This window comes from Vicia villosa, linkage group LG6, assembly GCF_029867415.1.
Source record: "Vicia villosa cultivar HV-30 ecotype Madison, WI linkage group LG6, Vvil1.0, whole genome shotgun sequence".
Classification (NCBI taxonomy): domain Eukaryota; kingdom Viridiplantae; phylum Streptophyta; class Magnoliopsida; order Fabales; family Fabaceae; genus Vicia; species Vicia villosa.
Window position 1 is genome coordinate 149,176,117 of NC_081185.1, and position 62,750 is coordinate 149,238,866.

The 62,750-nt window shown below is 36.8% G+C and overlaps 1 protein-coding gene, 2 long non-coding RNA genes and 1 pseudogene across 5 annotated transcripts; 3 read left to right on the forward strand and 1 right to left on the reverse strand.

Moving 5' to 3' along the window:
- Window positions 1-15,044: 15,044 nt before the first annotated feature.
- On the forward strand, window positions 15,045-16,580 carry LOC131610446 (uncharacterized). 2 transcript variants are annotated; one of them, XR_009286487.1, is made up of 3 exons: window positions 15,104-15,690; window positions 15,775-16,127; window positions 16,253-16,580. It is a non-coding gene; the product is annotated as an uncharacterized LOC131610446 (long non-coding RNA). The 2 variants fall into 2 exon arrangements; XR_009286486.1 differs by having other exon boundaries at window positions 15,045-15,690; window positions 15,775-16,580.
- Window positions 16,581-26,217: 9,637 nt separating this feature from the next.
- On the forward strand, window positions 26,218-27,753 carry LOC131610447 (uncharacterized). 2 transcript variants are annotated; one of them, XR_009286489.1, is made up of 3 exons: window positions 26,277-26,863; window positions 26,948-27,300; window positions 27,426-27,753. It is a non-coding gene; the product is annotated as an uncharacterized LOC131610447 (long non-coding RNA). The 2 variants fall into 2 exon arrangements; XR_009286488.1 differs by having other exon boundaries at window positions 26,218-26,863; window positions 26,948-27,753.
- A 566-nt stretch (window positions 27,754-28,319) lies between these two features.
- LOC131614973 (uncharacterized) lies at window positions 28,320-29,860 on the forward strand (annotated as a pseudogene).
- A 22,156-nt stretch (window positions 29,861-52,016) lies between these two features.
- On the reverse strand, window positions 52,017-52,549 carry LOC131612726 (uncharacterized). Its single transcript, XM_058884482.1, has 2 exons — window positions 52,403-52,549; window positions 52,017-52,329 (listed from the first exon to the last, which is right to left on the reverse strand). Exons 1-2 carry the CDS (start codon window positions 52,469-52,471, stop codon window positions 52,087-52,089), a joined length of 312 nt encoding a protein of 103 aa, XP_058740465.1. The 5' UTR covers window positions 52,472-52,549; the 3' UTR covers window positions 52,017-52,086.
- Window positions 52,550-62,750: the final 10,201 nt, after the last annotated feature.

Sequence of the window (62,750 nt, forward strand, 5' to 3'; positions counted from 1 at the left end):
ATGGACCCTCTGATTTCATTTAATGAATCATCCAATGATCCAGATCACGCGTGCACACCATGCTCCCTCACAAATTACCACACAGGATCAGTATCCTTTATTTTCTATTTTATTTTCTATTTTATTTTGATTTCTTTGTTAAATTAATTAAAAATAGTTTTAAAAATCCAAAAAATACACAAAAAATATTTTTAAACTTCTAAAATAATATATTATTTTCTGAAATAAAAATATTTTATTTTTCTTCAAAATTTAAATATTTTGCATAATTAATTAGTATATATTTATATATTTGCTTTTTAATTATTCTAACCAATCAAAAAATCATAAAAAAAAATTGTTCTTTGTGTTAAATATTGTTTATATATTATAAACTAATTTTGTACATATTTTGAATAATTTTATCTTTAAGTTTTAATTATTTATAATTATTTGTATAATTATGTTTTAATTAGCTTAAATCAATTTCAAATCAATTCCAAAAATTCCAAAAAAATTAGTTTTGTTTTAAAATTAATTAGCAAATATTTTGTAAATAGATTTAAACTTATTTTTAGGTTTAAATCTATTTTCATCCTTTTTCTTCATTTTAATTTAATTAATCTTGCATTAATTATAATTAAAACCAATCATAAAAAATCCAAAAACATGCCTTTTATTTTTCTTGCAATTTACATTCCTAGATAAATGTATAGGATGTCAAATTCATGTAAATAGGCTAGTTTACAATTTCCTGCACAATCGATGTAATAGCGTAGATTTACTTTCCGCACTTTACATTTCCGCATTTTAATTTCCAGCAAATATAAACTGCGTGTATGTCAAAGATAAAATTGAACCGTTAGATCACTAACTTCAAAGATAAATATCTGAATCCAATCACAATCACATTTGCACCTCTTCAGGTAATCCTTTTTCACATTCTTTCAAAATCAAAGTCAAATTCTACTGTTTTGAGTACAAAATCGAACCTTGCTTTTATATCCAGTGAAAGGATAGATTTTTAAAGGAAACAGGATAAAGACCTTACAACTCAGGGTAGACCTCCTAGTTTGCTTGCTCAAATCAAAACAAACAAAATTCTCATACACTGTTGTTTTTCAAAACTTTCAAAAAGACAATACTTTGTATACATCCAAACACGGGTTATTACAAAGTTAACGTTCTTTTCAAAAAACATCTTTCGAAAGATAAACAAGCATTTTGTATACATCCACACACGGATCATTACAAAATTCAAATTACAAAGGTATTTGAAACCACATATGAGCAATTTCAGAGCAATCGAAAAGTCATCGAAAAACAAGTGAGCTAAGCAAACTTAAGAGCCCATGGATAACCATGGATACAAAGGGTGCTAACACCTTCCCTTTGTATAACCTACCCCCTTACCCAGAATTTCTTAAAGGTCTTTTTTCTGTTTCTTTTATAAACCTTTCCTTAATTGGATAAAATAAAAGGTCGGTGGCGACTCTGTGATATTTTCAAAAATGCGAAAGCATTAAGCGACAAAAAAGAGTCAGTTCACGTATCACTACAGAACAGAGGTATGGCCCGGTATTAAAAAAAATCGGAGGTCCACAGCTGTGGAGAAGCCATGACAGCAGATCTTGGTATCTCAGCATTCTGTTGTGCGAAACCCATTGCCGTTGCTCTTGGAACTTCAATTTCCAGAGGTTTGTAACCCTCCGGTGGACGCATATCCATGGTGACTTTTGGAGCTTCAGAAGCTGGAGGTATGTACCCTTCTGGAGTAAAGTTATACGGCATGCCCCAAGGTCGATCAGGCGGCATGGTATACTGAGGAATAGGAGTAGAAACAATCTCGGAAACCACAGTCCTTTGTGGTTCTTCTGGCGTTGGTCGATTCTGCGCAACTACCAGGGCTTCTACCATACTATTGAGCCTTTCAACAGTACCTTTGAGAGTATTAATCTCTTCTCTGAGTTCTTCATTCTCTTGCTCAAAGTCTTCCATTTTTTTCTTGCGACTTGAACGAGTGTTGTATGGATGAGACAGCTTGAAAGTCTTGGTTCACCTCCTTCTCCTCCTCTCTTTCTGGAGAAAGGAAAGTAACTCTTAGATCCGCGACAATTCTTGTGTCAGTGCGTACAACTAAAGCGATGTATGATATGCAATTAAGTTATTATTTTTCAAGGAAACACCATAATTATGTTATGAAACATCAAACTTTTATTAATTAAGCGAAAACGCCGTTTTTACACACTTTGAAAATGGAAATACAGAGAAACTGAGAGAAAGGACTCTAAAACTTTGATGAAGAGCCGACTTCACGTTCTAACATCTTCTTTTGTTTCTTGAGCCGAGCGTTCTCTGACGTGAGCTGATCGATGATCCAGGAAGCAGGAGGGATATGATGAGAAAGTGATGATTGTGTCACTTGTCGATCGAGTACTTCAAGTAACTCATCCTTCCTTCTTAGGATGTTTTGAATTTCAACATTTTCCATGTTGACAATTCGATACTTGTTCCTCCAAGCATTCCTTTCTTGGCATACCTTGTTTAATGCCGCTTGCAGTTTTTCAACATCGGTGGAGAAAAGGTAAATTGGTTCCCTTGGGGGAATAGGTTCTTGATGTTGATATGGCATCCTGAGCTTGAATGCTCTGACGCGTACCCATTGAAGGTAAGGATCCAGGGAGATGCAAAGATGTTTTCCTAACAATCTTCTCCCTTTACTGTGAACAAGACGCCAGGCTTGGACAATTTCCTTCTTCAGCATGTTGCCATGATCGTCAATGTTCTTGAAGAACAGACCCTCCAATTGGATGTTACTTGGAATGTTTTTCATGGGATAGCCGTATTGACGACGGGCTAAAGCTGGATTGTAACTGATTCCTCCCTTAGTTCCAATAAGGGGTACGTTGGGGAAACTTCCGCAACTGAAGATGATCTTGGTTTCGTCGTTGTCAGGACTACACCAATCAATGTCTGTATGAGTGAGAGACATGATTTTCTGTGACCAGTAAAGGCCATCCCTCATATTCCAGAAAGTGCTAGACTTCGGCAGGTGTGAAACGAACCATTCGTATAACAACGGTACGCAGCATGTGATTAATCCTCCTCGCTGCAGGTTTCTTGAATGCACAGAGTGATAAGCATCCGCAAGCAAGGTCGGAACTGGATTTCCAATTAAGAAGATCTTAATTGCATTGATGTCGACGAAATCGTTAATGTTAGGGAACAAAAACAATCCGTAGATAAGCAAAGCCAAGACTTCCTCAAAAGCGCTCATATCTTGGATGCTGACGAAGTACCGAGCTTGATCAAACAGGAATTTGGAAGGCAATCCTTGAATTCCTCCTCTACTCACCATATGAGTTCTGATGTCGACTACGTTCAAAGGAGTAGTTGCAGCAATGATAATGTCGTCAGGATTCTTTTCCAAACCGGAGTACGGATCTTGCGCGTACACGGGTATTCCAATCAGACGAGAGTACTCCTCTAACGTAGGCATGAGCTGATAATCTGGAAAGGTGAAGCAGTGATACGTCGGATCGTAAAACTGTACCAAGGTGGGAAGGATCCCATCCACAATGTTGGTATTGAGCAAAGGCAGAAGTTTTCCATACTTCTCCTTGAAAGCCTGGGGGTTGACCACCAGTTTTCCGAGCTTTCCCAGTTCCTCGACCTGGGGAATCTTGAAGGTGCATTTCCTAGCTCTCTTTCTCCCATAATCCATGGTATAGATCCTTAAGTCCTTTCTCCGTTTCTCTCTTTCTATGAAGTTCAAAACGTTCGTTATTTAGTTTCCTTGAAAAACGACTCGAAAAAGACTCTTCTTGTTTTTAGTTGTTTATTAATGAATGATGCATGAATGCATGAATGCACACACAAGAGTTTTAAACAAACATGGCGTTGAAGGGTATAGTGGTCATGAAGTCAAAACGCAGTCTCCCGCCCCAATGGTAAACTAAGGTTAAGGATTTTTGTACCTGTAGAACGGGTTCTAGGGGTCTCAGAGTTTTTGCTCAACCTTAAAGATACGTTGATTGGTATCTATAAGAGAGTTTTCTCAGAGTGTAGTATCTGCGTGACAATTACTTCCGTAATCACCGCTCTACGTCCTAAAAAAAAGGCTTTAAGTGGGGTTAATGTGTTTCTAGGTCCTCCTGGTACAAATCAGTCTCGGAATGCAGTGGCGCAGTTAATCACAACCAGCCAGGCAAATCCCAAGAGTAGACTTGGAAACCAAGATTAGAGGGCCTTCACCGGGAAGACATCCTCCATCCTATCTTATGTTGCACTCAAATCCGGGTATAGGATTTCTCACCACAAGGGGGAATCAAGCCCTTTCCCGATACAGAATAAACAAAATAAACAAATATATATGCAACAAACACATGATATGACACAGAGGTTAGGCAGGACCTCTCTTGTTTGAGGGGGAATTTGGCATCCCTAATTCCTCATTGGGGCTGGACCAGCAACAGGTCAACCATTGGTTTGGATGAAAAACCAAGGTTTTTAACACTTATATCCCCAGTGGAGTCGCCATTTTTCTGTGGTGGTCGTTTTCTTTACCTCCCCGTTTCACTTGGGAGGACGGCACGCTAAACCCTTCACGCGAAATTTGGAAGGAGAATGCGCCCGTGGTGGGATGAATTTTGTTTCAGTTCTTCCTACGATATCACACGAACTTTCTTATTTGTCCTACGAGTAGGAAAGGGAAAAAAAGATCTCAACTAAACCCTAGGAGTTTGCTAAGTGTGGGGATTTACACCTAGACTAGAAATTCTGGAGTCCGGGAGGTCGGTTATACATAGGGAAGTGTTTAAACACCCTACATATCTGTAGTACTCTACAGGAACCTTCTCTGTGTCATTGTGTTTGTGTTTATTGCTAATGATTGGGAAAGTTTCTCCTTTGTATTAGGAGAGAGAATTGAATTGATTTTAAAAGACAGACAGACAGACAAACTGACTATTTTTGGTATTTTATTAGCTCGCTGAGATTCCTTGTGAACCTCATGCCTACATATCCCTAGTGGAAGTCAGAGCTTAATGTAGTTCGGGGAACTAACTAGGGAAATTAATTGTTTTTGGTGCCTTGCTTGAAGCTCAAGGTTGAAGCTTGGAATTAAATCTCTGTTTACAGTAAAGAGACATGAAATCATCTCTACAGAGAGGTATTTGTACTATTCTACCACAAACATTTAAAGGAGTGACAGAATAACTGAATTCATTTCATTCAAGAGGGGGACCTTACTTGTGTATGTGCAAGTATACCAGTCAAATGCCTCTTAAATGAAAGAAAGATGTTCATCCAAATTAGGGAAAGTTACCACATGTCTGGGTTTTACTGCCAGCTCATGCCTTTCAAAATCCTAAATGGGAGACTTGATTGAAATTGAAATTGAAATGTAATGTTTGTTTGTTTGAATGTGGTAGAGTAGTAAAAATGTCTCTCTATGGAGATAAGCTATGTCTATCTACTGTATAAAAGATTTGACTTTAGCTGGCTTGTATGAGGCCCAAGCTTGAGGCTTTTTTTTGATTGATTAATTAATATTATTGACTTTGGGAGATGACTCCACTGGGGATTAATTACAGGATATTTTTTGGTGTTCTGTACAAAGCCCAGAATTGAGGCTGACTCTACTTAGGGAGACTCTATTTATGTGCCTTGTACAAAGCCCAAGGTTGTGGCTGGCTGTAGCTAGGGAAAACATTATTTTCTGCCTCGTACAAAGCCCAAGGTTGTGGCGGACTCTTAAATGAATTAAGTATGGATGACTATACGGGGAAAGATCCTAAGTGTTAGGAATCTTTGACACATGAAAGATATGGTTTATCTGCCTTGTACAAAGCCCAAGGTTGTGGCTACTGGATGATGAAGAACTCACTGGGGAGACTCTATTATCTGCCTTGTACAATGCCCAAGGTTGAGGCTGACTCTTGACAGGGGAGTTTTATTGTTTGGGTGCCTTGTATGAAGCCCAAGGTTGAGGCTAACTGTTTTTGTGTTGGTTTTGACTCTACTGAGGAGGTTTTATTTATTAAAAGACTATTTTTCTTTGGAAGCTAACCCTTTCCAGGGATTTTGACTCAGCTGGTGAATTTGTCTGTTAAAAGACTGACTTTATCATGTTTTTTTTGGAGGCTGACCCTTTCCAGGGATTTTGACTCTTTTGGGGAATATATATCTCCTAAGAGAAATGAATCTTTATTAATTAATTTTGGAGGCTAACCCTTTCCAGGGGTTTTTATTAAAATGAAAGAATGTGTGGAAGCTAACCCTTTCCAGGGATCTTGACATTTTAGACAGATGTTGGAGGCTAACCCTTTCCAGGGGTTTTTGTTAAAATGAATGATTTGGGTAGCACTCCATTAATTATTAAAGGATGAAAGGATTGGCAGAAAGATATCTAGTGGAGACTTCTTGTTTAAAGCCCAAGATGAAGGCTGACTCAATGCTGAGGATGACCAAACATGGATCCTAGACTCTGCTAAGGAAGATTGATGAAGATAAGGGTGACAGAGACTGTCCATGTCTCTCATTCCAAAAATGTACTCAATGTGAAATTGAGACAAACTTAGCTTGTTTAAAGTCTGGTTTAAATTAGAAGAAACTCACCAGGGTAGGCTAAAAGGTGACTAAAGACCTGTTCCTATGTTTATAAGAAACCTGATGGGTCCTTGTATACAAGCTCAAGAGGAAGCTGGAAATGCTTTTAAGAAGCCTGTGGGTCCTTGTACAAAGCCCAAGAGGAGGCTAGAAATGCTTTTAAGAAGCCTGTGGGTCCTTGTACAAAGCCCAAGAGGAGGCTAATCGAGGGTCCTTGTTATAGCACAAGAGAAAGCTATGTAGTTTTGAACTTATTTTGGCTCTAAGAAAATGGGTAAGAGGTTTCACCGGGAATAATTCCTCTTTGGGTGGATGTGTCCTATTATTTGGATTCTAAGGTTTTTGCCAAGATGTTTCACCGGGAATAATTCATCTTGGGGGTTTGAACTACAGATCTCTAATTAGGAAAGAGCCTTCACCGGGAAGACATTCTCAATCCTAGGTCATATTCCTATAATATATATATATATATATAGTTTAACTGTCCTAAGGTTTACACTCAGACGTAGTTCTAAACAAATATATGCACAATTTATATTTGACAGTAATTTAAACAAAGACTGTAAATTGAAAGCTTGTAAAGCCTAACCTGGATGAAGTGGAGGCCATTGAAGAAGTATGTACAGAGCCTCAACAGTATTTTTGTTGTTTTGTTGATAACAGTTGAATATATATGATAAACAGTTAATGTTTTTTTTGAAAACAGAAGAAGTGAAGATGGACAAAGGTCACATAGGTATCTGAAGAGTTTCACCGGGAATAATGCCCTTCAAATACCAGAAGAATGTTTTGAAAACAGAAAGAAGATTTTGAAAATACAGTTTTGAAAACAAGCTAAGAAGAGAAGGTTCTTGGGACTTACACTCTATTAGAGGCCCAGTACTTTGCAGTACTGGTGATAAAAACAGTTGGAAATGATTTGAAACGATATAAGGTTTTGTTGTTTGAAAACCTTAATCATTTGATTTAATCAGAGATTGAAAACAGTTTTGAGAATTGACAAAAGTCAACTTAATTAAAGTAAAAATAAAGATTTTTTACTTAATTAAGACCTAAACAATTAGGGTTTTATCATAAACTTATTTACAAAGTGATTAGGTTAAAATAAAGTGATAATATATATTTAAAGTATTTAAGAAAACACTTAAAAACACACCATTTTAAACCTAATTAAAATACATGAAATAAATAATATTTTTATGATTTTTTTGACTATTCACAAAATAGATATATTAAATAATAGGTGTATGAAAAATGAAGTGAAAATGATTTATTTTAATAGGTTAAATAAATATGTGAAGTTGTGAAGAGAAATGAAAGAAATTAGTGTTAAAAAATAAGTTTTGGCCCTTGGAGGGTTTGAACCCACGCCCTTGAGGTTACCAGCCCAAAACAACACCACTGAGCCAACGCGCGCTCAGTGTTAGTGACTTGCCTTCATTTAGTTATGTTTCAAAACAAGTTGTAAATCTTTGAAAAATAAAAGAACCAAAAAGTCTGGGGCGAGGGGGATTCGAACCCCAGACCTTGGGCATGAGGAGACTAAGAGCGCATGTGTGGCCACTAGGGCAAGTTATTCAGTCGTTAATAAAACGCACACCATTCAAAATAAAATAAACTCTCCCCTGAGAATTCAAATTTGCGCGCCACCACCATCTTCATCTTCAACCTCAAGCTCTCCATGTTTGAATTTCTGAACTTACTCGTTTCTCAACCATTTGCAACGATGTAAACATGAAACTTGCTCTAAATTCACTCACGATTCTAAATATGTAACTAACATGAACTATCATTAACTACATCTAACTAATTTACCAGAAATCGTGAAGAACCCTAAAATTTCAAAATTAAATTAAATGACTATACTGAAAGATAAATGGATGATGATAGAGGGTTTTTAATCCTCTGATGATGCTGAACAAGATAGAATCGAGCTATTTCACAAAGAGTACTTAAATTAAAGAGAGGGAGTTCAGAAACTTACCTCTGAAAATGGAGATCGTGAGGATGATAGAGAGCAACTGGGCTTGTATGAATGATCCCAAAAGCTTCCTTGTGGCTCAGTGATGCTAACTGAATGCTTGTAATGACCTCAAACCTCCTGAATTGTTCTATGGACCTCCCTCGATTTCAGCTTCAAGTGAACATGGAGGGTGTTGATTCTCGAGTTACAGATGAGCTGCAGCCATCTGGTTAGCTTCACTATGACCTGAGGAGTGTGTCTGGATGATTGGCTTGCCTTGAAGCCTTCTGAATCACTCCATGGACCTCCAACTGCAGATGCTCCAAAGTGAGAGCAACAATGGTGTTCCTCCACCTACAGAAGTGATCCAGGTGCTTGGATCACCTCAAATGACCTCCCTTGAGATGTTAGAATGCTCACTTCCCAAAGATAAGCTCTGGTTTGAAGAAATCGATTCTTCTTGCCAAAGAACTTTGAAAAACAATGAACAAGAGAAGAGAAAGAGAAAGCAAGTAATATGGTTGCTTTGGTGTGTTTTTCTACTGAATTGTGCTCTCCTATTTATAGGCAAATGTCTCAGTACTGAATGAGAGAGTGAGCTTGCTTAGTGAAGCAAGTTTGGTTTCTTAGCCATGAAGAAATTTCAAAGAATATCCAAGTGTGATCATTGCATTTTCGAGCCACCTCCCCTATCCATTGATTCTATCTGATCTTAGGGGACAATTCAGATGCAAAGTGAGCTCTAATTGGTTGATGAGAAGATTCCTTGGGTGATTCATCAATTTGCCATAAATTCTCAAATGTAATCATTACATAATCACATGTTCTTGTTTTAGGAATCTTCTTCAATTATCATGGCATGGTGAAAATGAATGCATGGCATGTTTGCAGATGTATTATGGGTCATGTAGCATCTGTATTTGAGGTCATGTGCACAAAACTTCAAAGTTCCAAAATGATGCATGACCTATAATTTCACTTCATGAGGCCAACTTTGAACAAGCATAACTCTTAGCTCAAATTGAATTTTGAGAAGGTTGAACACAATTTGGAAAGCCCTAAACATCTACTTCAAATCATTAGTTTATGTCTTCTTCAGAATCCTTTGGGAAATTTGTGAAAAATGAGGTCAAAGTTGGAAGAAAACTAGGTTAAAACACTTAGAAAAATTTCTAAGTGTTTATGACCTAAACTTCAAAATTTCCAAAACTTCATAAATGGTTGATCTTTTGAAAAAAGTTCCCTTGTAAGATGTTGTTTTATTTGGCAAGATCTACAACTTTCATGTTGGAAGTTTTTTGAGTTGTGTAGGTGAAATTTTGAGATCTCACCATGCCTTAAAAAACCCTAATTCCCGACTTTTCGCTCCTTGATGAATTTCTTTGAATTTCTTTGGCCAAATGACTTTGACATCCATATATTGATGATATTGATCTTTGAAAGTCATTTTTTGACCAAAAACCTTAAAAGTCAATGATGATCCTTCACAGTTGACTTTTTCCTGACAAAGTGAATTTTTGGGCTTTTGTGTAGAAATAAGATCTTCTCCCCAAATGGATGATATAAATGGATTATATGGAGGTAGTAGAGATCCTTGAATCATGTCTTGAGTTTTGGATTCATGCCCTGATCAAAAGTCAACTATCTTGGTGAATTAGGTCAAAACCCTAATTTGTCGACCATGTGAAAATAATGACTATAGACTTTGAATTGAAGGGTGATGTCCAGTAGATCTTGTAATATGAGTTATTTGAAGATGATTGATGTCTTTTAATGACCCTCTGAGGTTTTTTAGGGTTTCCCAAATGTGATCCCTGATTTCAGTCCTTGATAGGCTCAAAACCCTAGTCTGGTGACCTGAGTAAACCTGTACTCATATGACTGGATGTCTCATCAATCATAGATGAGAAAAGTGAAGTTTTTGAGCCCCATGATTGTATTAGAGACTAGTCTTTGTATTGATTGATCCTTTGCCTGAGCTTTCTTGTCTTTGAGCATCCTCGATTAGGTACCAGATGGAGAAATGACTGCTCTGGGTACTTGTCTTGACCTGATGAAGAATCCTGAAGATATGTCATCTCAGGGGGGTCAAAAATTAGGGTATGACATTGACCAATGATCATAGTTTGAATCATGCTTTGATTGCAGTTGACCTTCAGGTTTGAGTTAGTCGACTGTGGATCTTGGGGATTGTTTGAGCAAAGCTTTGGCATTGAACCTTGAACCTTGAATCATTGTGAATGGAACATGAAGGGCAAATTTTGGGGTATGACACAGGTCACCGCGAGCATCGTCCTTTTTATGCATTTTCCTTATATTCAGGTTATGTCAGATGGGAGAGTCATGTGGTTAGACACTTGCCTGAGAGTTGTCTATGCCAGTTTGGTTATATACAGGGCATCCTGCGGCCGGTCCCGGAGGCTCCAGCTGGTGGCATTGATCGCTGGATTAAGAGTCACATCCTCATCTCCCCCGTGAGATGATGGATACATCCGTTGCGGTTCAGCAGCCTGGACATGTCAGGATGGATACCTAGAGTGGTTCCTCAAAGTGTCACACCCTAGGGTCAGCCCCCCATCTGCCGCAGCATCCACCGGCGGTTCTAGTGCCCAGCTAGCCTGGGCACCCGCCCAGGCTCAACTCCTATTTTCTTTGTATTCCCCCTAATTTAATATTCGAGTTTTGGACAAAATCAGGGGCAAAATTAGTCAAAATAGGGTGTAAAAATTAAAACAAATAAATAACTAATGGTCCAGGCCCAACCCAATTAATTATTTATGAACCAAAACTGAAATTAAAAAAATCTTTAAAACAAAACTCTTAACCTTCTTTCAAAACTACAGGTAAAGGTTTTTAAAAAGTTATAACTCTGCTCCGCCGTTCGCCTTATCCTCTTCGTCGTGACCATGAGGTGAATGATCTCTCCTCTTAACCTTCTCTTATTTTATTTTGCCGTTAGTCCAACCCAATTAATTTCCATGTGTTGTTGTTGTTGTCACTGTAAATGAAAATTGAAACAGGAAATGAAAGTTGTGTTGTGTGTACTTGTGTTGTGTTTGGTGGTAGTCGTAGAGAAGAAGAAGTGAAAATTGAAGCAGGAAATGAAAGTGTGTGGTTTTGTGTTGTGTTGTGTTGTGTGGTTATAATTTACTGAGAAAGTGTGTGGGGTTGTGTTAACGTTTTGCAATTTTTTTATTAAAAATAGTGAATAGGAAGTAGGTAGTGTGTAGGTAGTGTGTATTTGTTTTTTCTCATTCATTTTTTGTTTTTATTTTTTTCTCTATTTTTTAAAATTTATATAAAAAATGTGAATTAGGTTTAATTATTAATTAGGTTTAGTCTAACAATTAGTTTAATTTATTAATTTATTAAATTTATTTATTTATGTTATATTTTTATTATTATTTAAATTAATTAGATTTAGTTGTAGATAATTAACTTTCAGAGATGAGAAAGTTTTTGGTTCAAAGTTTCTTCATAGTTTCTTTTAATTTAACTTCATAGTTTCTTTTTCTAGATAATTAAATTTCAGAGATGAGAAAGTTTTTGGTTCCTAGAAGAAGTATTGAGAATGTTAATGTTGTGCAACCGGAAGCCGAAGTAGAAGAAACACCGCCTAATGTGGCCAATGAATTTAATTCAAATGAGATTGTACGTGGTCCAGAATGTAGAAAACAAATTCATGAGTATGCTACGGATATTCAAGACCAAGTGAGGAGGGCGTATATATTGAAGGGTCCAACGCAACCAGATTTAGCAATATTTCCTCGTACTCAATTTGGGAAATCTTCAAGAGCATTTTGTAAAGCATGGTATAAGAATTATACATGGATTGAATACAGTGGGTCAAAGGATACAGCTTATTGTTTTTATTACTTTCTGTTTAAGCCGCCCGGGAGGGCCGAACATTTTGGTTATGAAGTCTTCAACAAAGACGGATTTAAAGATTAGAAGCATGCATCTAAAGGCTTCAAAGATCATATTGGTAGTCATAATAGTAAGCACAACTCATGTATGAAGCACTATGATGATTATAATAATCAAAGACAAAGTGTGACAAGTATCTTTGCTAGAGCAACTAGAGAATCAGAAGAATTGTATAAGATCCGTTTGACTTATTCTTTAGATTTTACTAGATATCTCATAGCACAAGGCATTGCTTTCCGTGGCCATGATGAAATCTCTACTTCTCTAAACAAGGGCAATTTTAGAGAGATGGTGGATTGGGTAAAATCTAATGATGAAAAAGTGAGAGATGCTTTTGACCGTGGTCCAAAAAATTGCACAATGACTTATGGTGACATTCAAAAGGAGCTTGCAGCGTGTTGTGCACATGAAGTTACCAAGTGTCGCTACCGCGAAAATTAACAGAGTCGCCACTAACATATTTATCCTGAAAAGGAAGGGAATGCCAGCAAACCACAAAACAAAACAACGGTCTCACGACCAGAGAAAAAGGGTAAGGGAGTCGGTTACGCGGGGGGAAGGTATTAGCACCCCTCGCGCCCATCGTACTCGATGGTATCCACGCTTATGTCTAAACCTATGGGTGTGTAAGCAAACTGCGCTAATCTGAACTAAATGCATGCAGAATGTAGGGAAAAGAAAGTGTTATGCTCGCACGGGCCCTACCCCGCTGCCTACGTATCTGTTTTGCAGAATCAGAGCTACCGTAGCTCGGCTAACTAGTTTATGTTTGTTTTGTGTTTTTTAGGTGAACGAGTTACATTCACACTCCGCTGCTCGACCTTTGGAGACTTATGCTTGGGAATGGAGCGGAAATAACAAGCTCTTAAGAAAAGAAAATCAAAGAGTGTGGTTTGTGCTTTAAAGAATGCATGAGGAAGACCTAAGCTAAGGGGGGAAGCTTGCTACCTAATGTTATCATACAAAGGGTACAAGTCTAAGCTAAGCTAGCAACCTACGGGGGAAAAAGGGAAGCACACAATAAGCACACAAACGAGCATCCGCTCGTAAAGCAAACAAACCAACGGTACTGACCGAATGGTAGAAAAGCGGTCCCGCCATAGCCAAGGGGAGCAGCTCAACCCAAGTCAACCAAGCATTAGACCTCGTGAAAATGATCGGGCCATAGACAAGAGGGCGGACCCCTCTCAGCAACCAAGCCGTCACGGATCATATAGGAAAACGGTGCGTGCGTACACCGAGCATCAACGTCGAGCGACGCGAGCTATAGGAAAGGCGGGGGTCCGGCTGCATGAACCCTTTTCCTGACATACTCGATAACAAGATCTTGTGCAGGTTCAGAAGCGAGCGACGCGTAGCGTGCGCATACTGAACAGACTCGATGAGACTAGGCGGGGGTTGATTACGAACCCTTGACCGCATTTCTTCCATGAGGACTTAACGGAGTGCCATATAGGACTTATTACACCGTGACTCCCTGCCGCAAAGCACAAATGTAAACACACCAACAAAAACAGAGCCTCTTTCGAGGGCTTGGCCAGATGCATGTCTAGGTCCTACTTCTCATGTTAAAGGATGATGCGGAAAGCGGTAAAAGGGACCAGGAGACAATACCGAACGGATAGCAAATCCGCAGTGAGCTAACAACGCAAGCAGAACTAAGAAACTTCACGTAATCTAACATCCAGCAAAGCCAGGAGTCCATCATAAGCGTCAAAGCGATGCGGTGTGAAAGTAAATCACAACCGCTATGTGGTGCGTATCAAACACAACCACACAAGCAACCTGCAAGAGAAACACAAGCCAGACGATACAGGAATATACATCTCAATGAATGAGAGATCAGGTGAATCGCATCGGTAATAAGTCCGTGTCCCACAAATAAAGTGGAACACGATGCAAATCAATCGCACCGGAAGCGAATTCGTGTCCCACAAATAAAGTGGAACACGAAGCAATCGAAGGCCCTCTTGAAGTACCTCGCACATCTCAACAACCAAATCAGTAATAACAAGGAGGCACCCACCCTCCACAGAAATAAATTCTAAGTAAATTCTAAAACAACATCTAACAAGATTAAATTGTTTTTTTATGGCATTTTATCAAAGAATTAGAACTACACTATGAAACAAAACATTTAAGTTCTAACAAGAAAATAATACATGTTTTTATTCATTTTTTATCAAGCAAAAAGTCTAACAAATGTAATTGTTTTTATAGCATTTTTATTACCTAAAAATAGAGAAGAAACTAAGTGAAAAATCCTAAATCTAACATGAATTTGAGATAGATCCAGGGGGTTTATTGAGTGAAATAAGGTGTAGATAGGGAAAAGGGCGCAGGGCCCAGCCAGAAAGAGGCCCAACAGATTTTTGTACACAAACCTTTTTGTTTAGGCCAGAAATGGGGGGTGCATGGGCCTACATAGGGTGAACCGTGGGAATTTGGTAACAGGCCCAAAACTGATTGTTTTTTGTTCATATTTCGAATTCATGCCAAGAATTGGCGCTATGGGCTTAAGGGTGGTGTAAGGAGCATTTTCGGTCAAGGCCCACGGCTTATTCAGTTCAAACTTTGTACAGATTTTTATACCATGCTTTTCTAATTAAACACATGAATCTTATTAAAACTCAATTTAAATGCTAAACTAAATTCAATCAATTTCAATTAATCTCCATTAACTATACATTAATCAGAAGGAGAATTAAAAAGGAATTAGGTTTACGTGTTTTGTGAGACTCAGGCTTGTTCTTCTCCTCTTCACGAGACCGGCGGCGCAAACTCTCTCTCCGGCGAATTCGCCGCCGTGAGCAAACACAGCCTTCCACTCGTCTCTTCTCTCATTGATTTCCCCTCCGATACCTCTCGCTCTCTCTCAAACGCGCTCTCTTATCTCAATCTTTTGTCACTATCTGATTCAAATCCGTCTCTCTGTGTTATTGATGATTTAGCCGCGATGTTGTTATTGCTATTTGATGAAATTTGCATTGTTGTTGTTGTTGAATGTTGTTCTTGCAGGCGAATAATGATGTGATGTTGAAGGTTGCGATGCGTGGCGGTGGCGATGGCGAAGGTGGATGCAATGCGTGCCGATGGCGAAGGTGGATGCGATGAACGAAGTTTGTTCGTGAAGATTACACAGAGAACGATGATTCTCCGTGAGATGATGAAGATGATGATCGATGATGATGATGATGATGAAGAGTTTGAAGGTGCAGATCGAAAAATTGCTTCCAAAAAGTTTGTTAGTGAATCTGTTATCCTCTTGAACTTGGTTCTCTTTTGGTTTTATGCAGATTATCAGCGTTACTCGAGTATTCCCGGTTGAGAGGTTATGAAGGTGATGACGACGATGAAGCGTCGATGATGAACATTACAATTCGGTTATCATGAATATTTTCCGGAATTTGTATCAAGTGATGAACGAAGCAAGAGAGATTGAAGATTGTTGGAGAAGGTTGAAGAGTGAGATATTGATGGAAGATTTGAGAAGTGAGATCGAAGATTGTTCAATTGAGAGGTTGAAGATTGGGCGAAGGTTGTGGATCCGAAGGAGTCTTTCCGTTACATTTTTCTGTGAGTGTTCGGTGATTGTTATGAATGGAGGAGGAAGATTGAAGATGATGGAGATTGTGAATTGAGAAGAAGAGTTTGTTACCAATCTCTCTTTTCTGTTATCATTTTTCTTTTGCTGATTTTTTGTTATGAATTTGTTGTGAACTCCTGGAATTCCGTTAGAAATCACATGCTATCGGATCAATTTTTGTTCTGCAGGGAGTTGGCTCCGCCTTATCTTAGATGCTGGATGCAGGGCCGCATCTTAAACTGATTTAGCCGAGTTATCGTTATGGTTTGTTGGTGAAGTGCAAGCTATGGCGTGAATTAGTGCAAGTCGGTCCCTTTGGAATGGAGTAACGCCTCTCAAACTTCAGCATAACAGGGACTTGTTCTTTCACTCCTTTGGATAATTTTTGTAACATTTTTAATACATTTTTGTAATTGGATTTTGAATGTAACTTGATTTTTTGTAAAGGATTTGTATTGTGATTGTAATGGATTGAACTTTAGAATGGTGTAATGTATTGGACTTTTGAATTTTGAATTGTGATGAGTGGACTTAAATCCGACTCTTGAGCATTTTCCGATTTCCATAAGGGCATTGCAACAACAACACACTTAACCCATAATCCTTAAAAAGAATCATTTCTCGATATCTTGAATTAAATTTTCGATGAACGAAAATGTCTTGAACAAAATTTGAACAATAGAATCAATTAGATCATCACGTCGAATTCACCCTCGAATCATTAGCACCCTAATTCAACATCAATTCCCCAATTCAAAACAAACTTGTACAATAAGCCATTAAATTGAAAGTACAATGGCGCCTTGAACACAATACTCTTCTTCAGTACATAATCTTGCACCATGACTCAGTATCTTTCACAATTCACCTCACAAACTCCTTGACTTAACAATCTCAAAACAATAGAAACTCTTTAGTTTTTCTCAATTTTTGAACGACGAAATAAACGTCGTTAATAACTTATAGCACGATGAAGAGGGCAAATTTTGGGGTGCAACAGCTGCCCCTATTCAAACTTCTTGGACCTGACAAGTGAGAAACGAGAGTTTTGAACCGTCGAGGTGGAAGGAGATTGAATACCACAATGAACTCGAAAATTTGCACTCTTGATCAATAGAAGATTCCGTCTTGTAATAAGAAGGAATGTACCACCCCGCAAGCAGGGAGAAAAAACTTCAATTGATATGGATAATTAAATATGCTCCAACTTGTGATAAGAAGGAACGGGCACCCACAGGCAGGGGAAACACTTCAATTGATCTGGGCATCAAGAGAAGGAACATCTCGAATGATCTGAGTATCAGACGTAGCAGATGTCTCCGAACATGCATCGGGATAGATGTCTTAAGTCGATCTGGGAATCGAGGGAGATACATCGGTTGAATCGGACATCAACTGGTAATAGGTATCTCTGATCTGGGAATCATGATCTGGGAATCAGGGCAGACATCTCTTCTGATGCAATTAAATCATCAGGTAGATATTCCAACTAATCTGGGAATTAGCGGCTAGCTCCTTCGTAAGACCACGGGGATCCGGAGGCGGTTCCTTCAACTGAACTGGAAATCAGGATAGGAACAATATCTCTTCCGAACTGTGTACGCCGGGGAAAGAATGCCTTTAAACTGATCTGGACATGATGCCAGAAAATAAGTAGGACAATCTTCATCTGATTGAAAAAGTCAATCAGGCAGATATCTCCATCTGATCTGATGATATCAGTGGCTTGCTCCTTCGTAAGACCTTGGGAGATCCGGAGGCGGTTCCTTCAACTAATCTGAAACTGGATATTAGGATAGGAACAGATATCTCTTCCGAACTGTGTACGCCGGGTAAAGAAAACGTCCTCAACTGATAGTAAGGTATCAGGACTGGGCAAACGAGTTTCTTCTTCTGAACGAACTAAATCGTCAGGGAGTAGATATTTCCAACTGATCTGATGTATCAGAGGGCTTGCTCCTTCGGAAGATCTTGGGAGATCCGGAGGCGGTTCCTTCAACTGAGATGGATATCAGGATAGGAACAAATATCTTCCACCGATCTGGGGGCATCGGGAATAGGAATGTCTTTGACCTGATCTGAGCTACGCCAGAAAATAAGTAGAACAATCCTCTTCTGATTCAAAACATCAGGATAAGCGCCTGTAATGACTAGGCGAATATTGCTCTCTAGGGAGCATTTGAATCTGGATAACTTTCCTGTAGAAAGAAACAACAGATATGATATGGTTTATGCATGATGTATGTATGAATGTGTATGGAATAACGTTTCCGAGAAGGAAGACGCTATACGCTTCTGAGAATGCAATGCAAATGATGCATGATTCGAGCGTTGCTTGGGGAGACAACGGAGGAGCACTGAATTGCTGAAGAAGTCCTGGAGAGAGTATGGAACTCTGCGGGGAGGACAAATTGAGTGACTAGAAGCCACAAGCTGCGAGCTGGCAAAGATGGATCAGAAATCTGCTGGAGACGATCAAATCTGGATGCGAGCTCTGTTTGGGGAATAAATCCTGCTTGGGGATATGAACATCCCAAATGACTGCTTGGGGAATACCTTGGCAACTTCATTGGAGAAGCAAATTCTCAACACTCTGGGGATGTGGAGGTAAGGGCAAGTCATGGATACAACTCTGATGGGAAGTGACTAACTTGCTTGTGTAGGATGCGTTCCGCTGGGGAAATCCTTGTCGGGAATAGATTCTGCTGATGATGCAAGTGAACCTCTGCTGAGGAAAGACTCAGTGGGGAAGGTGAATACTTCTGCATAACGATCCACTGAGGAGATGAGAGATCCGCTGGGGAATAAGAAACTTAGCATAAGATCCTTTTGTGAAAATATCTCCACTGGGGAAAAAATGACTCTCCTGGGGAAAACAGGTCAATCTGTTGGGGAGAGAAAACCTCTACTGGGGAGAACGAGGAACTCGGGCAAGGAACCTCATTAAGAGCTGGTTGGGGAATCAGATACCATTCATCATGATTCAACTGGGGAGAAGATATTCCACCAGGGGATAAGGCTTCTGAAGCACGGAGATCTCGTTGACATGCTTTACTGGGGATATGAGAATCTTAGAACAAAGAAAGTCTCGTCTAAATGTACTCAGCTGGGGAATGAGAATCTCTTATTAGGAAGCACTCGACTGGGGAGTAAGAATCTCTCATGGTTGGGTCCGCCGACATGCTGATACGAAACGCTTGCAAGGATGTACCTGCGAGACAAACAAATGAAAATGCCCCAGGATATAGCATGGTGTCTTTCACAGGGTCTCCTCACATGGCAGAGAACGGTAATGCTCACCCACGATGGGCAAATGCAAGAGCAAACAGATTGTCAGACATCTGGGCTTTGAAACTTTCCAAACAAGCAATGGATTCAATGAGTTGACAAGCAAGCAGTGACTAGAACACCAAACAAGTATCGGGCAGAGTATCAAGCAAACATTGGCTCTTCAAGGGAAAGCCATCAGGAAGTGGGCGTAAGGGGTCAAGCAAGAATTGACTTCAACGGGACCAAACAAGCATTGGCTTTCATAGAAGTGCCACCAGGAAGCGGGCTTTGCAGCTTCGTATTGATTGAAAGGATGTCAACAAGTAATGGGCTTATAGCTTCTCACTGCTGAGGATGACGCCTTTGACTCCCAACGGCCCTCGGATTCACAAGTTGTTAAGCTCACACCTGAACTTTAAACTGAACACCTCCTGATGAGGATAAAACGCCAATGCATATTGCCTTGCCCCAGCCTGTAAGGACTTTGAAGAAATTCGTTTCGTAAAGACTTCTTGAGATTCGTGCTATCATAGAAAACTCTCTCCAGTATCATGAACTTTGAAATCATGCCCCTGATTGACCAGAGTTGTAGGTAGCTTCAAATGCATTTGGATGAATGCCCCCTGATTGCTTAGCACTTAGAGAGATTCTTCGAATCTTGACCTGATTTCCTCAGATTGATTGAAAACTTACTCGATAGAGTAATCAAATGCTTTTGTGCCCCCTGAGGGTGATTAGACTTTGAAATATTGTTGCCTCTGCTCAACGGAGTTCGGAAGACAACTTGTCCTTCGGGAGGATAAAACTTTTCATCTGAAGTTCATGATAGAAACTTTCCTGATGTTAAGCACTCGTTCATATGCAAAGAATGTTTATTATGAGAAATATAATTCTAATGCAAAGAGTATGTTTGTCTTGAAGTTTAAAGAAACTTTATGAAAGGATGTTGTAACATCGATTTTTTTGTTAAAGAAAGAAAAGATGGTGTGGTACCAACTCAAGCATTTAGCGGATCTCCCAGGAGTCAGCTTACCGTATTCTCGTGTATAGTCTGCTTTCGAATTAACCCTGCTTCAATTAGGACTTTTCAGGGTTGTAACGTGGCCAGGTTCACGGTTTTTTTTAGAAAAAAAGATTTTTAGGCTCAAATTATTTGGTGCCCACCCCCTTCGTGATGTTCTCCAGTCCTAAGTTCAGTTAACTTGACATGAGCATTCATCTTTCAAAAGGAACTTGAGATGGTTGAGGAATTCAATGACGTCTTCTGGACACGACAATCACTTTACCTTTCGTTTTTGGTGTCTGATCACACGACTTTGTTCTTTTGCTGAGGATTCTTGTTTTGTAATCCTTTTTCCGCTTTTGCCTTGTTTTTTTTTTGTTTCCCTAACTTTTGCCTGGACAAATTCTTTTGAATTTTGAGTTGGATGTCCAGCGGGATGCCCTAACTTTTGCCTAAGTCACGTGCTTTCAAGTTGTTGACTTAGCGGGCTTTTCTTTTTTTTCTTTTCTTTTAGATTCTTTTTTTTTTGAACAAGTCGTGTGATCCTGAATCTCTGATTTGTTAGAAGTGATTGTGACTGCCTGAGTCTTTGATTGATGAAGAATTACCATTGTGGTATCATCATATTTTGACCTCTTGATGTGAGGGATAAACCACAGCGGTTTGGATGTTGGTCTTGACCTCATGATGTGAGGGATGATTATGATGTCTCGACCTCCTGAGGTGAGGAATAACCGTTGTGGATTTGACTTTCCTCAATCTTTTGAAAGATAGCCATTATTGTATCCTTAGATGTGTGCTCCTGATGAATTTTGAATGCTTGATCAGGTTAACTGAATACTACCCTGCCCCAGGGTTAAAATGTGAGGGTTTTTTATAGAAAAAGAAACTCCAACTTCGAAGGCTCAGAGGGGTTAACGAAGGTTTCACTCCCTTATATCTCCAGTGTTTGGGAATTTGAAACAATGCCTGCACATCATCAACAGGGTTCTACTCAAAAGCATACCATTTGAGGTTTTTGGTATTATGTTCATCATTCTCCCTACAGAGTTATCATGCTTTGTTAACAAGAATTGAGTATCACAACAAGCATATAAAAACATATAAGAGCAAAAGCGAATGGATTTTTTCAAGACAAACATATCAAATGCATTATGATTATAGTTCAAAAATAAACAAGTTTTGCATACAAACAGAATTGAACAAAACAAGATAGCTTAAACATGATCATGAATGATGAATTAGGAATTGCCAATGTTGAGGAGATCTTCTCCGTATGGACTTATTGCTTCAGAAGATCCAATGAGATAGAGGAGAACTTCAATTCTGGACCTCAAGTGCAAATGTGATAGCTTTTGAGTCAATCAGGTCTTGAACTTTTTCTCTGAGTAACTGACAGCCTTCAATCAGATAACCAAATGCCCCTAGAGTGGAAAGCACACCAAGCACTACGTCATAACACTTTAGATCTCTTCCTGGAAGAAGATTTCGGCAAAGTCATACAGAAGTTGCAAGTGTCCAACTTTTAGGGATTTGAGTTGTGCCAGTGGTGCACAAACTCAAGATACAAGGTGTCTTGCTTATCCCTCGGTCGGGAGCCCTAAATATAGCGAATGGAGTTTGTGAATGCTTTAGGGATTTGAGCTGCCAATGATGCGAACTCAAGAACACGGAGTCTTGCTTAACCCTCGGTCGGGAGCCCTAAATATAGCTGCTGAAACAGAAAACACCATCATGAATGGAGTAAATTTGTATTACCATGAGCGAACAACAATAACCTCTGACGCTTGGCTATCAAAGTCATTTGGAACACACAATGGCTATCGTGAAGGAAACCTCTGGCAGTACCATTTGCAAGTGTGATTCTCATGAATTACTCCTCAAGGAAGAACAAACATTCTACTTGCAGCAGATGAAATGGAATTGACCAGTAGGAACCATTACGAATAAACTCAAACATCTCTGCATCGAGCAAGTTCTGTACTCTTTGTACCTCAACACTTTGTAAGGCTTGACATTATGATCAGGTGCCCCGAGAATGGAAAACACCAAGTATTGTCTTCAAAATCAGGTGAGCTATTTGTGGTAAGAAAGATCCAAAGCAACCAACTTAAATTCCAACAAGCAAGGAAGTAACTCGAACTCAAGGCATTAGGATTCTCATCAGCTTGTTAATCTTAATCTTTTTCCGTCTCTGTTGACAAGCGAAGGCTAGTGACAATGAAACTCCAGGATGAGGCGGTGACTCGGGATATGAAGTAGAACCTTGAGAATGAGAGGCGTCTCTGTAGAAAACTTTGGATTATTGTCTGGCAGAAGATTCTGGCGAAGTCACACGGAATTTTGTAAGTGCTTTAGGGATTCGAGCAATGCAAATGGTGCAATGCTCAAGATAGACAATGTCTTGCTTATCCCTCGCGCGGGAGCCCCAAGCAACTTCAAACATTTGCAGATCCTAACATCACGACCAGGTGCTCCAGAATAGAACTCACACCTAGTGTCATCGTCATCAAGTAGAGAATTTGCAAACATCAATGCAGTACGGAGCTTAACCAGTTACAAATAAAGCAAGCATGGAAGCCACTGAGCATAAGACACGTCTTCAAAAAGAAACCCAATTGAGCTTTCACCTTGGATAAAATCCCCACAAAGTTGTTCCATGACCAATCTTTGAGCTCACAACAGTAACAAGTCAAGTGTGCGAGCCTGAAGAGAGTACCAAGTCTGAATAAGAGATCCTCGAGCTTGAACACCTGTTATGCATGAAATGTATGAGATGCATGGTATGAATGCAATGCCATGTTCATTCAATTTCCAAGGAATCCTCGTGTTTTGATTTTATTTTTAAAGCAAGAGATGGAAAAGCTCAATACGAGGCTTAAAGATATGATTCCTTGGAAATGGAAGGAACCTGTATGCTGGTTATTTTTTGTACATCATTTTTTGGAAAAGTAAATATGCAATGATGCAAGGTGGTGGGACTTTGGATGTCTCCCACCGGACATGTCTGGATTGCCGGTAACACACATAGTACAAAGCCAAAGGTTCGGCCCCAAATGATATACCACTCGGAACATAGAATGTCAATCCACGGAACCAAAGCCCATAGTCAATAACACACTGGAATAGAACACATATTACCACTCGAACAAGAACCATAGTACCCCACGAACAGGAACCAACAGTACACTCGAACGAGAACAGCGGTAACCCACGAACAAGAACAGCGGTAACCCACGAACGAGAACAGCGGTCACCAACAATGTACCTGTTAAATGATCATTGATTCCCGCCCCACTCACGGGTAAAATCTAGGCCAAGGTAAGGTCATGAAACGCAGTATACGGTCCGCCCGAAGGTAAGCATCATCACAGCGCGTAAGCGGGTGACGATAATACCTCCGTTTGAAACCACTACTCTGCTCGTGTTCACATAATCCATCCCGAGACGTACACCTCGAGACAAACCATGCTCCCACTCTATCCTAGGGTTCCTATGGTTCACACATAGCCTGGGTATTGGGCCTTTTACCTCTTGAAACACCCACCCAACAGACAGAGATCCAGCCAGTCCAGAATATGATGCAGAAAAGTAAAAGCGCACATAGAATGCAATGCAAACAGGTAAATATGCAAAGCAATAAAAACACCCAATGATAAACACACAAGCGCTAGGATCGACTCGCTAGGTCCGGACCAGCAACAGGTCGAGACGTCCCCAGCAGAGTCGCCAGCTGTCGCTACCGCGAAAATTAACAGAGTCGCCACTAACATATTTATCCTGAAAAGGAAGGGAATGCCAGCAAACCACAAAACAAAACAACGGTCTCACGACCAGAGAAAAAGGGTAAGGGAGTCGGTTACGCGGGGGGAAGGTATTAGCACCCCTCGCGCCCATCGTACTCGATGGTATCCACGCTTATGTCTAAACCTATGGGTGTGTAAGCAAACTGCGCTAATCTGAACTAAATGCATGCAGAATGTAGGGAAAAGAAAGTGTTATGCTCGCACGGGCCCTACCCCGCTGCCTACGTATCTGTTTTGCAGAATCAGAGCTACCGTAGCTCGGCTAACTAGTTTCTGTTTGTTTTGTGTTTTTTAGGTGAACGAGTTACATTCACACTCCGCTGCTCGACCTTTGGAGACTTATGCTTGGGAATGGAGCGGAAATAACAAGCTCTTAAGAAAAGAAAATCAAAGAGTGTGGTTTGTGCTTTAAAGAATGCATGAGGAAGACCTAAGCTAAGGGGGGAAGCTTGCTACCTAATGTTATCATACAAAGGGTACAAGTCTAAGCTAAGCTAGCAACCTACGGGGGAAAAAGGGAAGCACACAATAAGCACACAAACGAGCATCCGCTCGTAAAGCAAACAAACCAACGGTACTGACCGAATGGTAGAAAAGCGGTCCCGCCATAGCCAAGGGGAGCAGCTCAACCCAAGTCAACCAAGCATTAGACCTCGTGAAAATGATCGGGCCATAGACAAGAGGGCGGACCCCTCTCAGCAACCAAGCCGTCACGGATCATATAGGAAAACGGTGCGTGCGTACACCGAGCATCAACGTCGAGCGACGCGAGCTATAGGAAAGGCGGGGGTCCGGCTGCATGAACCCTTTTCCTGACATACTCGATAACAAGATCTTGTGCAGGTTCAGAAGCGAGCGACGCGTAGCGTGCGCATACTGAACAGACTCGATGAGACTAGGCGGGGGTTGATTACGAACCCTTGACCGCATTTCTTCCATGAGGACTTAACGGAGTGCCATATAGGACTTATTACACCGTGACTCCCTGCCGCAAAGCACAAATGTAAACACACCAACAAAAACAGAGCCTCTTTCGAGGGCTTGGCCAGATGCATGTCTAGGTCCTACTTCTCATGTTAAAGGATGATGCGGAAAGCGGTAAAAGGGACCAGGAGACAATACCGAACGGATAGCAAATCCGCAGTGAGCTAACAACGCAAGCAGAACTAAGAAACTTCACGTAATCTAACATCCAGCAAAGCCAGGAGTCCATCATAAGCGTCAAAGCGATGCGGTGTGAAAGTAAATCACAACCGCTATGTGGTGCGTATCAAACACAACCACACAAGCAACCTGCAAGAGAAACACAAGCCAGACGATACAGGAATATACATCTCAATGAATGAGAGATCAGGTGAATCGCATCGGTAATAAGTCCGTGTCCCACAAATAAAGTGGAACACGATGCAAATCAATCGCACCGGAAGCGAATTCGTGTCCCACAAATAAAGTGGAACACGAAGCAATCGAAGGCCCTCTTGAAGTACCTCGCACATCTCAACAACCAAATCAGTAATAACAAGGAGGCACCCACCCTCCACAGAAATAAATTCTAAGTAAATTCTAAAACAACATCTAACAAGATTAAATTGTTTTTTTATGGCATTTTATCAAAGAATTAGAACTACACTATGAAACAAAACATTTAAGTTCTAACAAGAAAATAATACATGTTTTTATTCATTTTTTATCAAGCAAAAAGTCTAACAAATGTAATTGTTTTTATAGCATTTTTATTACCTAAAAATAGAGAAGAAACTAAGTGAAAAATCCTAAATCTAACATGAATTTGAGATAGATCCAGGGGGTTTATTGAGTGAAATAAGGTGTAGATAGGGAAAAGGGCGCAGGGCCCAGCCAGAAAGAGGCCCAACAGATTTTTGTACACAAACCTTTTTGTTTAGGCCAGAAATGGGGGGTGCATGGGCCTACATAGGGTGAACCGTGGGAATTTGGTAACAGGCCCAAAACTGATTGTTTTTTGTTCATATTTCGAATTCATGCCAAGAATTGGCGCTATGGGCTTAAGGGTGGTGTAAGGAGCATTTTCGGTCAAGGCCCACGGCTTATTCAGTTCAAACTTTGTACAGATTTTTATACCATGCTTTTCTAATTAAACACATGAATCTTATTAAAACTCAATTTAAATGCTAAACTAAATTCAATCAATTTCAATTAATCTCCATTAACTATACATTAATCAGAAGGAGAATTAAAAAGGAATTAGGTTTACGTGTTTTGTGAGACTCAGGCTTGTTCTTCTCCTCTTCACGAGACCGGCGGCGCAAACTCTCTCTCCGGCGAATTCGCCGCCGTGAGCAAACACAGCCTTCCACTCGTCTCTTCTCTCATTGATTTCCCCTCCGATACCTCTCGCTCTCTCTCAAACGCGCTCTCTTATCTCAATCTTTTGTCACTATCTGATTCAAATCCGTCTCTCTGTGTTATTGATGATTTAGCCGCGATGTTGTTATTGCTATTTGATGAAATTTGCATTGTTGTTGTTGTTGAATGTTGTTCTTGCAGGCGAATAATGATGTGATGTTGAAGGTTGCGATGCGTGGCGGTGGCGATGGCGAAGGTGGATGCAATGCGTGCCGATGGCGAAGGTGGATGCGATGAACGAAGTTTGTTCGTGAAGATTACACAGAGAACGATGATTCTCCGTGAGATGATGAAGATGATGATCGATGATGATGATGATGATGAAGAGTTTGAAGGTGCAGATCGAAAAATTGCTTCCAAAAAGTTTGTTAGTGAATCTGTTATCCTCTTGAACTTGGTTCTCTTTTGGTTTTATGCAGATTATCAGCGTTACTCGAGTATTCCCGGTTGAGAGGTTATGAAGGTGATGACGACGATGAAGCGTCGATGATGAACATTACAATTCGGTTATCATGAATATTTTCCGGAATTTGTATCAAGTGATGAACGAAGCAAGAGAGATTGAAGATTGTTGGAGAAGGTTGAAGAGTGAGATATTGATGGAAGATTTGAGAAGTGAGATCGAAGATTGTTCAATTGAGAGGTTGAAGATTGGGCGAAGGTTGTGGATCCGAAGGAGTCTTTCCGTTACATTTTTCTGTGAGTGTTCGGTGATTGTTATGAATGGAGGAGGAAGATTGAAGATGATGGAGATTGTGAATTGAGAAGAAGAGTTTGTTACCAATCTCTCTTTTCTGTTATCATTTTTCTTTTGCTGATTTTTTGTTATGAATTTGTTGTGAACTCCTGGAATTCCGTTAGAAATCACATGCTATCGGATCAATTTTTGTTCTGCAGGGAGTTGGCTCCGCCTTATCTTAGATGCTGGATGCAGGGCCGCATCTTAAACTGATTTAGCCGAGTTATCGTTATGGTTTGTTGGTGAAGTGCAAGCTATGGCGTGAATTAGTGCAAGTCGGTCCCTTTGGAATGGAGTAACGCCTCTCAAACTTCAGCATAACAGGGACTTGTTCTTTCACTCCTTTGGATAATTTTTGTAACATTTTTAATACATTTTTGTAATTGGATTTTGAATGTAACTTGATTTTTTGTAAAGGATTTGTATTGTGATTGTAATGGATTGAACTTTAGAATGGTGTAATGTATTGGACTTTTGAATTTTGAATTGTGATGAGTGGACTTAAATCCGACTCTTGAGCATTTTCCGATTTCCATAAGGGCATTGCAACAACAACACACTTAACCCATAATCCTTAAAAAGAATCATTTCTCGATATCTTGAATTAAATTTTCGATGAACGAAAATGTCTTGAACAAAATTTGAACAATAGAATCAATTAGATCATCACGTCGAATTCACCCTCGAATCATTAGCACCCTAATTCAACATCAATTCCCCAATTCAAAACAAACTTGTACAATAAGCCATTAAATTGAAAGTACAATGGCGCCTTGAACACAATACTCTTCTTCAGTACATAATCTTGCACCATGACTCAGTATCTTTCACAATTCACCTCACAAACTCCTTGACTTAACAATCTCAAAACAATAGAAACTCTTTAGTTTTTCTCAATTTTTGAACGACGAAATAAACGTCGTTAATAACTTATAGCACGATGAAGAGGGCAAATTTTGGGGTGCAACACCAAGGTCATTATGTAAGAGCTTGGTGAAACACAATTCTCTGTGCTTATTGATGAGTCGCGTGATATATCTATCAAAGAGCAAATGGAGGTGATGTTGAGGTTAGTAGTTGTATTTTCCAATTCCTATTACATATTATTCTCCATGCCTCCATATAACATTGTTGAATACATTTGACTTTTTATTTATATTGCTAGGTTCTCGAACGACAAAGGAAAAGTTGTGGAACGATTTATTGCTCTACATCATGTCAAATATACTATATCTGAGGCACTAAAGGATGCTCTTTATGGTATTCTTGATCGTCACACGTTATCTATTTCAAGGATACGAGGGCAAGGATATGACGGGGCTTCAAATATGAGAGGGGAATTTAATGGTTTGCAAATAAAGATTCTAGATGAAAACCCTTATGCTTTCTATGTCCATTGTTATGCTCACCGTTTGCAATTGGTGGTTGTGTCTGTTGCTAGTCGTTGCTCATCTATTCATGATTTCTTTGAGTATATCACCTTGATTGTAACCACAACAAGTGCATCTTGCAAGAGAAGGGATGATTTGACGGAGGCACAACACCAATATATTTTGAATAGGCTTGAGAGTGGTGAGATATCTCAAGGAAAGGGCTTGCGCCAATCATCTAGTCTCGCTAGACCCGGGGATACTATATGGGGTTCACATTATACTACCTTGATTCGTTTGGATGAGATGTGGTCCTCCGTGTTAGAGGTGCTTAGTATTGTTGATGAAGATGGACATGGACCATCTCAAGCAGCAGGTTTGATAGAAAAAATGGAGAGTTTTAAATTTGCTTTCATTTTGAAGTTTATGTTAAAGTTGTTTGGTATCACAAATGAACTTTCAAAAATCTTGCAAACAAAAGATATTAATATTGTGCTTGCTATGGAATTAGTTGATGATGTTAAAGCTCGGTTGGCTACATTGAGAGAGAATGGTTGGGATGATTTATTTATTGATGTCCAAGAATTTTGTGTTGCTCAAAGTATTCCGGTGCCAAATATGGATGAAGAAATACCGGTTCGGGGTCGTTCAAGAAGAGAAGGGAGAATTGTCACTAATCTTTACCATTACCGTACAGAGATTTTTTATGTTGCTATTGACAAAATATGTGTGGAGATGGATCACCGGTTTAGTGAAGGAAGTCACATTGTGCTGGATTACTTCTCATGTCTTGACCCCAAGAACTCTTTTTCCAAGTTTGATGTTGATAAGCTTGTTCGTCTTGCTGATATTTATCATGCAGACTTTTTTAATGATGATCGTGGAACAATAAGGGAGCAACTTGAGACTTATGTACTTCAAGTGAAAAGGCATGCTTCCTTTACTTCTTGTGAAGATGTTCAAAGTTTGGCTATGAAGATGGTTCAAACTGAGAAACATTATTTCCATTGGTCTACAAACTCATTGAGTTTGCTTTGATATTGTCGGTGTCGACAACATCTGTCGAACGAGCTTTTTTAGCAATGAAGATTATCAAGTTTAATTTGCGCAACAAGATCAATGATGTGTGGTTCAATGACTTGATGATATGGTACACCGAACGGGAGATATTCAAGTCACTTAAAGATGTTGATATTATGCGAACATTCACCGCAAAGAGGTCTCGGAGAGGGCATTTACCTCCTAATTTTATTTAGCACACTATTTACAGGTTAGGTTTCATCTTTCTTATGTAGCACATTTTATGACTATTTATATATTATGTCACATGTAACTCGCGGTTAAAATTTTTGCCCAGGCTACCTAAAATTCCTGGCTCTGCCACTGGCAGCATCTGATGTTCCAGGGCCTTCAGGTACCGGGGCTTCTTCACCACCTCCACCTCCCGCTAATGACCAGAACTGCCGCCTGCAGTACATCGCAGTTCACTTGGATAGCCTCGAGGGTCTGGTGAACCTTGATGGTGAGGTCCACAGTATTTTAGTTAGGTTGGCGGATGTTTGCCGTGGATGACTTATGTAGATTTATTTTGTTATCATTGTATTATTTGTATATTTGTCTATTTTGTACGAACATCTTATTTATTGCATAATCTTTTTGGCTATTACATGTTTCGAGTAGATAAAGAAAATAACATCAATAACAAACAAATTTAATTAACAAACATCAGATGACAAACAACAAGCATAAAATTGACAATCAGGACCCTCCAAAAGTGTCGGCAAAATCTCATCCGTTTTAAAAAAATTGAAACATACCGGAAATTTAGTTTATTCGAAATTTCCAGTATACCGGAAATTTGAAAATTCCGGTATACCTGAAATTTCAATTTCCGGTATACCAGAAATTTCAAATAAACTAAATTTCTGATATGTTGAACCGGAAATTAAAAATTAACTGAATTTCTGGTATTTTTTTTCGGAAATTTTGAGGTGCATACCGGAAATTTGGTTCAGAAATTCTTTGTTTTTCACATTTTTTTAACAGGGGTAAAATTGGAATAAAAATTAGGGGGTGGCAGGTACAATTTATGGGGGTGGCAAGTTAATTTCTCGAGAATACTGGTTCCACTTTTTGAAGAATTTAACCTGTCACTCCCACTTATACTTGATATTTCTGTATTATTTTATAATTTATAAAGTGTTTCTGTTTAAATTTGGAGTCAAATATGCATATAAAATTTTTGGTAGAATTTTCGGTGCAAACAAAATTTCTGATAATGTATTCATAATTTATGGTATGAACTAATACCGGTATTTTCAAAAAATGTCATGTTATACAGGAAATTTCTGGTAGTATAATTTTATAGAGTTTCCTATGGTTAGGATTTTGTCGATAGTTTTGTACGACTGTGATTTTACTGATGGTTTTGAATGGTTTAGAATTCATCCAAAGTTGTATAAATAGGGGACATCTATTGTTGAGAAAAACATCTCAAAATGCTTCTTCCTCAATTTTTATTAAGGCCTAAATGTACTTCAATGGAGATAAACTTCTTGTAGAGTTTCAGCTTCTGGATGGCACCACATCTCTCACCTCATTGACATTTGAGTTGAATGAATTATTGCCTGAAACCGATAACAAAAAGGAGAGAAAGATCGAGTTTCATAAAGACTGGATTGATAGTGATGGAAGGGTGAAATATAACCTTATTGAGTTGAAGACTGATGAAGATTTGACGGTTATGTGAAGATCATTTCGTTGTAGGCTAACAAAGGGGCCGATCGAATTTAATGCAAAGATTTCAAGATTTGTCGACGACATAACTAAGATGATGAAATGTCCTGAAAAATTGGGTAGTGTCTAGGTTTTTATGTTTTGTTATTGTTAATTTACGTTACTTGTAATGTCTTAAGTTATGTCCATTTGCGAAATATGTAATCGATAAAATATTATGTAATAAAACGTACGGTGCTACAAGTGTAAAATCAAATAACTAAATAGGTCACCCCACAGGCTATGCATGTTGACCGTGATAATCCAGTAAAAACCTCAACATTTGGGTTTACCAAACCCATGAGGTTATTTGTAATCAAAGCGATCATCTGCAAGTGTTGTTGGTCATCGGCATTAGGTGAAATTAGGGGTGGCGGCTAGTCATCAATAGGTACCTCAGTATCGGAAAGCACATCATCATTTGTATGCTCAATAGGACGTATAGTGAGAGTGTGAGATACCGTGAGGAACCACTCCAATTAACCATCCTCACATTATGAGTCGTGTTGAACCCTAACTGCGTTATCCATAATGGAACAGTTAAAGTTGATAAAGTTTCTCTGAAACCACCTGCCAATGCTCGAAGCTTATGCATCTGGAACTGGTCGTGGGATGCCCTAGACATAACCATATTTTCGCATACATTTCTCAAGCAAGTGTCTAGAGACTAAGGTCTTCCACCGCGTTTAACCAAAAAGTAAAGAACACTCATCAAACTCGCGGTGGACTCTGTGACTTATGTATGGTGTCTAGATGTCATCATCTACTACACCGTATTAAGCCTCCTCATGTACTCCATAACACCACATGGATATGTTTTCCTGGACTTCAATCACCTCGCCTATAAGTCGCCTACCTCTATCTGCTGGACCCTCTTGTCACAGATGGTGGGGAAATGCTCATATATTCAGCACTGATAAAAGAACACAGACACAACAAATAATAATTAATAAATGTTATTTGTAACAATTAAATAATAACTACACTACAAATAATAATCTCTAGTGTACTGTGAATAGACTCAAATAACTAGCAAACTATTTGATCTCAAATGCAGTCGCAACTTCAAGTGTTGCATATTGGATGGTCAATGCAGCGCACCCCCAAGCCCATCTGGTATCTTCAAGGTTATTAAACAACCACATGTTCCGAGCATCAATATAAACACCTAAGGTATCGCAAAGAGATTACATGTTACTATATGTAGCATGTACACCCTAGCATCAACCTCATACATTTGGGCCTCCACAAGCTCGTGGTATCTATCCCGAAGCCAAGACATCCGAAGGTGAGCTCCCCTGTTACAATAAAATTGCATGCAAGCTTTTGATTAATAATAGGAGTGGTGAAGAATCTACCACTTATGGGGAGGTTGAACAAGGATGAGATATCATTAAAAGTGATAGTCATCTCCCTAAACGATAGATGAAAGGAAGATGTTTCCCTGTACCATCGCTCAACAAAAGCACTCATACTTAAAGCATCAAACATGGTAAGTGAGGAGTCAGCAAATGATAGGAGACCAAAATCCCTTACAATTTGCCTGACCCGCTCAGGCATCAGACTCCTAGGGAAGTTCTTCATCTTTGACTCGTGGGATGCCACCACCAGCATGGGACGATCTTGTAACAAACAAGGTTAAAAAAATTATCAATTAGATTTCAATATATGATGGAACAATAATAACTAAATTAAAGTTAAACATAAAATATATATACCTCTCCCTTCCATAATCGGTATGTCACATGGTCAGCATACTCGGTAAGCACTGATCAATCATTGGATCTATCTGGGAACTCTCCATCAGTGTGCACTCATGGCTCGGTCGAAGCAGAAGTTGTAACCTCTATATCATCACCTATAGCAGCCACTTCATTAGCAATAGGGGCATCTGTGACGGCCACCTCATAAGCAATAAGGGACACATCTGTCTCGCCCACATCTTCACCAACAGGTACCGCATCTATCACGACCACCTCAGCTGGGTCAATAACAGTCTGACCATGCACCTCTTGAGCATGAACAATGTCAGCATCATATATGGGCCGCTCGGCGTCAGCTGTAACAGGGTGGAAGGAACTGCACCTACTTAGTCAACTATTTCCATTGAGAAATGAGAACTACTCGTCTAGCTCGTAGCTGGGAAGACTCTGCCTCAACAGCCCTAGCTCGGGCTTCTTCTCTATCTAAGGTCCTGCCTGCAATGGTATCATCCTTTCCTTTGGTTTTCAGTGCAAAAATGAAAAAAAAAAAACGCAAAAAAATCAGTGAACTACTGCAAATTTAGAAATTTCCTACATATCACCGAAAATTCTGAAACTTTCGGTACATTTTTTCAATTTAACTACTGAAAATTTTGAAAATTCCGATAAAATTCTAATTTTTGAACTATCGAAAATTTTGAAATTCCTAGTACCATGCTATGAATAAATTTAGAATTTTTAAAATTTCTATATAAATGAATGCAAAAGTACCAGAATTTTTTAAATTCAAGGTAAAAATATAAAGAATTGTACCAGAAAATTTGAAATTCCTGGTATAAGTGTGGGGGTGACATGTTAAATCCTCTACCCTTAGGTGCTCCCCAAATCTTTGGAAATTCCAAAATGTCTTTCATGTGTCCGAAAATGCATATTCGAACGCACCCAAAATCGCATCAATCTTTGCTTTGCTGAGATTTACCCTATTTTGAACAAAATATGGTTCGGAGATGTATCTCCGTATATTATTTCGATTACGTTCGAAGATGCATCTATGAAATACGCTATGTACACTAAAATGGTTTAATTAACAACTCAATGATGTTTTTGGACATGCATATTGATCAGTGCATTTTGATGCACATTCTCTTATGTTTGTACTTAGGCATTTCTATCGTTTGCTTTGCTTATTTTTATATTTTATAATGTTTTTCTAATTTATTTTATTTTTAGTTTAATTTGATTTTCGCAATTTATTTTCAGCATTAGCAGTATGTACTAAAATGATCATAACTGGAGCTACGGAAATCCGATTGACGCGTTCTAATAATCGCCGGAAAGCTAAGAGAAAGAGCTACAACTTTCATGTTGGAGTCAAAGTCAGATTCTGAGTCAATTATTCCCAGAATTTCGTTAGAAGTTGCAGTTTAGAAACAATTAGTTTTTGACCGATTTTTGGGCCGGGTTTTTAATGTTTTTGACCCAGTTGGGTTATAACCGGAATTCCTTGTTTCTTCCATATAGTTAGGTCTGGCCGCTAATGTTCATTATTACGTTTCACTATTCACGAAATTATGAGGCAAGCTTGTACGAATTCCATGGAGAACTAATTCCCTTGAGACAATTTGCTGTATTCAGGTTCCGACCTTGAGGTTATTATAATTATAATTCAGTTCTATTCCTTTCAATATTGATCTATGTCTCTTGTTTGCTTAATTCGATTTGCATAGACTATATTGATTTAATTCGATTGGTTGTATGATCCTAACTATAGTCACGTTATCGTTTGCTTAATTCGTTATCGTGTCCGTTTAATTCATGTTTGCTTAATTCATGAAACTTAATCCTGTTTGCTTAATTTGGATAATAAGAACATACAACTTATACTATCAATTGCGCTTGTCAATGGATATTATAATCTAATAGGAGTAGATAATCCGCTTAGGAGGTTGGAATTATAATAATCAATGATAGATAGGAACCGAATCAGCAAATTGTCGTTTTAGCTTATTTTGATAATCACTTAATTTACTCTATTTTATAAATTGGTTCTAAAACTATAAACCCCCAATTTTATTTATATTAGTTAATAACAAAATAATAATCCTTGTGATACGACTCGAGTCATTGTCGCTATACTACGCTTTTTAAAGTTACTCGTTTTGATCCGTGCGCGACAGCGGATCAAATTGGCGCCGTTGTCGGGGATTCTTGTTGTTATTAATTAATATTAGGCATAGTGTTGTTGCTAGGATTTTTTGTGTTGTGTTTGTTGATTTTCAGGGTTGCAATTCCGGTTGGTGTACAGTGATAAATTTTCCAGCCTATCAGGTAAGTTTGAAAGCTACTGTTTCGAATCGTTCCGAATTTTTTCCACAAAGTCAGAAATAAATCGACGAACAGTACCCCTTTTAGAATAGAATTCTAAAGGAACTTAACCCTCAAAATTGCAAATTCGTTGTTTTTCTATTTTTTATGAATTATTTATTGTTTTCATAGTGTCAAAAAATTCCAAAAAAATTCTCAAAATTTTTATTTGTCTTCATTAGATTAAATTTTGTGCTTTTGTATTTTTTTGAATTTATTTTAATCATATTTGTTTTTTCGTGTAAAAAAAATGGGAGACTCGTTGAATCAGTTGGCTTATCTTATTAATTTGATGGAAGCAAGAGAACATCAATCGTGCTATCAAAATCATATTCCACTTGCGATTTGCAATATTTGTTCTTCAAATTTTCATGGTAATGATGCATGTCCTATGTTGTTAGATACTAATTTTTATGGTGAGGCTCAAATGGTAGGTGATCTTCAAGGACAATACTCATACATTGAAGAGCAACCTATTTGGCCATATCAACAATTTCAGCAAAATGCATCAGTGAAAGCTGAAACACAATCATATTTGAAAGAAATTATCAAGCAAATGGCTTAAAATAATAAGCGAATGACTGAAAATAATTTGCAATTTCAACAACATATGAAATCTATGTTTCCAGTTAAAAAAGTCCAAGGTGAACAAATAATCTCAAGCGTACATCAAATTCAAAAGAACGTGATGTTTCATGATGATGTACAACCTGTTGCATCATTAGAGTTAACACGATGTGATACCAGCCTTGATGAATTTCCAGGTGAGCCCATTAAAGCTGTGTTTGTTTCATATGATGAACTCATAGTAAGAAACAAAAAATTCAAGTGAATGCATGAAAGAGATTATGCCACAAAATTTCTTGAAATCTGATTTGTATGAATTATATACTTCTCTTGAAGTAGATAACTCTCTTGAAATTTTTGCTTGTGAATGTGGTGTTTGTAATGTTTGTCCTGAGATCAGTGCAGCCATTTTAGGTGAAGATAGTTTGATGCCGACAACCACTTGTGCAGGAATTCTAGCAAATTCAACAACTCTTGAATTTGACACAAAAAATGTGGATTTTTGCCTTAAGCAACCATTGCCCATAGCAGAATTTTTTTCGGTGGAAACTCTAATTAAGCCAAACAACATGGAATTATCTTTCACCATTTGTGCATCTCTTCCACCTAATTTATCAGACTCACAAGCTAATTGTGGATTTTCTATTTTTCATACTTTTGTTATTGCAGGTTTACCATATGTGCAGACTATTGCTCCTAAGCCACCCGATTTTTTACTAATATCCAAGTTCACTTGCTATTTACTTTTTCCTATTTCATGTGTTCGTAGTGCAGAAAGGCCTCCACCAAAACCACCAGACATGAAAGTTACATTCCACCTTAAACCCTCGGGTGTGTTCTTTCCTTTCTCATTCTTATTTTATATTTATGTTCTTTCATTGAGGACAATGTATGTCTTAAGTGTGGGGGAGGGAATCATTTTTTTTTCTTTCAATTTTATTTTTTGTTTTTGTTTTGTTTTCAATTCTTTAAAAAAAATGCTTCTTTGAAAGTTTTGGGATATAAATTAATATGAGGTTAGTTGTGGAGACTTGGGAAAAGTTGACAAGATCGGTATCGTCTTAATACCGTAAGTCTCTTGAGTATAGAAATTGTTTTGAATACTTGTTATGACATAGCCTTGAATTATCATTCTCTAATAGCTTTTGAGTAGTTTATCTTTGCAGTCGGCACCATCTCACACATGCTCTACGTAAGGAAGCCAATGAAAATAAGTGAGTGATCCAAGTTTTTTTTTTAAAAATGAAAAAATAAAAAAGGAATGCACCTTCTAAGTTTGGTGACCCTCACTCAGTCACTTAACCCAACGGTTGTAGAACCTATAAAAAAAAGATTTCAAGTCCCGTTGTTAGTTGGTTCAGAGGTTTCTGGTGCTGAACTTGGTAGAGAGGATTACGGTCTGATCCCCCACAACTACAATTGGGGAATAAAAGGGGTAATACCATTTAGGCCTTACTATGAGTGTGTGGAGATAACAGGCTTAATGTGATTGCGCCAGAATGAAAAAGGGTAAAAAGGAGGATGATTAAGTTAGGCTTTGGCATAATAACATGATTCGAAGCGGTTTGTGTGTTCAGGAGGCTTATGACCGCACAATTGTGGATTTGTATTCCTACGATATTCTTAGTGTGAAATATTAGTACATATTGATGCAACCTTAACCGCAAAAGAGTTTATAGCCCATAATGAGTAAATGTTGTTGTGTGTTTCTTTTGAGTTTTGATTTTACTTTGCTCGGAGTGCAAAAGTTCAAGTGTGGGGGAATTTGATCAGTGCATTTTGATGCACATTCTCTTATGTTTGTACTTAGGCATTTCTATCGTTTGCTTTGCTTATTTTTATATTTTATAATGTTTTTCTAATTTATTTTATTTTTAGTTTAATTTGATTTTCGCAATTTATTTTCAGCATTAGCAGTATGTACTAAAATGATCATAACTGGAGCTACGAAAATCCGATTGACGCGTTCTAATAATCGCCGGAAAGCTAAGAGAAAGAGCTACAACTTTCATGTTGGAGTCAAAGTCAGATTCTGAGTCAATTATTCCCAGAATTTCGTTAGAAGTTGCAGTTTAGAAACAATTAGTTTTTGACCGATTTTTGGGCCGGGTTTTTAATGTTTTTGACCCAGTTGGGTTATAACCGGAATTCCTTGTTTCTTCCATATAGTTAGGTCTGGCCGCTAATGTTCATTATTACGTTTCACTATTCACGAAATTATGAGGCAAGCTTGTACGAATTCCATGGAGAACTAATTCCCTTGAGACAATTTGCTGTATTCAGGTTCCGACCTTGAGGTTATTATAATTATAATTCAGTTCTATTCCTTTCAATATTGATCTATGTCTCTTGTTTGCTTAATTCGATTTGCATAGACTATATTGATTTAATTCGATTGGTTGTATGATCCTAACTATAGTCACGTTATCGTTTGCTTAATTCGTTATCGTGTCCGTTTAATTCATGTTTGCTTAATTCATGAAACTTAATCCCGTTTGCTTAATTTGGATAATAAGAACATACAACTTATACTATCAATTGCGCTTGTCAATGGATATTATAATCTAATAGGAATAGATAATCCGCTTAGGAGGTTGGAATTATAATAATCAATGATAGATAGGAACCGAATCAGCAAATTGTCGTTTTAGCTTATTTTGATAATCACTTAATTTACTCTATTTTATAAATTAGTTCTAAAACTATAAACCCCCAATTTTATTTATATTAGTTAATAACAAAATAAGAATCCTTGTGATACGACTCGAGTCATTGTCGCTATACTACGCTTTTTAAAGTTACTCGTTTTGATCCGTGCGCGACAGCGGATCACATATCCAGAAATGTGAAGTAGGAAATTGGATAAAACACCACCTTGCAATATCTTTTTCTTCATGCTCAAACTACACTTCATTTTCAAAACCCTTAAAAAGCAAATTTCATTCTCAATCAACTTTTCAACACAAAAACATAATTCTTGTATTTCATCACATCAAAGAGAGCAAAGGAAGATGTAATTGCAGGTCAAGTTCATTCATTCCATCCCTCATTCATTACATTAATGTGTTTTTTGGCCTGAAAAATGAACGTTGAATCCGGATATATATCTCTGGACGAAATTTTGTGTGGTCAAGAAATACATCTTAGGATTATCCTGATAGTTTGAGTCTTAACATTATTTTTTTTCTATTATTGGTGGTATTAGATATGGTGCACCCAGATATGTTTCCCAAAACTATTGTGAGTGTGGATGTTAAACCAATTGAAGTGAAGCATGATGTTAAACCAGATGAAGTGAATGATGATGATAAACTGGGTGCTCGACTGGGTATTGTTGAGGTAGATGTTAGTGCATAATTTAGAAATAAGCAAGAGTTTATTGTTCGTGAACATATGCTATAATGGGTCAGCATGAAGGTCGGGAAATTGGGGTTTGGCGTCGTAATCATAAGGTCTGACAATAGTTTGGATAGAAGATAAGCATTTAAAATAATGAGATATGAAAGAAGTAGCACGTACTAACCACTGATTAGGAATATGAAATGAGATGACACTGAATTGATAAAGTGTGAGTGCCTGTTTAAATTGCACGAATACCGTGTGGCGGATGACACATGGAAATTTAATGGATTTGCAGTATATATAGTCATGTCTTGACTGACAAGCTAGCCGACCATCCCATTGTATGTTGCCTTGTTCTAGAGGAGAGGAGACATGTTTCAGACATGACATTAAACATGGTGGTGCCAAAAAACATACTCGCTTCTTTGAAATGGAGAAGACCTTTAAATGTTTCAAATATCAAGCATATATACAACGTGCGTGCTTGAAACAACTAGGCGGTAAGAAGACCAAGGTATTGGATGCAACAACTGTTGAAGCTTTTGGAAGTTGAGGACTATGTTTCTAGGTTCAGAGTTTATGAGGATAAAGTCATTGTTCGAGATATATTTTGGATTTATCCCGATTCCATCAAGTTGTTCAACACATTTCTCAGCGTGCTCATAATTGATTCAGCATACACAACAAACGAGTATAGGCTTCCACTCTTGGAAATTATTTGTGTTACTTCTACGTAGATGACTTGTTCAATCGGTTTTGCATTTTTGAAATCTAAAAAAGAGGAAAATGTCACATGGGCTTTGTAAATGTGTAATATTATGTTGAAATACCAAGAAAACATGCCACAAGTAATAGTCACTGATTGTGACACCACACTGATGAATTTGGTTGCAAAGGTGTTTCCTACATCGTCAGCATTACTCTGTAAGTGTCACATAACCAAAAATGTGAGAAGTCGACTAAAACTTACGGTTGGCTCCAAATAAATCAAAGGTGATAATGAAAAAATACCAAACCTGACATGGTGGTGGAAAAGATAATAGATCGTTTGATCGAACTGGGTAAACAAACCTTCGTCTTTTTCTCGCCTTGTTTTGTTATATCATTTATGTATGAATTATTATTATTGTAGAGCATTTATTTTGATTGCTACTATTCTTTGCCTCACAAATTGATATTAAATTTTGTCGTAATTCACAACAAATAACAATCCTTATTCTATATTCTTTCTCTCTCTCTCTCTCTCTCTCTCTCTCTCTCTCTCTCTCTCGTCACTAAAGGTGCCTCACACATTAACACAATATATGCTTGTCAACATACAAATAGTATTAAGATCAAGAATAATTGAATAAAAACTAGGATATCAAATCATGAAAAATAGTACAAAGCCAATCACATAGCCCAATAAATCAAATCAGTTTTGTATAACAAAACATAATCAAAAGTAAACGAGCTACTCATAGTAATATGAGTCAATACCATGAGTTTAGAAGAAAAGTACATCAAATTCAAGGAAGAATGAGGTCTCCAGTGGTTGAAAACTCCAAAACCCCTTTCGCTCTAGAATTGCCTTGTCGCCACTTTCTAGCTCTAAAATTTGTAACCCTTCTAAAAACCGCCTTTTTTCCTTTTAAACAACTCAAAATACGTCATAAAAACATACCATTGTGGCCCAGAACAAGCCATTCGCGCCTAAGATGATGCCCAGGAAAAAGCAGGATCGCGACCACGATGATTTACATTGCGCCACGATGAGATCATTTTGTGCCCACGATGGTGCCACAAAAATTTCAGGGATGAGTTCCTTCTTTTTCCTTGCCTTTTCTTATAAATCTCACCGTTCTTCTTCTTTCTTTCTCTTCTTCCATTTTTCAATACTTCTTTTTCAAATTAACTCATATTGACTCGAAAGCAATTAGAATTAATTGAAAATGCTCGTAAAAATTAGATAATTACAGAGAAACATCAAAAGTCTGGCATTAAGCATATTTCTTTTATGGAGAAATATAGCAGATGAAAGGTTGGTAATAGAAAGAACATTGATTTATAGAGTGACAATTGGTGAGAATACAAATTTAAAGATTTACACCTAGTATTGGTAGTAAAATATTCAATTTATTTAAGTATCCAGGGTAAATTAAATCATCCATGAGATCAAACAGTTGGGCAAATCGAAAGAGATTTCCTATCGGTTGGCAAGACCAACAAAAAAATATCTTTTATATTCTTAATTTTAAGAAAAAAGAATGACACTGGTTGAAAAATAAAAACAAATAAAAGAGGCTAATGTTGGATTCAAAACAAGGAGATGTCAATAGTTGTTCTATCAATTGTTAAAATCAATTAAGAAAATAGTTATTTTTATGGGTTAATATCCATTTACCCCTATTATATAGACGAATTTTGATTTACCCTCCTTTAAAAAAAGATTGGATTATCCCCTATAATTTTAAAATTCTATGTCTTTTGTCCCCTAAGAGGAAAAATTACCTCCCTGTAAAATATATTTTTTTGATTTATTCCTCTAATTTTTACACGTTTAGGGGGTGCCCAAAAATTATAGGGAGTAATCTAAAACTTTTTTTAAAGGGGGTTAAATCTAAACTCACCTATATGACAGAGGATAGATGACTATTAACCCTTATTTTTATTTTAAAAATTAGAAAAAGAAATGACGCCACGTAAAAAAGAGATGAAAAAATTTAAATAACAATGTTTATAAAAAAAATTACATAAAAAACAAGGTTTTCGGAAAATTTACTAAAATGTCTAGGTTTTGTGGGACCCCCTAGAGTATGCGCCAAACCATTTGGCGCATTAATATAAATTTTTTTGAATTAGCCAATTCATTTGGCGTATATGTGTTGTGAAAAGTAAAAAAAAAAAAATTCACATTTGCGCCAAACTGTATGGCGCATACTCCTAATTTTTGTACTAATGCGCCAATTCATTTGGCGCATACTCCAGGGGGTCTTCAAAACCTAGACACTTTGGTAAATTTTTTGAAAAACTTGTTTTTTTGGTAATTTTTTTTAAACCTTGTTATTTAAAAAAATTTTTCTAAAAAAGAAAAATAAATAAATAAAGTAGTAGTTGGAATTCAAACTTAGAGAACCTTTCTCTTGGTTATTTGGACAATTGAGAAAATAAATGATATTTTTAAATATAAAAAATTAAAATATGGCGTGTTTAAAAATTTTACCTCGATTAGTTGGCCGAGGTAAAAAATTTATGGTTGAATTATCTCCATGGTTCTTTAAGTTATTTAATTGTAATAAGTCAGTCTTTTATGTTTTTTTCGCTACATGTGAATATTTTATGTTAACTAAAGTTTGCACCGTTGACGTTTTTTCTGCTTTATTTTGTTTTATTAATTTTATTTTAACTTTTAAAATTCATATTAAATTTGTTTTTTTTCCAAAAGTTATGAAAAAATTTCTTCTCATTTTACACTTTGTGTAATTTCATGAGAATTTTATTTTCTGTTATACTACTTTTCTTTAATTTCTTCTTTTGTGTGCATTTTAATTAGTTTAAAAATATTTTTATGCACTAAAAAATTCTAAAAAATTTACTATATGATCCAATTATGGATATTTGAGCTATGTTAAGTGGCATATCTGTATCATTAGTGTCACTTCAACTTTTTTGATAAGAAATTTAAGAAAAATATCAACGGTGCAAGTGTTATTTAACATAGCGAAAAAAATATAAAAAACTAACTTATTACAATTAAATAACTTAAAATTAACCAAATTTTATCATAAGATATATTATTTATTATAATAATTATTTGGTTACTAATATCCAACTCCAATTTGCAATTTATAAAAAGAATATTACGTATAAGTGCTTATATAAATTTCTTCTTTTAACAAAAGTTCAAATAAATTAAATTGTTTTGTATAAATTATTTTAATAGCATGTTTGGATTGGCTTATAGAACATCCATAATCAATTCTAAAAGTGTGGAATTAATTCTGGATGATTTTTAGATGTTTGTTTTATTAAATGTGTAATTGATTTTGTCTCCAAAATTGATTCTATTTGAAGTTAGAATTTCTCTATGTTTGATTTCACGTTTGAGACATTCAGAATTGATTTTGACGTGTTTGGTTGATCTCGAGTAGAGTTGATTATGCTTTCAAGAATTGATTCTACTTGAAGTTAGGATTTGTAGTTTTTAATCAAACGTGTTTTTACATTGAAATTTATTGTTCAACTCATTTTTGCAAGAATTTCTCCAAACATAAATTATTTTAGCTTTAACTCACTTTTATTCATAATTAATTCACTCAAAATTAATTTTTTTCACCACAGAACCAAACACACGCTTTGTAGCTTCTATTTTCAAAATTGATTCTGGATAATTTTTACATTGAAATTTATTGTTCAATTCACATTTACATAAATACATCCAAATATAAATCAATTGTGCAAAATTCAATTCTATTGAAATCAATTCTACCAAACTCAATTCTACTATAATCAATTTTGTTCACCGCCAATATAAACATATCCTAAAAATTTTTATAAATATCTCAACATATCATAAATTATATTTGATATTTTTTCTCAAACTTAGTCTCAAAATGTTCATAATAGTAGACAAATTCAAATCAAATGAATCCAAATAAATATGAACATGAATAACATATTACTAGTATAAAAAGTTGGCATCTATCTTTGTCTCATTGTATTTGACTCCAACGCAAAAGTCACCATTTGCAAACAAACAAAATCTTTCCTATTCATGGGTTGGCCATTAAGAGTATGTGTGAGAATGGAATTTGAACACATAAGCAAAGGTATTTAAAATAGTTTTACTAATTAATATATTTGACTAGCCCATGTCATGTCATCTCCATGTGCAACTATCACCCTCATTTTAACTTTATTATTAGTTTTTTAAATACTCATTCATTGCCAAATTAGATGAACATAATTATATTAACATGAAAAAGAAAAACATGAAGGAAGAAGAATCCAAGGGGAAGTTTCTCACACAATCACAAATTTAATTATTAATGCTAATTTTTTAACATATTTTCCCTTAGATTGAGGGAAGAGAGGATCCTAGAGATTTCATTTCATTTTTTATTTTATATTTATATTCAGTCAAGAAAAGATATTGTTCACCACTAAAGGTCAGGTAAGTACTACTATAAATTATTATCAAATATAAAAGCATATCACTAAGATTAAGCAATCACTAACCAATGCCACGTTTTAATTAATCATTTTAATTTGTCTAATATAGGGGGTTGTTGTTGTTGATAACAATAACATAAACTTAATTAATTGTCGATTGTGATTTTTTATCTTAAATTGATGAGCTGTGCTGTGGGGTAGTGATAGGGGGTCTTATTTATTTAATAAAAAATTTACTACTAACAAAGTAGGTATCAAATTAGATTATTATTTTTTGAACAAGGTATCTAATAAGAATTTTATATATATTTAAAAAAGAAAATAGTAAGAGGGGTGTATTAGTATATTATTTAAGGAGGGTATTAATAAAAAAAAGGCAGGATAATAATTATATAATAAAAAAGTAGAGTTGACCTTGCACATTAGGACAGAAATAATGGATAAAAAATTAAAAAGAAAACAAAAGGAAAAACAAAATTGGTGTTTTGTTTTGAACAGAAAAAGGTAGAAGGCAAAATTGGTGCAAACATGTGAGCAAGAGGGGTGTAGGTTGGGACTTTGGAGAGTGAGTAACAAAGTTCGTCTATGGAAAAGCTCAGCCTTTTGATTTCACTTTTCTTTCTCCACTCTTTAAAAGAAAAAAAAATATTAGATCGAGCAATTTTATTAATAATTTTTTTTGAAATAATGAGTATTTCTTTTAGGGATTACTCATCATACTTCATGTGTTACTCATATATTTTAGTAAAATTAAAAAAAAAAAAAAAAAGTAGATTTTGGATTTTAGAATTCAGATGTAATTGAAATACACATAATATTTGGCAATATTTAAAAAAAAAACTGAGTTTTAATATACTACTATTTAATCACAACACTAACTCGTCTAAAAGGGCCTTTGGACTTTAAAATTCAAAATAATACCCTGTTATAAAAAATAATAATAAATTTGAGACTAAAACACAAAATGAACCAATGATATTTTTTAGATTGTAAAATCCAAAATATACTCTATTATCCGAAAACATAAACAATTGCATGTAAGAGATGAAGAAAACACCAACTAACAAGTTTGGATAGTGCAAGAGATTATTTAGTTTGAGTTTAGAATTTTAAGAACGGTGTCTTCTATAACCCTAAATTCAAGAGGAGGAGAACTCACATCTACAATATAAGAAAATCATATGCTTTGGAAAATACGATATTGCCCTTCTGTTACCAAATTCAGCCACGTGGATGCCTTAACAATATTTCTTTTCTTTGGTTTCTACTACCAACCCTAATTGCTTCTATTTTGAAAAACCGTCACGTTCTCTCTCTTCCTCTACCTCTCTTTTCCTCTTCCTCTTCCTTTCGTCTCTCTTCTGCTACTCTCTCTTGCTCTTCTTTCTTCTCTCTTTCGTTGTCTCTCCCTTCTTCTTCTTTTTCTTTATTTTCTCTTCCTTCTCGTCTCATTCTCTATCCAAAATCAGATTTCTCTCTCGTCGTCTCTCGTCTGGTTATCGACATCTTCAGCTTCAACCCATTTTCACTCATGTAAGAAATTGATTTCTTTAAGCTTGAACTTTTGTTTTGTCAATAAAAATGATATGTTGTGGTGTTGTCGTTTTATCATGGATTCGAAGATGGGGCGGCATGATTGAAGATGGCGGAGATTTCATCTATTTTTTCTGATTTCTTCTAATTTACTATATGGCATGATTATGTATCTGTGTTTGAGTTGTAGCATGAAAGAAAATCAGGGTTTATAATGGGTTTTCTGTTTAAAATTAGGGCTTTTAATTTGTGGTTAGGGTTTTGGTCGTTAATATGATGATTTTGTGGTAAGCTCTTTGTTTGTTCGTCTCTGTTTGGATATTGATTGAAATTAGTATTATTCAAAGTCTGATTATATTGTTGTATTTTAATTTTTGCAGATAGTCGACATTGAACCCTTGAGGTATAGGTCAAGGGTTTGTACTATGTTATGGTGGTTCAAAATCATTTGTTGATCGATTGTGCATACGAAAAATATGTTGTTTTGTTTTTGTTTGCGAAAAACCCTAATCCCTAATTGTTTCGTTGATTTGTAAATCTTTCGTACGGTTCTAATTTATATGAAGTTTCAAGCAAGTTGTGACTCGCCGCCTATTTTTGATTTCGCAGATTCATCCTGCTGAGACGGTATCAAGTTTTATCAGGCAATTTTGAAGCTAACTATCCGTCATGTGGTTTCCAAGCCTGTAACACTATATCAGTTACTATCTTAGAGCCTTAATTTTTTATGCTCTTAACCTTTCATCTTTCACATTTTTATCTGAATGTTTCTGAATATTGTTTCATGTTAGCATTGTGAAAATTTACATCTTCATAGTAAATGCATTCGTTTCATCTCTTTTGTTTAAAGTTTGATACATGAAGATGAAAATTATATTTCCGTCCATGTGAATTATTGTCTCAGTGAACCTTGTGTGTGTTGAATTATGTCTAATGCTCTTTGGTTCAATTGTTTGCATACCCAGTTGTGATTCTGGTACAATTGTCAGTCTTTAATATTTCTGAAGCTTATACATTCAAGGATGTGTTCAAGAGTTATCTAAACATTTCTTTGTATCACTTCTGCAGTATGGGGTCAATTCAGCCCATCGCTCCATGTTCAATTTGATGGTTTCCTTTGACTTTGATGCAACTTTTGATGCAGATCCAGCTAAGAATCACAATATTACTCGAATGATTTCCATGATGGAATTCAGAGTGATAGTTTGTTTATGTTCATTATTTCCATGAATGATTTCCATATGTTGTTGCAGGAATGAAGAACAAGAATTTGGCATTGTTAAGAGGTTACTGTGATTTTTTTAAAGGAGAATTCAAGCTTTAGAAGCAAGAGTCTCATGCATGATTTGACTATTTAAGTTCTCAATGAGAATTCAAGCTTTGAATTATTATATGTTTATAGTAATTCAAGTGATTGGTTATGATGTTTTATGTGGTTTTATATCCTAATGACATAAATAATAGGTCAGCTTTTAATATTCTACAAATAATCTATTTAAGAATTTCTCTGTTTCTGAACATCCCCAAATCATGTCGGTTAACAAAAGATAGTAACACAAAACTCACATAGGAGGTGATTTTATACTACTTTTATTGAGGTATGTTGGAATAGATAATTTAATTTTGTTTTAAGTTATGTGATTTAATAGTTAATTTAGATAAACTTTTCATAAGCAGTTATAGGAAAAGAAAAAAATTAGTTTACAGCCTTTCAAAGTTTTATTACAAAGTATTTCTGTAGAACTTTGCAGTACCGGTTGCAACTTAGGTTGGTTATGGTGGCTTTATTCTAATCTTCGTTGATGTGATACTTTTCATTAGTGCTGAATTTTTTTATTAGTTAGTTGGAATTCTTCAATGTAGCAATATTAAGGTATGATTTACAGTTGCTGTTATGTGGATGCCGGGATATCTAATGTGTTAGATTCAATTCGTCGAGTTCAGAATCAATATTCGATTGAAGCTCGCATGTCAGTGGGTTTATTGTTGAAATGCTTATATAATATTGAATCCTTTTAGGGTTAAATGGTATTCCCCCTCCCCCTGCCAATAGGGCGTGTTTCAGAATTGCCCCCTGAATATTTTTTTTAAAGATCACACCCTCATAAAAATAAAAAACCATTTTAACCACACCCTCTTACCACCATTGCTGACTGGGCAGTTGAATATTGGGTGACATGGCAAAGACCACATTTTAAAATTAAAATTCCTTAAACTTTCTTTAAGTTCCCCCCCCCCCCCGTGAAATAGAAAATCTAGGGTTCACTGTTGGCGCTGGAGAAGACGAACCGGAAGCGTGGAGGAAGACGAAGCAATGGACGGCAACGGTGAATGTTCAGAGGTTAGTTCCATTAATCGAAGTCTGTAACTTGCTTGTATCATGGTTTGCATTCTTTTATCTTACATTACGTTTTACATTTCAGCCCAATGTTCTGTTTAATGCTCTGTTTCGACATGGAGGAGAGTTTATTGATAATAATGGTGAAACGATTTATAGGGGTGGCGTTTCTACTTTAGTTTCGGGGGAACATATAGATGAGTGGACAATGCATCATATTCTTAACTTAGTAACTGGGTGGGGGTACCTAGAAGGTTGTTTTAGGCTGTGGACCAAGATAGTTTACATAGACCCTAATTACTTTCAGATTACAAATGATGGGGATGCCTATGATTTTGCTGCATATTGTTGTGCGATGCAAGTGGATGGGGAAATTTTTGTTGAACATGATCCAAGTGTAGTTGGGAATGTCACCCCTAAGTATGTGTCTGATTTAGAGGTTAGTGATGAAGAAGTTATTGAAGGTTTTAATGATAGTGAGGATGAAAGGACAACTGCCATTGTTGATGGGTTTGATGATCTTGATGGTGTTGATGTAACTGTACCAATTAGGGAGGGTCCACTCATTGCAGGCTTGTTACCATGTCCAAAGAAGAACAAATGTGATGATGAGGATGAAGAGGAATACCTTAGTGAAGAGCTTAATAGTTCTGACCCTGATAACTCAGAAGATGACAAGAAACCAAAGTTTGAAAAGTTCAAGAAGGAACAACTTACAAAGGACTTTAAGTTTAAGTGGGGCATGGAGTTCACTTCCCTAGATGACTTTAGGGAGGCTATACGTGAGTGGACAGTTTTAAATGGTAGGGAAATAACATTTGTTAAAAATGAGGGGTATAGGGTGAGAGTTGAATGTAAAGCCAAGTGTGGTTTTTTAATGCTATGTTCCAAAGTGGGCCACAAGCACACTTATGCAATAAAGACTATAAAGGACACCCACACATGTGCTAGGGTTTTGGATAACAAAACTACAAATTCAAAGTGGGTGGCCAAGGCAGTTGTTAAGAAAATGCAGACCTGTGAAAACTTAAGGATAAGTGATATTATTCAAGATATGAGGCAAAATTATGGAGTGGGGATCACTGTGGGCAGGGCATGGAAAGCAAAAATGATAGCAAGACAAATGATAGAAGGGGATGCAGACAAGCAATATTCAAACTTGTGGAGGTATGCAGCTGAGTTACACAGGGTGAGTGCTGGAAACACTGTAAAGATCAACATTGAGAGGCCATCACCTTCCATCCAACCAAGATTTGGTTCATTCTATTTCTGTTTTGAGGGATGTAAACAAGGGTTCATACATGGTTGTAGACCTTTTATTGGGGTTGATGGCTGTCATTTGAAGACTAAGTATGGAGGGCAGTTGTTGATAGCAGTGGGAAGGGACCCCAATGATCAATATTTTCCATTGGCATTTGGGGTTGTTGAAACAAAAAACAAAAGAATCTTGGAAGTGGTTTATACAGCTGTTAATGGAAGATATTGGAATAGAGAAGAGATATGTATTCATCTCAGACCAGCAAAAGGTATTGCCTCTAACAATTGATTATGTACTTTTAATTTGGTTTTGTATTTACAATGTTATTTATCCTTGTATGCAGGGTTTGGTGGCTGTTTTTGAGGAAATGTTTGAAAGGATTGAGCACAGACTTTGCTTGAGGCATTTGTATGCAAATTTTAAGAAAAAGTTTGGTGGAGGAGCACTTATAAGAGATCTAATGATGGGAGCAGCCAAGGCCACATACCATCAAGCATTCTTGCAGAAGATGACTGCATTAAAGGCTGTAGATCCACATGCTTGGGAATGGCTAATGGGAGTGCCTACTAAATCTTGGTGTAAGCATGCTTTTAGCTATTATCCTAGCTGTGATGTTTTAATGAATAACATATCTGAGTCCTTTAATGCAACAATCTTATGTGCTAGGGATAAACCAATATTGACTATGTGTGAGTGGATTAGGAAATATCTAATGAATAGGTGTAGCCAATCTACTTTGAAACTTGATAAGTGGCCACACAAAATCATGCCAATCCCTAGGAGGAGACTAGATGCTGAGGTAGCTATGAGTGGTCAGTGGTTACCAACATGGGCCATGGGGGAAAAATTTCAAGTCACACATGCTTATAACAACCAAGAATTTATAGTTGACATAGCTAAAAGATCATGCTCATGTAATTTTTGGCAGCTAGTTGGTATACCCTGTAGGCATGTTGTAGCTGCCCTAGGATTTAGACAGCAAAATCCAGAGTGGTTTGTTAATGAATGCTACAGTAGGGAGAAATATGCTTTGTGCTATGGTTTTCCTATTAGTCCTATAAATGGACAGGACATGTGGCCTAATGTTGAAAGTGAAGATCTATTGCCTCCTGACTTTAAAAAGGGTCCTGGTAGACCAAGGAAATTGAGGATTAGGGAAACTGGAGAGGAAGGTGCTAGGAGGAGGCTACCTGGTGTGTCTTACAGGTGCACTAGATGTGACAAGATTGAGCATAATATCAAGTCATGCAAGAGCAAGGTGCAAGATCCAAGTGCCTTGAAAAGAAAGGTATGATCTTAATTGATTTTGATAATGTTGTATGCTTTAGATTCTTCTACTGACATTTTGATTATGTTGCAGAAAAAAGGACAATTGAGGGCTGCTAATAATGCAAGTGTTGACACATGTGAAGCCAATCCAACTGCTACAAATGAGGACAAAACAAATGTGGTGAAAGAGGCCAATCCAACTGAGGTCAGAACCAGTCAAGCCAGTGCAAGTGAGGGCATTCCAAGTCAAGGCAAGCCAAGAGCAGTGAAAACCAGTCAAGCCAGTGCAAGTGAGGGCATTCCAAGTCAAGGCAAGCCAAGAGCAGTGAAAACCAGTCAAGCCAGTGCAAGTGAGGGCAATCCAACTCAAGGCAAGCCAATAGCAGTGAAAACCAGTCAATCCAAAACAACACCAGCTGAAGAAAGTGCCAAAAACAAGGGAAAAGCTCAAGTGAAACCAGTGAGAAAGAGGGTCAGTGAGAGAATTAAGGAAAATTGGTTTAAAAAACCAAAACCTTTCACAGGCCCTGGGTCTGCACCAGAACAACCATTTTTGATAACAGATGAGGGTGATGGCAATGACTCACAAAGGAAGAAGACTATGAAGAAGACCCCTAAAAAGAAGTCTATCAATGACTTGTAGTTTCCTATGTCTGTTTATTTTGTCTGTTGCACATGTTGGTGCCTTTTGTAATGACTGAATTGCACTATGCCTTTGTGTATTGACTGAATTGCACATTTTGGAGCTTCATGTGGTTTTATGGTTTATGCACATTTGGTGCTTTTCTTGTAAACAGAATTATGCACATTTGTGCTTTTAATGTCTTTTGGTAATGAGCTAATTATGCACATAAGGTGCTTTTGGTATCAACTCAATTATGCATCTGTTATTTATATATGATCTGAATTATGCACATATGTGCTTTTGATGTAAACTAGTTTATGCACATAAGGTGCTTTTGGTATCAACTCAATTATGCATCTGTTATTCCTTTTTGTTCTGAATTATGCACATGTGTGCTTTTGGTTATTACAGCAATATGCAAACTCTTAAAAAAGGCATGAACCTCCTTCCATTAAAAAGATGTTTCCAAGTATATTACACATCATTGAAAATTACATCAATCAAACTTAACTAAATTAGACAGATTAGTAGAAATTGTAAATACATACAACAATCATACAACACACAATAAGAACTATCCTAAGCTGCATGTTTTTCCTTTTCTGAACTTCAACCTTCATCTTCGCTTTCTCCAATTTGGTTGACACTGATTCCAATTTCAATTGTAGTATATCACACTTCTTACAAAATGGTGAAGTGACAGTTTCTCCTTTGCTGAAATGGAGTATTTCATCATCCCATAGAAATAGTTCACAGCTATTAACAGTCTACACAAAAGGATATGGAAACTGAATTAGCATAAGAAAAATCAATATTATATGATGACATAAACATACTCACCCCAGAGCTTCGACATTTCCAGAATTTTCGGTTGGGATTTTGCACTGTGTTGGCTCTCCACATCTTCATCGTGTTACCACACCCACATCTGGGCAAATCATGCGATGATACTGACCCAACCGTGCTCGCGCGTGAACTGCTTCCAACCATGGCTCTGCGAGAACGATTTGAACGGACGAGGAAGAACAAGGTGAGGAAGAACAGGGTGAGGAAGAACAATGGAAATGAATCTCGTACAAATGGGGAAGAAGCTTACCCTAGAAATTAATAAAAAACACAGTCAGCAATTGGTCTTTGCCATGTCACCCAATATTCAACTGCCCAGTCAGCAATGGTGGTAAGAGGGTGTGGTTAAAATGGTTTTTTATTTTTATGAGGGTGTGATCTTTAAAAAAAATATTCAGGGGGGCAATTCTGAAACACGCCCTATTGGCAGGGGGGAATACCATTTAACCCATCCTTTTATTAGTAGGTCTTAGGTTTTCTGGTTTCTTTTTTGCAGTCACATGTGCTTCCTCTCGGTTGTGTTGCTGTAGTTTTGGTGTTCCTAACGGAAATTATCTTCTACTGTGTTTCCTTCTGGTAACGCAACATGTATGCTTTGGGCCTTCTCATATCAGTTTCAAACTTCAGGGAGTTTTCTTTCATTGGGGCAATTTTCAACCTATGGATGTTAGTTTTGTTTTGTGCTCTTTAGAATTGTTATGGACAATAATTTAGAATTGTGCTTGAGTTGGTTATTAATAATGATGGCTTAAACTTGATATTTGTTGACATGTTCATGCATTATGCAGGGGAGGGCTGGGATAACAAAGTTGTATTTCTTGCCATTATACCAAGAAGACAATTGGTATTTAGAGGGAATTTTGACTATTCTCTGTGAAACGACAACATGCTATTATGGCTATGGCGGATCAGTAGTATTACTGGATATTTCAGGCTTATTGTGAGGTGTAGTTTTTATATACTGTGGCCATTAAAATACTTATTTCATAGCATGTCCGGAAAGTCTATGATGTATTTTTTTACCACTACATTTATGCATCTTTCGATATTCTGATATGAAGTATTCAAGATCCTGTTTTGGTTTTTGTTACAAAGCTTTTGTATTTGACATGTTTATGCATCTTTCCATATGTTATAATATGATATCGAGTGATACGATCGATGCTGTGGTGGGTGCAATTTAGGATTGTTGTAATTCAAGGATTTGGCTAAGCTTCGCATTTCTGTGTCGGCTCATCTCCACCAAAATGATAGAATTCTGACTATTTTACACTGTGATTTGGTGGATGTGCTAGCAGATTCTTCTTTTACTATATGACTTGGGTGCCTCCTCTACATCCGTATATAATTGTATTATATCAACACAAATTTTCTTTGTATTATATCAGTACAGGAAAAAAATATTAATTTTGGTTTGTAGTATTTTATGTTAATTTAGTTTGCATATTAGTACAAGACCGAAACATATTTTTTTAGAGATGTTTTGAGATGTTTTGATACCTGTATTTTTAATGGAACTTTAATATAGCAGTGATGCATGTATCTGATGTAATAAGAGTTTGCACAAAGAACTGTTTGTTTCAAGTAGTCTAAAATTGAAAAACAAAATACATTCCAAAGAATAGCATTTGGAATATGGTCCTCTTACCATTCCATTTCTTCCCAATGAATTGATTCTTATGATGTTTTTTTTGTGTATGCACTTTTGTTGTTTAGATGTCTGCAACATATAAGCACATACAATGTATTTCACACATGTTGAGGTGTTGATACTTGATATATAGCTAATAACCGGCTCTTTATAAAAAATGTTTCCATGTGGTAACTGAAATTTTTAATTAACTATTTGTGAGAATTACTAAATGAAAAAATGGTCAACCATGATTAAAGTTCTTGCCCGTAGGATAGCAACAAATTTATATTTTGGAAAAGTAAAAGCGGTGAAGTCTGAAAAAAGAAACTATAAAATAAGTCATCCCTATTAGTTACATCAGAAGAAAAATAAATGATTAATTTAAATTGCAAGTTACAACCAAACTCTAAATACCTCATTGAATTCATCCTCTAACCTTATTAAAAAACCATGTTAGAAATTTTAATTATTTTCAAATTGTTAAACTTTTCTAATTAATTGGGTAGTATTAATTATAGATTTTATTATTCTCAAATTGTGTAGGCTTAAATTATAGAAGACTCAAATTAGTAATTGATGGTTTAGAATGATGATTTAGATGTTGAAAATAGTATTTTACTAATGATAAGTTATTGGTTAAAATATTTAATTATTATTTTTACACGGGTACCAGATATTTTTCTATACATTCAATTGTTTTTTTTTCACGGGTACCAGATATTTTTCTATACATTCAATTGTTTTTTTTCACGGGTATCAGATATTTTTCTATACATTTAATTATTATTTTTTCACGGGTACCAGACATTTTTTTATACATTTAATTATTATTTTTTTACGGGTATCAGACATTTTTCTATTAAAAAAATGTACATCTGTAATAAATGCGCGTCCCGTATGAGAACCCGTGCGAATGTACGGGTTTGTTACTAGTTGTTGAATATAACAATTCAATATTGATGTGAAAAACAATATCAAGAATAGAGTATAATAGATAACCCAATGAGAAGCAAGAAAAACAATAAGGATTGGTTAAAATTGATATTCATTACTTTTTCTTTAAAACAAAATTACAAGTGTTACAAGAATAACAAATAACCCTCTCACCCTAAATTTAGATTTGCAGTATGCAATGATGAAAGACTATTATGCTATTTATAATAAACCTAACATACTAAACTAATGAGCTTTTTCACAAATGTCCATTACAAGCCAACTTAGGGTACAAGCTAACTTAAACAATTGGACATAACAAACATGCCAAATTCAGAATACTAACAACCCTAGTATTTCGACACCCACATACTAGAACACACTTCGACTACAGTATGTAGGCCTTCGACACATTTTCTGTCGAAATAGGAAGCTACTCTACAACCCACTAGAGTTCGATCCAATTCTCACAAATCTCTACCTTGGAACAAACTCTATAACATCAAAGAACAAACTAGCTTTCTGCATGCAGCTTTATCAACTGTATACAATGGACTAGTAACTCAGCAATGTCTTGGTGATCATATCAGCAACATTGTGATTTGTCGAAACCTTCAGCACTTGGACTTCTCCACGCTCGATTACTTCTTTGATGAAACGCAACCTCACATCAATGTGCTTGGTTTGCTCATGATATGTTGAGTTCTTCGACAGGTGTATAGCACTTGGACTATCACATTTAACAGTGATACCTCGACCTTGAAGTTTCAGCTCCTTCACAAAGCCTTCAAGCCACAATGCTTCTTTCACAGCTTCGGTTAGGGTAATATACTCCGTCTCAGTGGTTGATAAAGCAATAACCTTTTGAAGTGCTGTTTTGCAACTAATTGTTGTGCCAAACATAGTGAAAACATATTCAGAAATAGATTTTTTGGAATCCATACAACCTACATAATCATAGTCTCATATCCTTCGATTACTGATTTACTATCTTTAAACCAAGGCTCCACCATAAATTAAGACTCTGTTCAGAGACCTATTTATGTACCTTAGAATTCACTTTAATGCTTGTCAGTGAGCATTTCCAGGATTCGCCATGTACCTACTTTCAAGACTTACTGCATATGTTATACCGAGTCTTGTGCAGACCATAACATACATCAAAGAACCTACTATATTAGCATACCGAATGCTATTTATATAAGCTCTTTCGACATCAATACTGAGACACTGATACATACTCAGCTTGAATTGAGGGTTTGTCGGAGTCACAACAAGCTTTGAATTCGACAAACTAAATTTTTGAGAATCTTTCGTATGTATGCCTCTTGAGATAAACATAACTTCGACTTCTTTCTATCTCTTCGGATGTCAATCCTAAGAATCCTGGATGTTGCTCCTAGATCCTTCATATCGAACTCCTTATTGAGTTTAACCTTCACCCTCATTACATCTTTGACATTGTTGCTTGCTATGAGAATATCATCCACATAAAGCAACAAAATAACAAATGAATTACCAGGTTGAAATCAGAAGTAAACACATTGGTCGAACTGGCTTCTAACAAAACTTATACATGTCATGAACTAGTCAAATCTCCTATTCCACTATTGAGGAGATTGTTTCAGTCCATATAAAGATTTGTTTAGTTTGCACACATAATCTTCCTTCCCTTTTTTGACATACCCTTCAGGTTGCCTCATCAGGATCGTTTCATCTAGATCACCATACAAGAACGTAGTCTTCACATCCATTTGTTCCAGTTCAAGATCGAGTTGTGCCACCATGGCAAAAAATATTCGAATGGGCTTATGCTTCACAACAGGAGAAAACACATCATTGAAGTCGACACCTTCTTTCCGAGTGAAACCCCTTGCGACTAACCTTGTATTGTATCTCTTCGATGCCACTCCTTCAATTCCTTGCTTAAATTTGAAAATCTATTTACAAATGACTAACTTTGCTCCAGTGGATTTCTTGATTAGTTCCCTGGTGTGATTATCATGAAGAGATTTCATCTCATCATTCATGGCCTTCAGCCATTCAGTCTTATTCCGACTCTTCATAACTTCCTTATAGTCTCTAGTTTCTTCGTTTAGAACCCCACTTGCAGAGATTAAGGCATAAGCTATAAGATCTGCATACCCAAGTCTCTGAGGTGGCTTGATGACTCTTATCGACCTATCTCTTGACAATAGGTAGTGATCGACAGTTTCCTCAACTTCCTCAACATATTCTGCTTCTTCTTCAACTTCATCTGGGATATGTAATTCAGCATCAACATGCTCCACCTCAACATGAATCTCTACCTATTCCAGCTCTTCGTCATATATTTCTGCACTTTGACCAACGTCATCAGTTTACTTAAAAGTCATTTTAGCTTCATTGAAAACTACATCTCGACTGATGATACTCTTTTTAAGCCCTGGCTCTAGGTACCATAGCCTATAAGCTTTGACTCCTTCAGGGTATCCCATGAACATGCATTTCAAAGCTCTAGGTTCGACCTTGTCTTACCTAATATGAGCATAGTTTACTTAGTCAAATACTCTCGGTTTGTCGAGATATTATGGATGTCACGACCAAACTTCTTTAGGTGTATTCATATCTAACACATTCGAAGGACATCTGTTTATCAGATATGTTGCTATCGAAACAACCTCATCCCAAAACACCTTCTTTAATCCAGCACTAGTCAACATGCATCTAACTCTCTCTAAAATATTTCAATTAAACCTTTCAGCCAAACCATTTTGTTGTGGAGTACCTGCAGTAGTTTTGTGCCTTGCGATACCAGAGGTAGCACAAAAATTGTCGAACGCCTCATTGCAAAATTCAAGGCCATTATCGGTTCTCAACCTCTTGACTTTTCTGCCAATTTGATTTTCGACCAGAGTCTTCCAACTTTTGAAATTCTTAAAAGTTTCATCCTTAGTCTTCTGGATGAATACCCATAATTTTTTGGAATAATCATCTACTATGGATAGAAAATACCTTGATCCTGAATATGATGGACACCTTGCAGGCTCCCAAAGATCAATATGGATGTAATCAAGGGATCCATGTGTTCTTTGTTTTCCTTTGTTGAACTTCATTATGCAATATTTTCCAAGTACACATGATTCATAAAACTTCTGCTTTTCGAATTTGTCTCTTCAAAGTAGATTTTGTTTTCCCAATTTGACCAAACACTTTCATTGACATGGCCCAATCTCATGTGCCAAATTTATGTCTTTTATAAAGGTTTCGTGGATGCAACATTTATCGAACCACTTACAACTTTAGCCTAAAGGGTATACAAGCTTTGTTTCTCTACGCTTCTCAAGACTTCCTTCGACCCCTTCACGCCTCAAGGGTATATCGTGAATTTATTTTACCTACAACTCACGAATTTTGCAGAAAACTACATGAACTTTAAAATTTTGAAACAAGATTAAATGGCATATAGCAAATATGAATGGCAACCAGTTGAGGGCTTTTGATCCTCACATTGCCACAAACAGAATAGAATCGAGCTTTTCTTAAAATGATGCACAAATGATAGCGTTTGAGTTTCAAAAATTTACCTCTGAAGTGCAGAGGTAAATTTGAGAACTTCCAAAGATGGTTGCTTGTTGAGTTTGTGTTGGAGTGTTTCTAGAGAAAACAAGTAAGAGGCTCAAAGCAAGAGTTATTGGTGATTAAAGAAACTTTTCAAGAATGGAATTCATGGCTTTATGCTTGAAATGATATGAAAGTTTGGTTAATGATTTAATCTCTTAGACAATGCTTAATTAACTTATGTAAACTTCTGATTATGGATAGATTTGGAGGTTTGGAGGAGTTCATTTACTTTCTGGAAAGCCCTAAACACCCTCTTAAACTTTCATTTAATTTTTAGAAGTAAATCTACCTTTGTGAAATTTTTCTAAGTGTTTGAAAAAGTCAACAACTTTGTAGCTTCATTATTTAAAATTCTTTCATTTATGGAAAAATCTTCACATGGACAAAGTTGTAGATCTTGATTTCCACTTCAATTGAGGCTTTGGAGCATAAAAATTGGTTTCTTTTTGAAGAAGTTATGACCATTCAAAGTTAAGCACAAAACATGTATTTCTTCATAAAAAACAAAACCCTAATATTTGTCTTTTGATTCCTTGATTGATTTTCATGATTTTATTGATCAAATGACCTCAAAAATATTATATTCATGATCTTGATTTTCAAAATTCCATGGTTGACCAAATTTATCAAAAGATAAAGGTGATCTTGAACAATTGACTTTTTCCAGATGAATTGCATTCTTCTAAGTATCAATTGAATCAAGATCTTCTAGTAAAATCAATATGGTGAGTGTATTATAATGAGGCATTTGATATCCTTGAATCGTTTTTTGATCCACAAGACCTTTCTTTGACCAAAAGTCAACTTTCTAGAAAATTAGGTTAAAACCCCTAACTGTGTACCATATGAATTTGAAAGTTGTTGATCTTAGTTTTAACCACACTGGGGCTTGGATATTGATGAGGGAGATCAATTGAGCATATGAGAAATCTTGAGCCACCATTTAAGCCATAAAACCCTAATTTGACTGAGCTCCTTGATTAATCACATATCTTGGGAAACAAGCAACAAGTAAACACAATCTTTTTTTGTATATTTTTGGTAAGCAAATAATGCATGAATGATCACGTATGATGATGGTGATGATAATTATGATCACACCCTAGGTGCTTAATGCAAAATGAGGTGGGATCTCTAGGTCAACATTTTGGGTATAACAGGTTACACGCATAATTTTTGGATTATGGAGAATTTGAAATAGTAGAACATCTGCGAGACAAATCCATAACTAATGAATCTTAATGAAATTGTTCATTCTCACCCTCAATTACTCTCTCTCTCAAATTATCTCTCACTATCTTCTTCTCCAAATACCCTAAATCTCATTATTCATCAATTATGTGATTGTATGTTCCAACATTTGGCATCAAGAGCTTGGTTCTGATCTATATTCTATTGTACAAACATGAATATCGTATCCAATGATAAAGTCCCCAAAAACATACTAACCTTTGATGCGAAGAATTAGGACAAATGGTGCAAGCAAATGAAGGTGTTGTTTGGCTACCAAGATGTTCTTGAACTGATCAAGAATGGGATGAATCCCTTTGTCGAAGGTGTAACGGATTCACAAAAGGTTGGGTACAAGGAAGAAAATAAGAAATGTTACAAAGTGTTTTTCTTGACCCATCAATGTGTTAATGGTGACAACTTTGAGAAAGTTAGCGATTGCGGGTCGACAAAGGAAGCGCGGGAAATCTTGGAAAAGGCATATGCAGGGGCTGATAAGGTAAAGGTGATGAGGTTACAAACTCACAAACGTTAATTTGAATTAATTCAAATGGAGGAGAAGGAGATAATCAACGATAACATGATGTGAATTACGCGATTGGTAAATCAAATTAAGTCTTTGGAGGGATTGTTTCGAAGCATAATGTTGTGTCAAAGATCTTACATTGAGCAACATCATAGTGGCGATTAAAGAGTCAAATGATCTTCCAACATTGAGCAAATATGAGCTTCAAATCTCTCTTGAGGCTCATGATCAAAGGATGGATGAGAAGAATAACGACAAGGAAAAGGTGGAGATCGCTTTGCAAGCACGATTCAATGAGAAGAACAAGAAGTCTAAAGAAAAATAGTCCATGAAGAGTAAAGGGATTTTTTAGAAATTTGGTGGAAAAGAGTCCTAAAATTCAAAGAGTTCGACTTGTCAGAGGGGTGAGAGTAGTTGCAAAAAAAATGATGGTCAAGGCAACTTTAGAGGTGAAATCGAGAAGTTTGACAAGAGTAAGATACAATGCTTTAATTGTAGAAATCTTGGTCATATCGCAAGAGAATGCAATGCGAAACAGATGGAATCTCAAGAAAATGAAGCTAAGGTTGTTAGACAAGAGGTGGATGATGATAATACGCTTTAGGTCATGATCACGGAGGGTAAATGCAACAGAAGTGGGTTGTCGGGCGGCAGCAGCAATTCTGAGAATGCTGCAGAAATATTTACGAAAAAACATTATGGTGACTATGAGAGAAAGAGTCCAATGCAGCAAAGAATTGTACATGGATTTTGATTGATCTACGCATATGGCGGGTAGGAAGGATTGATTTGTCAAAATCAATCAAGCCATGAAGAATAAAGTGAAACTCACATATGACACCACTAGCGGCCGATGGGATCAGTGATGTTCTGATCATGAGAAGGGATGGTGGGTATTCCATGATCAAAGATGTATTGTAAATTCCTGGAATCAAGTGTAACCTTCTAAGTATTGACTAATTGTATAAGAAGGGTTACAAGATTCGCATGAAAGATAAGACTTTGCGCGTTATGGATACAAATGTGATTTTGTCCTTAAAGCTCCTACGGCTGCCAATAGAACTTTCAAGATTGAGTTGAAGGTGATGAAGTATAGGTGTCTTGTTACAGCGGCAAGTCGAGATGAGTGATTGTGGCATTACCGTCTTGGGTATCTCAATTTTCGAGATCTCAGTGCGTTGCAAAAGAACATAATAGTAACCGGGTTACCATACATCAACATTCCAGTTGATATTTGTGAAGAGTGTGTGCAAGCGAAGCAACACAAGGGTAAATTCAACAAGGATGCAAGTTATAGAACCAAGCATTACCTTGATGTGGTGTATTCTGATGTGTGTGAGTCAATGCAAGTTAATTCGTTTGGTAACAATAGGTACTTTGTCACTTTTATCGATGATTATAGTAGAAAAATATGGACATACCTAATCAAGATAAAGGATGAGGTGTTTAAAATGTTTAAGAAGTTCAAGTTCATGGTTGAGCGGCAAAGCGGTCACAAGTTCAAAGTTCATAAAATGGATGGTAGAGGCGAATATGTATCAAATAACTTGGGGAAATTTTGTAATGAAGAGGGGATAGTGCATGAGGTAGTACCACCCTATACACTGCAGCAAAATGGTGTTTTCGAAAAAAAGAATTGATTGATTATGAACAGGTGAAAAGCATGTTAAAAGGAAAGAACTTGCCGAAAGAGTTGTGGGGAAAAACGGCTTCTACAACTTCCTATTTGTTGAATAGGTGTCCAACATAGAAGCTTAAGAAGATAACACCGGAAGAGGCATGGTCTGGATTCAAACAGAATCTAAACCATTGAGAATTTTTTCAGTTATGTGGCGTATCGATGTGTTTCGGGTCAGTTAGAAAGAAGTTTGATGACAAAAGGGGAGATGATGATACTTGTGGGTATCACCCTAATGGAGGTTACAAGTTGTTTGATGTTGAAAACAAGAGGACTGTGATCAACCGGAACGTTTTAATTGATCAATTGAAGTAGGTGGATCAGTCTATAACCGATTACGCTCAGACGTTAACCGATTACATGTAAGCGTTAACCGATTACAAGAAAGCATTAATCGATTATATGCACAATTTTTATGCACAATTTTGGAAAATCTGAAAATTAGAACAGCCGCGAGTCAAAGCCAAAACTAATTCTTTAACATGTTTGAAAGAGAGACATTACATCAAAATTAAATATTTGATTTATAGAGGTATAAACAATGAGTTAGGATCCTCTCCATTTTTCAAAAGAAATGGAGGTGTCCATTACTATAATTTTGATGTATAAATGTGTAATTAATGTAACTATTTTTTGAAATGTGTGTAAATATATCTTTTATTTACATCAAAACTATAGTAATTGAAAACTCCATTTCTTTTGAGAAATGGAGAGGATCTTTACTCAGTAGTACTATAAA

Bases quoted from the DNA above. Each gene is read 5' to 3' on its own strand.
- LOC131612726 (XM_058884482.1), bottom strand. From the start codon at position 52,471: ATGAAGATGTGGAGAGCCAACACAGTGCAAAATCCCAACCGAAAATTC. The intron at 52,330-52,402 runs GTGAGTATGTTT...CCTTTTGTGTAG, and splicing joins GGAAATGTCGAAGCTCTGGG to ACTGTTAATAGCTGTGAACT.